Source organism: Mixophyes fleayi, chromosome 2, assembly GCF_038048845.1.
Source record: "Mixophyes fleayi isolate aMixFle1 chromosome 2, aMixFle1.hap1, whole genome shotgun sequence".
NCBI classification, from domain to species: Eukaryota; Metazoa; Chordata; class Amphibia; order Anura; family Limnodynastidae; genus Mixophyes; species Mixophyes fleayi.
The window spans coordinates 150,029,267-150,099,548 of record NC_134403.1 but is presented as its reverse complement, the minus strand read 5'-3'; the positions used below and the strand labels follow the sequence as shown (position 1 = coordinate 150,099,548).

The following is a 70,282-nucleotide window of genomic DNA, read 5'->3' as shown; positions in this document are numbered from 1 at the left end:
CTGAACCAGGAAGTCACAGAGAACTCCAATAATAAGGTCTTGGAAGAGAGCGGGCACGTTACTTGGAATGCCATAACCTGGTATTCATAATGGCCGGATTGGGTGTTAAATGATGAGAAAGGAAATGATGATACCGACCCTTTTTTGTTCTGAGTCCAAGGAACAGGGTCTTAAATGAAAATAGAGCTTGCAGCTCTCCTTGAAATTACGGAAGACCCCATCTAAATGTAAGTAAAATGTAGTTTATTTTCTTAAACCTAATTTTTTGGGTGGATTTTTTCATATTTGCCTAATCCTATTAAAATGGACTGCGTTTGTCAGGAATTGGTAGAAGAGTTCTTCAGTACCCTTCATATGAATGTACACAATGGGTTGAAATTACAGAACAAGGCTCTGTCCCCAGAGAATCAGTCCTCAAATTTAACTTGGGTTCTACCACAGGTGCCAGGATGACTTGTGAAGCCCTGGATCTTCTAGCACAGAAAAAGGTGTGAACCCAGAACTTGGGCTGCGATTGGATTAGTCATGCCGTCATCTATCAAGGCAAGTTTCTCCAACAAAGTATTGTCCGGCTATAATGTTAGGGCAGCGGTTCTTGACTTAAACTTACAGAACTGGTAAAGGGTAAGCATTATCAACTCCGCACCTATCACAAGTTGGCTACTGCCCTAATTCGCCTAATAAACCTGTGCCTTTTGACTATACTGGGTGTTCGTGGATTAGTGACTAGAAATTGCGCTTCCGTAACCTGTGTGTACTGTGCTTGTAAGGAATTGCCTCTGCCTGGTGACTGTATATCCACCAGCCTGTATTGCCATCTAATGAATAAACTGTTTTGGTTGCAACAGTCTGCCTAGGTGATTTCAAAGAACCCATCGGGACGTATGGTCCTCACAGTTACCATTTTCAGTTCCTATGCTTTCGCTAAGCATAAAAAAGGAGTAACTTTGCATGTGGACAAAACCATGTTACTTTGGAGCGTGAGATACATTTAAATGTGGGGACATATTTATAGTTCGGATAGGACATTTCCTGTATCAACTTTAAATTTCAGTGTAAAAATAAAGCTATCAGGTATTTGTGTAGATGAAAAAACAGCCAGTATTTAACTTATGTGCAAAATAATAAACTAATTTGCACCCCTTGCATTGTAACATGGTTTGTCCCGGAGAACATTTACTACTTTTTTTTTGCCTTACTTTCTTTAATGACTCAGGCCCTACATCTTCAAGTTTATTCACCAAAGTCCTGGAACTGTTGATGGCAGCATTAAGAAAATTAAGAGTTTGGCCATACCTAGACAATATTTTAGGTAATAGGGAAATTAAGATCCATCGCTCAGGAAAGCACAATGAAAGTAATCACTTTTTTGCAAGATCATAGTTTGATCATAAATATGACTAAGAGCCAGCTGGTGCCCACATAGCCGCTTCAGTTTTTCAATTATCTATAAAGGATGGTCTTAAGCTTCTATGAATGTTTTCTTGCATGATCTGAATTATTCCAGATTTAAGATGGCATATGCGAAACCGTCAAATAGAATTATTTAAAGTGAAATCAGTCAAGAAAATTTAAATCAGAAGATGAAAATCACCAAGCGAGTAAGAAAATCATTTGACAAGTGGCAGAACCAAATTATAGATCAGGGGGTGACTCTAATCCCCACACACAGTCGCACACAAATGGTTCGCGGTTTATGGTGACCAGACACAAAGCATTTTAGAGTTGTGAGCCTGTCCCAGGTGTCTCACAAAATGTGGAGCATAACAAAATGTACTTTTTATAGCCCTGTTAATGTTCCCCAGCTCACCAGAGTGCAAATGCAGTGTCTAATATGTGGATAAAAGGATATTGTTGCCATGCCTATATAGGAGACTTTCTCACTATATGTTACTCATTGTATATTATTGATATTGCAATGATGCTTTTATGCATTTTTCTTAAACTGAAGCCATGTGGGTTATGGGTAAGTATCAGTTCCAGGATAGTGTGGTAGTTTATACTCCCCCTCCTTTCTCTACAGGAAGTCCTGATCAGCTGGAAGCAAGTTCTGTCTGAAATAGCTTTAAGAGGTTAGTACTGGGAGTGTCAATAATATTCACCTTGTCCTTTAATTAACCTGAGTATGTCTCCATTGTCTCAGGTTATATTCCACCAGACTCCTTGGAGTCATCCCAGCAGGGACCAAAGGAGATATTGGGATGAGAAGGAACAGCCACTTTTGACAGACAGCCACTCTCAGAGGATCCCACTATCTAAGGCGACTTCTGATTCAGCCCCTGGAGCATGGGAAATTAACAGGATATAGAGGAAAGAGTGAGAAACAGTGGTGGTGGTTGTTTTTCTTTTGATTTGACCTTAGAATGAACTCCAGCATTAAGGTCTAGGCTTCTGCTGGACTGAGCGTCCCTCTGGTACAGCTGCAGCTCAGATGATCTCTCATGGGTCTTGGATTCTGCAAGTCAGGACATCTAGGTGACTAACTCCTTAAGCTAGTTAGCTAAGGGACAGATAATGTGGTACAATGCCTGGCATCTATTTACTGTTTGAACATAGTATTCTAGTGAATATTTTTATTACAATAAATGTACTGTTGTGCTTTTCTAACTGCAATAACCTTTCTAACTATAAGAACCCAAGAAGGTACTGGGTAGGCTTCCCTGGCATAGTAAGGCACCCCTGGGTGGCCAGCCAATGGGAAGTGGGTATAATTGGGCCAAATAAACCAGGTATCTTCACAAAGGCAATGTTATACTGTTAACATCTGTGGCACAAATATCTGAAAATATTTTTAGACAACTGGACCATGGTGGCCTTTCTAAACAGACAAGGAGGCACCAGAAGCAGAGCCATGATATCAGAACGATGATATGGACAGAAAACAACCCTAATATCTTTCTCAATACTCCATATAGCAGGAAAAAAACTATGTGATAGTACATTACCTGCACCTCTGTTCGATACATCCTGGAGAATGGAGATTACACAAAGATCTGTTCCACAAGCTTAGAGATTTGCTAATCCTATATCGATCTTGCAGCCCATGGTTCTCAATTGCCTGGGAAGTGCTCCTAGTGGCTGATACCTCTTTGACCAGACCTTCTATGTCAGGGCCTAATTTATCACCTCAATCCAGGCACATTTTGATAGGATGGAGATAGAACGGGCACTGCTCAAGCAGAAAGACATTTCCAGTAACGTGATTAAATTGCTTTTACAAGCTAGGAAGAATGATTCATCCATGATGTATTACAGAATCTGGAGAAAAAAATATATAGCTAACCCTGGCATCACAGATCAGCCTCAGATAATTGACTTCTTACAGGAAGGATTGGAGAAAGGTCTTTCTCAGAATGTTTTTTGAACACAAGACTTGTATCAAATAACCCCATATAAGGGTTCTTTTAGGCAGTGAAGCCTTTAGTGGCTCCATGGGACCTTAATCCTGTCCTAGAAGCCTTGGTATGAAGTCCTTTTAAACCTTTGCGAGAAGTCCCACTTAAGTGGCTCAGGCTAATGGTAATACTTTTAATGGCAATCACTTCTGCTAAAGGATTGGAGAACTACATGAATTATGATGGAAGTATAATGTAAGTAGCTTTTCTTGAATATTTGCCATTATAAAGTAGTACTTGGACGAACCCTCAATTCCTTCTTAAAGTAGTGTCAACTGTCCACATCAATCAGGAGATTATTTTACCATCCTTTAGTCTACAGCCATCAAATCATGAATAAGGCCTATATAATCTTGACCTTGTGAGAGCATTCTCTATTTATCTCTCTAGGACTAAGGAACTTCGCTAGACTGACCACCTACTCATCAACAGAAGTTTGGAAAGGATATACTCCATCTAAGAATACAATCATAACATGGATATGGGAGGTTATCATATAGGCATATAAAAGGAGGAAGAGCATTAGGGGTCATTCAACCAGTAGCTTCCTCTTGGGCTCGAAAAGCTCTTTCAAGTCACATCTGTCAGAGCTGGATTAAGGCTCTGGGGGGCCCGGGGCACTTTAGACAGTGGGGCCCCTATGATGTAACATGATTATCATTTTATACAAATACACAGGCAGTGCTGTGTGCACTACTGTTAGATGCACACAGCTCTGCCTTCACAAGCAGTACAGTGTGAAGTGGGACATACCTTCCAACTGTCCTTGTAGTCAATCCTGACTACGTGAGACAGTCACCCAAATTTAGGACTGCCCCACCAGATTCAGAACAGTTGGCAGACTGTCCTGCTCTCTCCTACCTGTTGTTGTCACTTTCACCACTTGTGGATGCTGGTTTCTTTAGCTCAGTTGCTGCTTGTCTGGATCCTGGAATGTTGGAGGCCCTATTTGGAAAAAAAAAATGGGTACATGAAATTTAGAAAATTCCAACCGGCCCCAGCATTAAAACAATAGTATTACCATTTAATATATAAACATATTTCCATCCCTCCAAACAGCCCTATCAATAAATTAAATGGCGTTCATGTTTAAAAAATATAACCATTTCCCACAACCATGGCATTAAATAATTCACATATTCACATTTATTCACATTTAATAAAAAGACCTAATTTTCCCCAAAACAGCCCCACATTCATTTATGAGCTTCCAAACCACCCTAGCATTAAATTTTAAGGTCCAATCACCCCATCTTAAATTAATAGAACCCACTATTAAATTAAATTGCCCCACCATCACCCCATAATAAAATAGCATCCATTAAATAATTAGCATCCACCATTAAATTAAGAACTCCCCTTCCCTCACACATTTTATTAACATACTACCCTCCTCACAAACACATTATATTAACATACTACCCTCCTCACAAACACATTATATTAACATACTACCCCCCTCACAAACACATTATATTAACATACTACCCTCCTCACAAACACATTATATTAACATACTACCCTCCTCACAAACACATTATATTAACATACTACCCTCCTCACAAACACATTATATTAACATACTACCCCCCTCACAAACACATTATATTAACATACTACCCCCCTCACAAACACATTATATTAACATACTACCCTCCTCACAAACACATTATATTAACATACTACCCCCCTCACAAACACATTATATTAACATTCTACCCTCCTCACAAACACATTATATTAACATACTACCCTCCTCACAAACACATTATATTAACATACTACCCCCTCACAAACACATTATATTAACATACTACCCCCCTCACAAACACATTATATTAACATACTACCCCCCTCACAAACACATTATATTAACATACTACCCTCCTCACAAACACATTATATTAGCATACTACCCTCCTCACAAACACATTATATTAACATACTACCCTCCTCACAAACACATTATATTAACATACTACCCTCCTCACAAACACATTATATTAACATACTACCCTCCTCACTGTTACGAGCCGCGGCGGTGCCCAGCCGCCGCGACTCACTCACCTGCGCCCCGGCCATCGATATGGCGACCGGGACGTCATTTCCTGCCATGACCCGGCCATTGCAACGGGCAGACGCCTCAGCGCTGCGTCCCAGCAATGAGGAAGCCGGGCGCATGCGCTCATTGTAGATTGTAGCCTGCGGGCTGATTATCCTGCTCATTAGCTAGGCAGGGGGCTGTATCTAAATTCAGAGCTAGGCTCTGATTGGTGGCCATTAGTACTTAAGGCAATGAGGTCTGCTGCCTCATTGCCGGTTATAGCATCTGTGCTCCAGTCTGCTGACCTGCTTGTTCCTGCTCTAGTCTTCTGAGACCACTTCTGATTTACTGTGTATGACCTTTGGCTTTGAACTGACTCCGCTTGTGTATCCTGTGACCCTGATCCCTGACCTGTTTACCGTTTCTGCTATCCGCCTGTGACCCCTGACTTCAGCTTGTTTACTGATACCGCTGTCTGCTTCCGGCCCTTGACCTCTGCGTGGACCTGACTCCGCTTGCCTGGGTTCTCCCCAGCCGATACACACTTCACGACCCTCTGTCGGTCTGCAGCCCAGTCTGTCCCCATCATCAGGGGCTCCAGTGAACACCTGACTGGCAGAGTAGATTCCGGGTTGTGTTGTGCCGGCTGGAGGGGTTCCTAACATTATAACCGGCCCACACACTGAGACAAGGTTGCGATGGATGGAAGCGCATCCACACCGTCTCCGGCACAAGCCTTAGCAGCCCATGTTGAGTCCTTGTATCAGATGATCCAGGGATTGGCTGAGCGTCTGTCTGTTCAAGAAGAAGCCGCAAAAACTTCTCAACCCACTCCAAGTTCCACCTGTGAACCTAAGATGAATTTGCCGGATCGCTTCTCTGGAAATAGACTTCTGTTCCGGAATTTCAGGGAGAGCTGCAAGCTCTATTTTCTGTTGAGACCCCGTTCCTCCGGGTCAGAGCATCAAAGAGTCGGGATCATCATTTCCCTCCTACAAGGTGACCCCCAGTCCTGGGCCTTTTCTTTGCCACAGACCAGTCCTGCCATGCAGTCCGTAGACGCTTTCTTTGAGGCATTGGGTCTACTATATGATGACCCGGATCGAGTGGCCTCCGCGGAAGCTCATCTACGGGCCTTGAAACAAGGCCGGCGGTCGGCGGAAGAATACTGCGCTGAATTCTGTAGATGGTCACCTGATAGTGATTGGAACGACCCCGCCTTACGTAGTCAGTTCCGTCTCGGCCTATCGGAACAGACCAAAGATTCTTTGGTGCAATACCCATCTCCTACCTCTCTGGAGGATCTGATGCACCTCTCCATTAAAATTGATAGGAGGTTTAAAGAGCGGAAAACCGAAAAGGAGACATCATCACCTAAATCCGCCTTCGTTCCTGTTTCCACGGATGGTGAGGAACCGATGCATTTGGGAGCATATCGTCTTTCCCCTGAAGAAAGAGACAGGAGACGATCACAAGGCCTATGTCTTTATTGTGGCACAAGAGGCCATTTCTCCCGTTCCTGCCCAAATAAGCCGGGAAAAGAGGGGAAAGTTCACCTAGGTCTGCAGATTGTCTCCCCGAAAAATGCCGTATTGATCCCTGCACAGCTCACGTTCAATACCAGTTCCATGGACGTGGCAGCCTTCATTGACAGTGGAGCTGCGGGCAACTTCCTTGACATTGGGTTCGCCCGCGCTCCTGAAATTCCAATGGTAAGACTCAAGTCTGCTGTTACTGTCTGTGGCTTAGATGGAGCTCCGTTACCTGGTGGCAAGATTTCCTGGGAGACCCCGCCACTACAGTTGAATATCGGAGCCCTCCATTCAGAATCAATAACCTTCCTCCTTATTGATTGCTCATCGGTGCCCTTGATCCTGGGCCACCCATGGCTTTCCCGGCATAACCCTGTAGTGTACTGGATAAAAGGAGAAATTGTCCACTGGAGTTCTTATTGTGAACAGTCCTGCTTGTTACTACCGCTGCGGGTGATCCAGTCTATTCCGGAGCAACTTCCTTCACAATACCACGACTTCTGGGACGTGTTTTCCAAGAGAGCGGTGGATACCCTACCACCTCACCGTGACTTCGACTGCGCTATCGAGCTCATACCTGGTTCCAAGTTGCCTAAGGGACGCCTGTATTCCCTCTCAGCTCCCGAGACCAAGTCCATGCAGGAGTATATTGAGGAGAATTTGGAAAAGGGCTTCATCAGGCCATCCAAATCTCCAGTAGGAGCTGGTTGTTTTTTTGTATCTAAAAAAGACGGAGGGCTAAGACCCTGTATTGACTACAGAGGATTGAACCTCATCACAGTCAAAAACACCTATCCACTTCCTCTCATCTCTGTATTGTTCGATGAACTAAGAGGTGCAACAGTCTTCACCAAAATTGATCTCCGGGGTGCATATAACCTCATACGTATTAGAGCAGGTGATGAGTGGAAGACGGCATTCAATACGCTCTCTGGCCACTATGAATATTTGGTCATGCCGTTTGGTCTTAGTAACGCCCCTGCAGTATTTCAGGATCTAATTAATGAAGTGCTACGTGAGTTTCTGGGACATTTCGTTGTGGTTTACTTGGATGACATCCTCATATATTCGGACTCGTCAGTACACCAGGGTCATGTTAGACAAGTTTTACAAAAGTTATGAAAACATCATCTCTATGCTAAACTCGAAAAATGTGAGATTGAGGTTCAGAAGGTATCCTTTCTTGGTTATATTATCTCCTCGGAAGGATTCTCTATGGACCCAACCAAGGTCCAAACAATCCTAGACTGAGTACAACCGAATAACCTCAAGGCGGTCCAGACATTCCTGGGATTCGCCAATTATTACAGGAGGTTTATTGGCGGCTTTGCAGATATTGTGGCTCCTATTGTCACCTTGACTCGCAAGGGAAGCGACCCAGCTAACTGGACATCTCAGGCAATAACTGCGTTTGAAACCCTGAAGAACGCCTTCGTGTCTGCTCAGGTCCTCAGACACCCGGATCCTAAGTTACCGTTTATCCTTGAGGTTGATGCCTCTGACGTCGGTGCGGGTGCCATCTTGTCTCAAAAAGATTCCCAGACTCACCGCTTACATCCATGTGCCTATTTCTCTCGCCAGTTCTCTTCAGCGGAGGCCAACTATGATGTGGGAAACCGAGAGCTGTTGGCAATCAAATGGGCCTTTGAGGAATGGCGACATTGGTTGGAAGGCGCTACACACCAGATCTCCGTTATAACGGATCATAAAAATCTGCAATATATACAGTCGGCCAAAGGACTGAACCCTCGGCAGGATCGTTGGTCGCTGTTCTTCACTCGTTTTAACTTTGTAATTACATATCGTCCAGGATCTAAGAATGTCCGGGCAGACACCCTGTCCAGAAGCTTTCTGGCACACCATGCTCCGGTTACTAATCCAGAACCTATTATCCCCTTGTCTATGATTCATGCTGGGTTAACCCAAGACCTGAGCTGTACTTTACAGAGGTTTCAGAGATTAGCTCCTGATAATACTCCAGTAGGATGTTTGTTTGTCCCAGTCCATCTGAGGAGGGCAGTTCTTGCTGAAGCACACGATAGTCAAACTGCTGGACATCCGGGAGTCTTTAAGACATTAGATATCCTTTCCCGTACTGTATGGTGGCCATCTTTGTCTGCTGACGTCAAGAGTCACGTCCTGTTATGTGAGGTTTGTGCCAGAAACAAAGTCCCCAGGACCCGTCCAGTAGGTCAGTTAGTTCCTTTGGCCATTCCTGCAAAACCATGGATGCACTTGTCCATGGACTTTATAGTTGATCTACCACCTGGGTCGTGGTAGACCGGTTCAGCAAAATGTCACATTTCATTCCACTAACCAAACTGCCTACTGCTCGGGATTTGGCCGTCTTATTCATTCAACATATTTTCCGGCTCCATGGACTTCCTACTGACATCGTCTCCGATCGGGGTTCTCAGTTCATAGCCCAATTCTGGAAATCCTTCTGTACTCTCCTTGGAATCAAGATCAGTTTATCATCCGCATATCACCCTCAGTCAAATGGGCAAACTGAAACAGTTCCTCCGATGTTATATTTCAGAGTTCCATGACAACTGGTCCTCTTTGCTGCCCTGGGCAGAGTTTGCCTACAATAACTCATCTCACTCATCTACTCAAACTTCCCCGTTCTACTGTAACTTCGGTTTCCATCCCAGGTCTAATTCACTATATTCTCTCAAGTCTGCTGATATCCCGGAGATTCGTTCCACAGCTGCTGATCTGAAGGTAATTTGAGGGAAAGTTCAGTCCTCCTTGAGAAAATCTTCATTGTCTGCTAAAAAAAATTCGGACCGCCATCATACCACCTGCTCATTCAAAGTGGGCCAGAAAGTGTGGCTTTCAACTCGGAATGTTAGGCTCAGAGAGCCTTGTAAAAAACTGGGGCCTAAATTTATTGGTCCGTTCATGATCACCAAGCAGATTAATCTGGTAGCTTTTAGACTGAAGATCCCTGGCTCTCTGAAAATCCCCAACACATTTCTTTGTTCGTTACTTAAGCCAGTATTATACCCGAATCAATCCCAGTCTACAGGGCCTTCTGTGGGAATTAGGAACTAACCACAAAAATTTGTGGCCCAGAAAATCCTCGACTCTAAAAGAGTGCAGGGGCAGGTGCACTTCCTGGTACAGTGGAGGAATCGTGGATTGGAAGAGCGGTCTTGGGTTCCGCGAAGACGACTCCATGCCCCTAAACAATTGAAGGAATTCTTCAGGAGATTCCCAAGAAAACCGGGATGTCGGGGTCCCTCGATTCCTCCTAAAGGGGGGGTACTGTTACGAGCCGCGGCGGTGCCCAGCCGCCGCGACTCACTCACCTGCGTCTCGGCCGTCGCTATGGCGACGGGGACGTAATTTCCGGCCATGACCCGGCCGTTGCCGGGGCAACGGGCAGACGCCTCAGCGCTGAGTCCCGGCGATGAGGAAGCCGGGCGCATGCGCTCATTGTAGATTCTAGCCTGCGGGCTGATTATCCTGCTCATTAGCTAGGCAGGGGGCTGTATCTAAATTCAGAGCTAGGCTCTGATTGGTGGCCATTAGTACTTAAGGCAATGAGGTCTGCTGCCTCATTGCCGGCTATAGCTTCTGTGCTCCAGTCTGCTGACCTGCTTGTTCCTGCTCTAGTCTTCTGAGACCACTTCTTATTTCCGTGTATGACCTTTGGCTTTGAACTGACTCCGCTTGTGTATCCTGTGACCCTGATCCCTGGCCTGTTGTCACGATCTGCCTACAGCTTTTGCATTACATGCTGCTTTGCATGGCAGCTCCTGCCTTTTTGTCCTTATTATTATATTTGTATTGGCAGTACCTCCATTCACCAGAGGTGCTGCTATTGTGCCTTATTGTGTGCATTAGGGGTTAACCTTCATGTTCACCAATTATCCCATGCACCTATGTGTGGTTTTCCCTTTATATACCTGTCACTCCCAGCACACATGGCTGGTTATTGTTGTCCTATTCTGATGTCATATCCTGTGTTACCTGTGGATTCTTCCTCCTGCCTTGCTCCTCTGGTTCATGCTGCCTGGAATCTGTTCAAACCCCTGCTTCCCTGCATTAGCTGTGTACCTGCTTGTTTTTGGACATTTATATTATTTCCTGCATCAGCCTGCACCTGGTAATTACCACTACTCCTGACTACCTGTTATTTATACTTGTCTGCAAATAAACACAGAGTGTTTTCACCATATTCGTGACTCCTAGCTGTACTTCTGTTTGTAACCGTGACACCTGTTTACCGTTTCTGCTATCCGCCTGTGACCCCTGACTTCAGCTTGTTTACGGATACCGCTGTCTGCTTCCGGCCCTTGACCTCTGCGTGGACCTGACTCCGCTTGCCTGGGTTCTCCCCAGCCGGTACACACTTCACGACCCTCTGTCGGTCTGCAGCCCAGTCTGTCCCCACCATCAGGGGCTCCAGTGAACACCTGACTGGCAGAGTAGATTCCGGGTTGTGTTGTGCCGGCTGGAGGGGTTCCTAACACTCACAAACACATTATATTAACATACTACCCCCACTAACTTTGTTCTATCCGCGCGCTGTATGGCTTTGTTTCTCTTCACACATGGGACGGCACCTGTCATGTGGTCCACGTCCCATGTGACACGAGTAGCAGGCCACACATAGGGGAAGGGGGGAGGATGGATCTGTGGCCACTGATAGAAGGTGGCTGGTCTCCAATAGAGACTTGGGCCAGTGCAGGGACTGGCCCAAAATAGTCTTTTTTCTGTCCGGCTCGGTGGGCATATGCCACCCAGCTCCCCGTCCCAGTCCGTCCCTGAAACTAGCATTGATACTGCACATTTAAAAAAAAAAAAAAATGACATCAGTTTTGACTATCTATACATATGTGTGTGTATGTATAATATATATATATATATATATATATATATATATATATATATATATATATATATATGTGTATGTATAATATATATATATATATATATATATATATATTGAATAGAGAGATATGAAATAGATGTAGATATGTGTGATAGATTGATAACTGAAATAAATGTGATAGATACATAGGTACAACATTATATAAAAATACTGTATTATGGAGAAGACCTACACAAGTGCAGCTACTAGAGTACTCTATAGACAGATATGCGCAACATCAGTTAAAATATTACTATAGATTACACAAATTCATTATAAATACACATACTACTTTATGCTAGCCTCTAATGAGAGTACTCATGATCAGGTGTACAAGTGGCTGCTCCTATATATACACACAACAAGGATGTATGTAATGGGACAGAGAGAAAAAGAGATGTTACAGGTTCAGGGGTATAAGGGTCTGCTTAGATAGAGATATATATATATATATATATATATATATATATATATATATATATATATATATATATATATATATATATATATAAATATAATCAGGGAAATAAGTATTTGGATAGATAGCTAGAAAGATAGAAAACTAGATAGATAGACAGACAGATATTAATTGCTTGTGCATACCTTATGTTAACACTATTTTGATATTTAAAGTTCAAACTCTTTCTAGTTGCACAATTAATTTAATTCCAGTGATACTGTGCATAGAACCAGGTAACTAGCAGATAAGCAGGAAAGAGAAAAGATTTAACCACTTAGCTAACAGTGAGACTACTAAAACATGCCTGCTTCCTTCACTGCACAAAAGATGCCAGACCCACCCCAGAACTTTCTGAGACGATAGGGAAGAGACACATGACTGCTTACCTGTAATATGCACATGTTGCTGTTATAGCAAGACTGACACCCGAAACATAGTGCACACAAGGGGCGTGGCTTCATGGAAAGGAAGACAGCACAGGCCCCTCCCACCTGTTCTTTCTACCATGGACTCTATAACGTTCTCTTTTCTTAACCTGTGCTGTGCCAAATAGGTCTGTAGATCTTAGTAAAGAACTGTGTTACACTGTTTTGTTATTGTAAGATGTGAAATCATAATGAATAATGTTAGCAATAACCACATGTGCCTGCATCAGGCGGGCCCCACAGTCACACAAGCAGAAGAATCGGATCACCAACTGACAGGTGATCCGATCAGCGTGCGGCCGGCGGGGGGCCCTCAGAGAGAGGGGGGCCCGGGGCACGTGCCCCCACCCTTAATCCGGCCCTGACATCTGTAAAGCAGCAGGATGGTAATCACTGCATACTTTCTCAAAACATTATCTACTTCATGTGACCATCATTTTGCATTTATACTTCTGTCAGGTTAACTTCTTTTTTTTACCCACCCTCTGTCATTGCTTGGGTACATGCTGTTCATGAGGGCTGCAAGGGAGTCAAAAGAAGAAATAAAATTAGGTAACGTTAATTTCCTTTCCTCCATGGCAGCCCTAATATATTCCTGCCCATGCTGTGTGCTATAATTTTCAGGAGCAGCTTTGAAAGTTACTCAAAGACATATAAGAGATAAAGGGGCCAGGTTATATATCCGCATGAGGTGCCTCCTTTCTCATTTCAGCTGAGCAAGGGGTTAACCCATTCGTAAGTGCCGCCTTGGAGTCCTTAAGAGGAAAGGAAATTAACGGTATCTAATTTGCTAATTTCTTGTATATTTTTACATTTATGAACATAGTATTTGGCTACAGTTTTGTATGCTACCAGATCACTACACTGGTCATGTGTATAGATATTATTACTATTAGTGAAATGTGCATTAAGCAAGACATGCAAATATTTTGCGTAATACAAACACAAAGGATGTAAAGCCAATCAGGAGCCATGCCTATGAAGTGAATAAACCAGTGTACAAATTGACCCACCATCTATCTAGTCAGACAGTACCTTCTAATCAATTAGTTACACATGTAGTCCTTCAGCTTCTACTATCCTGTCTGCTCTCCCTCCTGTCTCTCACTTGTAGTCTCTGGTGCACCTCTCTCTACAGTGTCTTCTGTCTCACCAACCTGCCTATTGCCAAACACACAAACGTATATTTCTTCAATTGCTTTTCATGTTATGCACTCTTGCACCCTTGCAATGCAATTCAAACTGCCCCTACTCTACATAAATTCCCTGAAATATTCTCCCCTGCTCTGTGTCCACTCCCAGCCTCCAAAGGCAGTATGTCCCCTTTTCTGCATGCTCTCCCTCCAGCTCACACCACTCCCAACTCTTGAACTTATGGGGAAAATCTCTTGTGGATGGTCCGATAAGCCCTGACACTCTAATCTGATCTTGCGGCCTACAGTAGGGTCTGCACTATGGGATCTGATTACATGAGTGATAATGGAGTGCGATTATAATACTTTTTATATAGTGCTTTTCTCACATTGAAAACAAAAGCTCTTGATAGTTATGCGTGTGCCAATGGAGTCGGTGTAAAGTGATTTCCTATAATGTATGTGTCACTCACCGGACTGTGAGTGCCTCTACACTGGTGCGAGGTCCTCCATCTTTTCTACCTACACCTGTGTGGAATCGTGGCCGCTCGCTATCCTGCCATCTGCGCATGCGCAGGTCCCGCTATTAACTTCACCTATCCATGGAGGTGATTGACAGATCAATCACCTCACCCTATTTGAGGCACCTGCAATCCTAGGTAGGGGCCTGATCTTAAAGTCTCATTCCCAGTGAACTTCTATAGGTGTGTGCAGATCCCAAACTGCTTCCAGCTTTACTCGTTTGTACAGTTTCCAAACTGTGTGCAGCTTTCTCATACTACAGCTTCCACGCTGCTCCCCTGCTCAACTCAGCGGCGGTTCCCATACCGCTACAACGCTATCACCCTGCTGATCATGTCACAGCTTCCACGCTGCTCCCTGCTCAACTCAGCAGCGGTCCTCTTACCGCTCCAACGCTGGCACTCTGCTGATCGTGTTACAGCTTCCACGCTGCTCCCCTGCTCAACTCAGCGGCGGTTCCCATACCGCTACAACGCTTCGGCTCTCAGCTGATTCCGGATCTACACAACTGGGTATGCTCTATTGACTATTACCTATTTTGCTCACATACCAGTTGCATCCATTGTTGTTTGTTGAGCAGGGTACAGGTACCCATATAGACTGTGTTTCCGCATTGCTTCAGTTAGGACAAGCTTTCACTCAAGCTCGATATCTCCTCACGCTACTACTTGGCGTCATTGTGCATATCTGCTGTGACCAGCATCTCCCCACTGCAAGGCACCAACTATATACAGACTATTCATTGTGCCTTCCATCCCTCTCAAGACATTGCTCTACTCGCGCTGTTCCCATACAGCCACAGTTTGCCTTTCAACTTCACTCTCCTGCATCTGGACAAGTCCTCACTCCTTTACACAGCAGTGGTACAACTTGCTGCACGCAGACCACTGACTTCCCTGCTACATACCTGCACAAGTCCTCCTATCACAGCGGTGGTACAACTTGCTACTCGCAGACCACTGACTTTCCTATTACCTACCTACACCTGGACCCGTTTCCTCACCATAGCGGTGGTACAACTTGCTGCACGCAGACCACCGACTACCCTGCTACCTACCTGCACAATTCTATTCTTCCCATCAGAGCAGTGGTACAACTTGCTGTACGCAGACCACTGACTCCTCCTCTACCTACCATCACCGATCCACGTCCACTCCTCGTGTCTACATTATCTTCAGTTTCCAGTTTACAGCTCCAAGTCGTTGATTTCCTCAGACTCTCTTTACTCTCCTGCTGTTGTGTCGCTCCAATCATTCACCTGCCTGCTTTGAGGTGCGTGCCATATCCCCGCCTCTCCAGCAGAGTTCCATCTGGTGAAACTCGGGTAGCAACTCCTAGTGCCCGTGACAGTATGACAATGTGATCAACAATGGGGCCTGTGCAATGTGGGTAACTGGCATTAGTGCATAGTAATATGCACATAAGGATACATGTGTAGACACAAAGATACAAGTATAGACACTTTCACAAAGTCAGGGGTAAACCCTTCCATACATACGTTTGTAAAAGAACAGACAATTGCATTCAGAAACACACACATAATAAAAAAAACCACACTTAAAAACAAACTAATTTATTACAACTGATAAAAATGCTTTAATCCCTCTTTTAATATGTTCAGCACAGTACATAATGCTGTAATTATGTTATTTGCTTTACGTCAAACTGTAAACAGGAGGAAAAAAAAAATGTAAAAAACAAACAAAAAACCAAAAACAACAAATTAAGTTTAAAGCAGTCTTTGGTCAAACTATGTAATGCGTAAACCTATAACAGAGTCAAGAATTGAAAAGCATATCCACCAAAAGATGTGTAATCTATTAATGTTTTAATTTTTATTCCACAACAATAGAACCTGTTTCCCACTGCAATCACACAGATTCCTGAGCTGGATCAAAAACATAACTTATTCATCACTGCAGGTGCCCGTATTCCTGAGCTGGATCCAACAGAACACAACTTGTTCATTACTGTAAGTGTCCGGATTCCTGAGGTGGATCTAGTAAAACAGAATTTGTTCATAACTGTGGTCTATCCAGAATTCATGAGCCAGATTTCCAGAATCAGCTGTATCATCTCCACTCGCTGTATCTCACTCACATGGGTAACAAGTTAATGGGTTAAGTACCAGACTTCAACACAAATGCCTCCTTGTCTAATAAGTGCTTTCTTTGTTATGTTTTTCAACGAGTCGGAGTCAATGTGAAGAGGAGACCAATACGTAAACAAGACTAACTGCTAAGCTGTTACACTCTAGCACAATAAAAGTTCAATATTGTTTTCAGCCAGAAGACTATTTTCACCTCCCTCCCGGAGGGGTACTGTACTCCATTATTGGATATAATTTTTCACCATGTGTGATCAACGCTTATTACTACTTAACGAGACCTTAGAGAAATATGTAACAGGTACCGTATGTATGTTCGGAACCGACTTCTGTGTAAAAAAAGAAAAAGAAAAAAAATGATCGGCCTATTGTCTCCTTAAACCAAATGTCACTTCATGGCTTTTTTTTTTGTTTTCTTTTTTAACCCGTACATTTATAAACAAGTTCTAGCACAGTTCAAAGGCTCTTCCACGAGTAATATTAGTGAGAAGTAGGATCTCCAGAATTCTGTATTTGCTCGCCTGGTATATCCTCACTGCCAGGATCACCTGCAGAGGAGAATAAATTTGTTGCATGGTTTACAAATGTCCAAAAGCACAGTTATATTGAGCTGCAAGAAATAAAATACATATGCAGAAAATTGTGGCTATACGTGTGGTGCTTACAACATCTTTTGACAGTCAAAAAGAAAATTCGCCTAAAAGGTAGTTTAGCTTAAACAGCATATTACCAATTGCAATCTCAAAATATTATTAAAGTAATAAGTAGCAAGAGGATGATCATGAAAGTAATACACTTTACTTGATATAGCTGATAATTACAGCCCTATTTAGCAAAAACTATGCAATTATTTGCAGCCACATTTTAGGGACTCTGCTATTATGCACATGAAAACGAATAGTGTCTGGCAAACTACATCAGTGTTATCTCCTGCACCTATTTCCTGTGTGCTCTACCCGGCTGATTTTTCTTGACACCCGGCTCATGGAGCCCAACAGAGTCCTATTATAATAGAATGACCCATTGTTTCTCCTATCAGAACAGGCACTATGTAATCGCTACAGACAGCAGTGTGTGTTAGACCACTGACCATCAGTCTGACCAGTCCTGGCAGGTGTGGGCAATAACTTCCAACATTTTTCAGTATTATTGCAAAGTATTACAACTGTCCCCACCCAGCTGGCAACATTTTCTGGGGAGAACACTGTACATACATGTAATTTGATATACATTATTTTTTATGGAAGTGGTTCTCATTTAAACATTAGCAGAATCACTTGTATATGCAGCTCCTACAACATCCCCGGTTTAAGCCCCAATTAAATCTGTTACAGGACTGTTTACAGAGAGCTAGAAAATACTTATTTAAACCAAACAAACAAAAAAGAAACAGTATCATCTTGAATAATTACACATACTTTATTGAAGCTGTTATTTCATACTTGCCAACTCTCCCGGAACGTCCGGGAGACTCCCGCATTTTGCGCGAGTCTCCCGGACTCCCGAGAGAGTGTGGCAATCTCCCTGATCTGCCCAGAAGTGGGCAGAATACGGTTCAAACGCTGCGATTCCCGGGGCGTTTGGCCCCGCCCCCACTGTAATATGACGCTAGTTGCATCATTACGTAACGGGGGCGGGGCTAAAATGACGTGATTTTCGGGGCCCCACCCCCTACACGCCTACCTCCTACTAGCAGCTGCCTGAAAAAAATAATGAAATGTTGGCAAGTATGTGTTATTTTGGCTTCATATCAAGAGACATAACAATACATAATGCTCCTGCTGCTCTAATCTGCTGATCTGATCCATCTGAGTCTCAATGTTCAACTAAAGCAATGTCTTATCCATCTTGTTAACCAACTCATGCATAGAACCATCTTATATGGCCATCCTCTATCTATAGTATTCATAAAGAACACTGTTTGAGTTCCCAATGACAGCCTTTATAAATTCACGTTACTAACGTCCTTTTCTGTAGTTATACATTACCTGCCCACCCCAATGCATATGCACCAATCCTTTATCTCTTCTTGCTTACACTCGTAAGCCATCTGTAGGGACTGCTAAACTACCACGTCATATTTTTTTTTAGCACTTATATTATTAAACTTTATTTATATTAGCATGTTGTTTATTATAGAGTCATGAGTCATTAAAATAAAATGTAAAATATATAAATTATACGGGATTCATTTAACTTGCTATCAGACTTGCTTGTCCATCTGGCTTATCCAGACACACTGCTATGGTCTGTGTTCTATTTTAAGTGGGATATTTGACACTCAGCTAGACTGAATGGCTCCCCCATGGGCCTGGGAGCTAAGGTTTATAGCAAAAATCCACAGGGGCCAGAAGATATGAAGTCCCTTTTAAGTCACAAAGTGAATATGAGCTGTAAGGCATGCCTTATATATTCATATAGAAAAAGGAAAACATCAAAGAAATAGTGCTCATAATTCATACTGGCATCAATGCATGTATTTATAAAGAGGAAATATAGGCCCATGATATATATTGAACTTAAATGCTAACCACATAAAAGATAAAGTGGTGATGTATTGTCCCAAATAATGCACCTAATAATGTCATACGTATATGTGTGTACATCTGTGACCTGTTAATTGAAAGTAAAATTATATTTGTATGATGTAAAAATACATTTTATGATTTAAGAATTCCCTACTAAATTGTGTGCAGTGGCGGATCCAGGGGGAGAGGGGGGGGGGAAGGGGGGTGGGGGGGGGGCGGTCGATCGGGGCAGGTAAGAAAAATTTCTAGATCCACCCCTGATTGTGTGTGTTGAAAATCATAAAAAGGTTGTTGTAAACCACCACTAACATAAAATCAGGTCTCTTCTAGTAACCTCACAGTGAAGAAGGATTGGGGGCTGAGGAAGAATGTTTAAAAAAGTTAAGTGAGTTTTCTAATTATGCTTTGTTCCTTTTCATTTTAACAAACCCATTGAGTTTCTTATATACCTTAACCTTTGTGACTTTTTTGGTCATATTAAGCTCTAATTAATAATGATCTGTCTTTGTGTTCATAATGAATTTACAGGCTAGTTAAGCTTGGTTATTATAGGGCTATATAACTGAAAACAACTGAATGTTTGGTTCATGAACTCTGATTAATTTAAGTTGAACTATAGTAGGATATAATTGAGTAGCATTTTGGGGATAGTAATAATTTTGAGCTAAACCAGGTAGTTTTGTTGCTATTAACCCTGTGTCACACACATATCATGCAGGCACGTGATTGTTGGGTGTGACAAATTCCTTTGTATATTTTCATTATTTCTTGTACAAACATGATGCACATATACTGTACATTCATATGGCCAATACTCATTATAAATACCATCACATAGGTTAGTTATCCTTACACTAGAAATTACTTTATTGGATGTGAAGGCCTTATTACCAATTTTAGAATATTATAGGACTATTTCAGACCTATGCCATGGATGTAGCTTAATTACTGGAAGCTGGATAGTTAAAACTAGTTCCAGAACACAGAAAAACCCAAGTATTAATACTTCTAGATTCTACAACTGGAGGAAAATTGTTTTGCTTACAGCTCACTACACTGTCCCATAAATTCCACTAGCAGCTTTCAAAGGGTTTTTTCCACAAGAGTATGCCTGCATTATTCCACAGAACCAAACAATGCCGGAATTGTAGGAAGGGATAAAACATCACTCTGCTGTCAAGTGAAGAAATTATTAGCAGATTTACATAATAGTGCCACTTTGTTCTCAAAGTAGACACGATGTACTGAAACTCCAATATTTACTGTAAACAGAAGTCATTTTATAAACCTTTTTGCCTGGTATATCAGCAATCCGCTTCAAAAGAGCCAAACTTTTAGGAAATATCTTGAAGTCATATCCCAGCTATATCCCCTCTTTCGTCTGAATTCACCAGTCTTTAATCTGCTACCTGAAGAATCAGAGGCTGCATTGCATCTTGTAGGCAACAAGATCCATCTGTATAAACAACTTGCAATCACTGATCTATGGTTCAGGCATATCCCGAGTTCCAGCACAAAACACAGGAGGAGTAGCAAGGCAGATGAGATGGTGTTTGGCAGCAAAGGCACAGGGGGTTAAGTAATTCTTATTTTGAGAACAGTGTTCAAGTTAGTTATTCAGCATCTTCATAGTGATCGCTATATAGCACAAGGAAAATTAATTAGAATGACTGTGATGTTTCTTCTTATTTTTGTTCCTTCTCTGATTTAGAAGGGGTTAAAAATCAGAGAAGGATTGTCTAGTAAAAGTCACACAGTTTGGTCAATGACAGGCTATTGTTCTGCATAGAATATAGTCCAGCTAAAATAGTCAGTTAAGCATTATATTCATAAACAAGTTTTTTCTGAAGGTCCAACAAGAAAATAATTTTAGTTCAATTCCCGACCATGGCCTTATCTGTGTGGAGTTTGTATGTTCTCCCTGTGTTTGCGTGGGTTTCCTCTGGGTGCTCCGGTTTCCTCCCACACTCCAAAACACATACTGGTAGGTTAATTGGCTGCTATCAAATTGACCCTAGTCTTTCTCTGTGTGTGTGTGTGTGTGTGTGTGTGTGTGTGTGTGTGTGTGTGTGTGTGTGTGTGTGTGTGTGTGTGTGTGTGTGTGTGTGTGTGTGTGTGTGTGTGTGTGTGTGTGTGTGTGTGTGTGTGTGTGTGTGTGTGTATGTGTATGTGTGTTAGGGAATTTAGACTGTAAGCTCCAATGGGGCAGGGACTGATGTGAGTTCTCTGTACAGCGCTGCGGAATTAGTGGCGCTATATTATTGTTAATGTAAAAGTTTGTCAAATATAAATAAATAGTCTCACATTGATAAACTATTGTTTAGAAACAATTGTGCATATCTAACTTTGTATCAAAGTAATTCTTACAAATACACTTTAGTCATCTTAAATGTCTGTGGATAAACCTCCTTACCTCTCTGGTGCAACTTCAACGTATTACTTTAAATAACATCACACGGGGACCACAAGCTTTTTAATTTGTTGTCATTATATGCTACATTTCACTGCTGAAATAGTTATTAGATGGTCACCACCACCTTGGTTTGAGCAGTTAGCCCAACAATTCCAGTCCTGACACCTCTCATATTACTATAGTAAATTAAGCACTGACCAGCACAAATCATGTAGTCTGATTAATATGTGAGAATGTAACACATGAGCATAACTCTCAATGGACAGAAACACACCTAGCAATGCACACTCACCAAGTAATGCTGTGGTTTCCCCGGCGTCCTCCTTGGCACTATTACATTGATGTAAAGTGTCGCTTGTTGAAGAAGTAGGCATGTTGTTTATTTCACTTCTGTTCTCCTCTTGGGCAAAACTTAAAGTCCCAACAGACAGGCTGCTGCCAGCGATGGATTCAGGCACAGGGATTTCTAGCGTTTCGTCAGGCTCCACCTGAATTTTTTTTTTTTTTTTTTAAATAAAAGGTTAATAAGGCTGTTCCAGACATATGAACACCAGCTTAAACCTAGTAATATTAACCCTTATATATCCATAACATTAGCGTCACCCTTGCATCTTACATTATGTCCTAATTGTAAATGAAGCTCAAACTGAGGGGTATATTTACAAAACTGCGGGTATGAAAAAGTGGAGATGTTGCCTATAGCAACCAATGAGACTCTAGCTGTCAATCTGTAGAATGTACTAAATAAATGATAGATAGAATCTGATTGGTTGCTACAGGCAACAACTCCACTTTTTCAAACCTAGTAAATCTAGCCCCTATGCTTATTCAAGGTGCATATTGTATTGCCAGTGTGCTGGATATTAACACATACTATAATATAAAGGGGAGGTGCAATTGCGACGGGATCAATGAAGCCATAGCCAGTTCTATTTTCATCGCACTCTGCATGAGGTCAGCTTTGTTTAACAGCTGTCAAACTGCACCACAAACACAAAAACACTTCTGCCAGCTTTTCTTCGATGGAATGGGTGGAGAGAGTCGCTGGCACATTTCATACTTATCTATATACCAGCTTTAAATAACTGAATGGGAGGTCAGCCAAGTCCTATCTTAATTTACTTGGTTGGGATCAGCAAGGAGTTCTATTTACCATCTAGGAGTAGTAAGGCACATACCAAGTGTAGCAGAAAATGGTTTCAAGCTATATCTATTTTGCAAACAATACCTTTGTTTTTGCTTTTACTAACTGGTTTGTGACAGCCAATAATATGTCAGATGTGGTTGTTGGATAGTCTTGGATGGCAAATAACTACATTAGTTATATATATGTTTTTATTTAAAATATGTAAGTGTTGATTTAGTGCTAAATATAGCTTCTGTTTGCTTTTGGGGACAGAGTTGCTCATCTGTAAATATGAATCTACATTAATCTACCCCATTGGATATACCCTGGGTTTCTCTTCAAAATCTTACAAATCCCTATTTGTTTAAGTAACTAAGATTCATGTGCTCACATCTGTTCTGTATAGCTGGAAACAATTCTTTTTTTTTTGTTCCTAATACACTTGACATGAGTATAAAGACAAACAACTATAGAGTTAGAGAGTAAAGCAAGTTATTAATGTTTTCATATTCTCAGTAATACAATATGTTATGAATTGGTGTCTGCCTGCGCTGCTCAAGGGAAAGCAATACGAGTGCCCTAATGAACAATGAACAGATGCTCTTGAGATTTTGAAAAGGCTGAATAAGTTTCCTAAGCAATAATTTTCTCATTTAGTCTTTTCATTAAATTGTACTTCAAACATATTCTTGAGCCATAGCAAGTTACTCTAACTCAGCGGAACAGACTGCAGGACATTTAACCTGGAAGCAGGTTTATCACAGGGTTTATTGGGAGCAGAGAGCATATGCAAACTCTCACAAGTTCTATCAGACCACAGGCCATGTGTTCCGTTTTCCAGAACACAGTGATCTTGTTAACCCACTGCCTGAATACTGCAAACGGAACAAGAAACACATGTCATATACAACATATGCAGATACCCTAAAATCCGTTCAATCACTTTCCTGATGGGACTCCTAGAGAATAATCATTTACAGATGTGACCTATAAATGGCACAGACATTACACTGCAAACACAAAAATAGATTTTAATATATTTTTCAATGCAGTGCCAATTTCTTTCTGGTCAAATATGATACTGCCCCTCTAGGACCTATTCTTAGTCTGATTTAATACTGCTCCTACGGCATCAAGTTTAATAAGTTTATTTCTTCCTCTTCTTACTCAAATGTTATAATGCCTATATGTCATCAGCTCTAACAAAGTTCCATGTACCCAGGGATTTTATTAACGTTTCCTTGTAAAACTCTGGCACTGCTTCAGATCAGTCTGTTGCACTTATGAGACTGACCTGAACTGTCCAAGTAAAACCCCCACATAAAACATTACTGGAGAACTCTGGAGCTATAAAAGCACATCTGTTGCTAGGGGCAGGAGCCGCTGTATGGCCGAGGATGCTAACAAGGGCCCTGACGCTTAAAACAAGTAACTTGCAATATCATTATTGAAATGTCCTTTTCCGACAGCTGACAGGAGAGAAACGGGCTCAGCGACTTGCCTACGCAGAGCTAGTGATGTCACCAGCAGCGCCTCAAGTTATCTGTCCTGTCAACAGTCTTGCAGAACTGAGCTGCTCTGTACAGAAGAGGACGTCACATTCAGAGTCAGAGCAAGGGCTATCTGGCTGAGACTGAAAACTGACAGTAACCTGCCACAAAATTGTGGCAGTCTTGCAGAAATGGGGACATATGTACATTTCTTTCTTTGCGTAAGATACATATCTCTATACTGTGCACCAATGTCTGCGTATACTTTTTTTGGGTGTGGTAGGATTTATCAGCACTTTAAATGCAGACGCAGTTTTGAAAGACAAAAATATGCAGATTACCATATTTTGACAAGATCAATAAATCTACTTACCATATAACAGACAGGCACTATTTCTGGCAGGTTTAATTACCTCCACATGCCAAATGTGACTTTCAACAATATCTACAGTAACAAATCACGTCACTTGTAATGGCCAGACTAATAATGGCGCTTTAAAAGCGACAATGGCTAGACCCACTGCATAGATTACATTATACAGTAATCCAGACGGTGGGTCCGGTCATTGTAGCTTTAAACGCACCATTTTCAGTCTGGCCATTACACAATTATAGTGTAGGCCAATTTGAAGGGGCAAGTGTGCTCTGTATATTTGTGCAATTATAGATCTAGATATATTATCTATTTAAATAATGTGCTAACCTGAAAAAATCTTAAAACTAAAAAAAAAAAAAAAAATCTTATTTCAAAGAAACCTGAGAAATAAGGCACGGCTTTCATGTATAATACACATGAAAAGCAGTGCCTAATGTCTCCATGTGTACATATGGATGTGTTTGTTTTTTTTACTATGTTCTACACATGTTTAAGGCACAAGTGGAAGGCATTAAAAACAGAAGATTATGATCCCCTATGGTATCTCAAACATAGGTATTTGAAGGTGTCTTTGCAGTTTGTTGCACTCTCGCACAAAACATGGCCTCTATTTCCATGCATTATTGTGTAATTCAGAACCAACAAATATGTAATTAAAAAAAATCCATATATTTAATTTGGAGTCTGGACAGTCATATGTTCTTTTGTCTGAGTGTTTTGATTTGAGATGGGGAGTTTGTTAAAAATAAAAAATGAGCTTATTTAAGCAGTTTAATAAAAGCATGGTCCACTCCAGTGGCAATAGCAGGAGGAGTGATGAGGGAAGTACATTACGAACTGGTGTTGAAGAACATGAAGGATCTGTAAGATGAATGTGTGTAGCAGCAGTAGAGACTGTAGTATAGCAGTGATGGTGCAGTCTGTTAGTCAGCCTGTTGTGCCTCCTGCCACAAAAAATATAGTCACAGGTTTTTAAGCAACAGTCGGCTTGATTATAATGAAAAAAGTAGATGGACTTCCTGTCGTGAATGTAGCCAAAATAAAATAAAAGGTCAATACCTTCAATAAAACAAAAAAATATATTGTGCCCTAAAAATGTAAAACAGCACATAATGAGTTAGTGCTGGAGAGATGTCAGTTTTCAAAACACTGTATACAACAGCAGAAATATTTCAATCAAAATTTAAACCAAATGATCAGATCATAAAAGCTCATTAACCAGCACCAAACTCCGAGATGGAATCTAAAAGACTTTCCACTGACACAGATAATGAATTAAAGAAAAATATTTAAGTGTTAATTTATGAATCAAAAGATTATGCAGTGCATCATAAAGTGATAATGTATCTCAAAACAATTACTGGGCCAATTTAGAAGTAATTGGAGAGTGTATAGCTGAAGTTATTGCTGCTGTTTTGACCATAATTTTTGAAAGGGAAATTTTTGACACTACAATCTACTTGCTACTGACAGTACAGCTGTGATATTAGGACATGGTTGGCAACTTTCTATTGGTGCCCTCCAGGAGATGCCAGAGGGGGTGTGCGGTGGGAGGGTGGAAGGGAGCAATTCGCAGTGAATCGTGTCATTTGGTCCCATCTCCGCAACAAAACATTTTTGTCACGGGCAGGGTCAAAATGACAATTCACTGCAAATTGCATCATTTAGGCCCCTACGGGCAGGTTGTAGGAGAATTGCTTCCCCTCCTGAGAGACCTAACCGGACATTCTGGGAGAGTGGGCAAGTATTAAACCATACTATAGCAACCAATCAGATTCTAGCTTTCATTTAATTAGTACTTTCTACAAAATGACAGCTAGAATCTGATTGGTTGCTATAGGCAACATCCCCACTTTTTCAAACTCGCAGCTTAGCAAATCTAGCCCCTTGTCTCCAATGTCTGCAAGTAGATGCTACAGCAGGGAGATTCAAATGAATGCTCTCAGTACAGTACAACTTGAGTTTAATAATGTGAAAGAAAATATGAACAAACACTTCAACTAAGCACACTTGCCACTTATTTTATCTTTTAAAGCCGATGACCCTTCCACATGTTACAGCTAAATAGGAGTCATTTGACAATGTTGTTAAAAAGTTCCTCAGAAATCAAAGCGGTCACCTACCAGTTCAAATGTCCTAGTGAATCTGGTTTACAGAAATAATGGCTTGAAGTGTCAGCCCTACTTAAAAGCTATAAAGAAATGAAAACAGTGGACTTTAATGACTTCTGTTCTCATAACAAACTGATAAGGTTGCCGTTTTTCCAGGAGTTTCTACCCTGGCTTAAATGTACCTTAACTTCCCTTTATCACTGCAAACTGTCAATGTGGATTTTCTATGCAAAACAGGATAAAATCACGGAAGCGAAATAGATTAGCAGGAAAAAACATCTTGAAGCTATTTCAAGAATTTCGGAAAAATGTTTGTAAAATGAAACCATTTTGATTATCTAGCAGCAGTTGCACTTTGGAAGAATAAAACTCGTAGGCTGAACCGATCATTTTCTTCAGAATGAGAATAAGAAATCACTGCTGTTTGAGTAACAATTCAAGTTCCTGTTAATTTGTTCCTGAATTGAACGGTTTGCACTTTATTTCTCGCTACAGTTAAAGGCTGCAAAGCATTATTGCTAGGTCAGGACCTTGACTGATTTCGTCTGAGTTTAGATCACTTTATTTTATTTATGTTATTTTATAAATCTAAATTATTTGTTATTACAATGCTGTCTTACATGTATATTGTGTTGAGCTTTGAACATCATAAGTACATTTACTATTATGTTTAATTAATGATATGTTCTATACCTCTTTGGATAAAAATAGCCATCAAAATCATAAAATGAGTAATTTAACTCTACAGTAAAACTGGAGTGCAATTGTTGCTTGTACCTTGTTTATATTCAGTTATGATCATGCCCTTTTACCATTAACTCTAATGAGGCTCCTTGAACCTATTCAGTCATGTGATCTTGCCCATATAGCATCAGTTCTAATAAGGCTCCTTGGACCTACTCATAGTCACGAGATCCTGCTCTTTTATCACTAGCTCTGAGGTTCCTTGGACCTATTCATAGTCATGTGATCCTGCTCCTTTACAATTAGCTCTAATGAGGCTCCTTGGACCTATCCAGGCATGTGACCCAGCCCATATAGCATCAGTTCTAATAAGGCTCCTGGGACCTATTCAGCCACGTGATGCTGTCCCTGAGAAATCAGCTCTAACAGGATCTATTAGTTGTCAGGTATAATAATAGGTGTGTGCAGGACCTACCATACTGCTGTGCAAACTGTTTGAAATATTGTTATAAGAAACAAATTATAGTGTTTTACTGCCCTATGTTTCTTGCAAGCATCATAGCTTTCTCATTCACACGTGTTTTTACAATGGTCACCACACAGTCCTAACATATATGCATCTTTTGAGAAATTGAAACGACCATCTGTCAAATGGAATGGTGCATATTATACATTTTGAAAATATATATATGCACAATGGGTAATGCAATCTGCTCTGTTTTTATATGTCATCAATTGTCACAATGCAGTTCCTTTAAATGACCCCGCCCCCAATGATGTGATACTCAGAGCTATGTGGTCAATGCTGTGTGCACAGCAGAAAAAGTTATTTAAGAAAAATATAAAAAAAGAAAGAAAAAGCAAGAACTTGGAAAAGCAGAATGCTACATTTCCTGCTGTACACTATCCCTCTTACTGACCTACCCAAAATCCAAGAGCTTTGATGACATCCAGTTTACACATAGGACATGTTCTGTGCTCAAGCAGCCATGGATCTATACACTGCCGATGGAAAATATGCCTGTGAGAAAAGGGGGAAATTTTTTTATCAAACAGGTATTGCACACATTGGGTAGAGGGCGAACTCCCATAAAACTAGATACTGAATGTGGTGTGGGCAATGCATAACAGAATTGAAATGAATGAGAAAGTAGGCGAGTGAGAATCCAAATATTAAAGAAACTATACAAAATTGCCATTATATAGAAAATAAAGCAAATATATCCACATGTGATGGCAGGGGTTCATAAATACCCTTATTTTCTTACCCCTTCATTATTCTGCTGCTGTTCTTGTTTTGAACAAATGTGTTATAACAAGTAATGCTGTAAAGTGCAGCATACTGTACGAGGTACTGGCTGGAGCAAGCTTCCTGTCGCTCCTCCAGGCCAGCCAATGAGAAAATGGTTCAAGCCGCCCGCCCGAGCCTGAGCCAATGCTTGGGATTGTAAAAACAGCAGCCGCGCAGCTGTCGGTTGAGAGGGAACAACGTGAGAGGAGCATGACAAGGAGCACTGAGGGGAAAGAGAGGAGAGCTGAGAGACTGAGAATGGCAATGCAGTTGAGAAGGCAAAAAAGTGGCTGAGAACAGAAGAGAGAAAGAGCACATAAGAAAAACTGGGAAAGAAACAGGAAATTAGGGGAAAGCAAAGAGGATCACTTAAGGGAGATAGAAAAGTGAAAGGTAAGATTGATAGAGATATAGAGAATAAAGAACAATATAGGGTAGAGGACGTTACTGGTCAAGTAGAGGCAGAGAAATGTACAGAACAGTTAGAGTAAAAAAGAGGTAAAAAAATGTACAATAAGGTAGGGATTTTAGTGAAAACCTATCAGTAAGAAGTACATATACTTCCGACCATTATCCCCTGATTTCCTGATTCAAACAGGCACAGATGTAGTCAATATTCCTCCACCTAGTACAAAAGTAATTTGTTACACTGGAAAATACACAGTGGAGGGGTATAGACTATTTATTATATACTTATATAAGGTGAGCGGGAATAGTATACAGAAGAACAAGCAAACCGCAACTAGCAAGTAAACCATCAGGTTTAATCTTAAAATTGTAAACTCCATCAAATACCAGATGTGGCTGGATACACCTCCTGCCACACAAAAATAGGAAGAAATAACTAATTGTATACATGTATTTCCAGTATCAACACAGTGCACTTTGTGCATATTACTGTAAAGTGTATTAAGGTACTAACATTTCTGAGGCAGGATGCCGACAGCATATTTGTGCAATGCTTCGATACAGGATACCACATGTTAATTAAGCATCTGGTCTAAGCACAAGCAGGGAAAAAGCATTACCTTGACAACCACATTCTGTTGCTGTGCTAGCAATAAACACCATGGAGTGTGTGCGAGTGTGAGTGTCTTTTTAGGACTACTAGGGGAAACTGTCCCAATGATAAACCATTAATTAATTTAGGAATCACGGATTACTGTAAATTGTGATTAAATCCAAATTTTTAGACAGCCCATTGGACCATGTGATTAGAACTATACCCTGATGCAACAAATTAATATGCAATATCTCTGTTCAAAAGTCTGCTGTTTGCAAGATGAGAGGTCTTTCGTCATGACTAACCACAGAAAGTCCTTGTACATTGGCCCCAGTCAAGTCAATTGGCCCACTGCCTATTTGGATTTATGGCAGAAGTGGAAACTGCTTTTGGGGTAATATAAAGACCCCGCTGTATTCTGTGTCTATCGATCCGTGTGTGTGTGTGTGTGTGTATTGCCACTACCTCAATGATATGTAACAGCTCTTGTAAGAGCTACTATGGAGCAATAAACACTACTCTTCCAAAAGGACAAGCTATATACCGGGAAGATGTTTAAATCTGCCTAAATTCTGTGACCGGCAAATAAGAGGTACCCACTCTGTTCCCCTGTGGTCCTCTGGTCCCCTGAATCAACACTCTGCCATCTACCCTGCAGTTCTGATCCAAACTAAGCTGTCAGGATGAACCAGTCACCAGTAAGGAGACACTCAACACCCAGAAGTAAACAGTTCCAGGTACCAGTGAAGGAGTCTGGTGGTGGCAGAGACTAGTCTCCTACAACTAGGAGCACCACAGTGGTGCACATTTGGCACTTACAGTTGGTGACTGTCTGGTGGCTGAGTAGTACTAGTAAGAGTAGTCAGTAACATCAGGTTAGTGACGGTAATAGGAACCCCAAGACAAATCTGTAAACCCCTCCCCAATACAGGGTGGCAGAGTAAACTTATCCTGTCATAGCATATTTAAAATGATGTGTGCAATTCTTCTTTAAACAAGGTAGCTTGCAAGCAATACATACAGCCTGTAATGTATGATGTGCTCTTTGGAGGACTATGGACTCTGAACTTCACCTTCTTGAAAACTCAAGTGTGCATTAAAGAATTTGAGAATAAGTTTGCGCCATCCATATTGAATAACACAACTGTATTCTGATGTTGAACCTGTATTAAGGAAATCTGATGAAGGTGTAAACACTGATGGAAGGCTGAAAAGCCGGCATTGGATCCTACTAGTTTTGGACAGGTTGGGAACTAAATACCGAAGCTGATAAGGGAGATACTACTTACCCCTACCTACACCATGATGACGAAAGTACCATTCCCCGACTGTTGAAAAATCTGACTTTGAAGAAATTCCACAGATCGAGTGGGCGGCGCACAGGAATGACGTCAGTGGTAAAAGCGGCAGTATTGTTAGTGTTGTTAAGGGGGGATTGCAAGTACATGGCAGCTGGACAATGTACAAGGATTATTAAAAAGCACTGTCCAGCCACCATGTACTTACATTGCCCCCTTAACAGCACTAACAATACTGTCTCTTTTACCACCGACGTCCTTCATGTGCGCCAGCCACTCCATTTGTGGAATTTCTTCAAAATCAGCTTTTTTAACAGTTGGGGAGATGAACATGTCGGGAATGGCACTTTCGTCATCACAGTGTAAGGGGTAAGTAGTGTAGGTGTAATGGTAATTGGGAAACCGACTACCACCACTTTGAATGTGTGGGGACAGCTAATTTAGGATAAAATGTCTTTGCAGTCCTGTTTTTCTACATCTGTTCATTAAACGCATTGTGATACAGTATTGTCAAGTTGATATCCTTCATAAGACATCTGTTTTTTCCCATGTGCCAGATGGGACACGTGGCTGGTAGTTACATGTGCTCAGCCTTTCATTTGATGTGCTTTTGTTTGGACACCTCCTGTATCACAATGACTTAACAGTCAAAAACCTTCCTTAACTTCTTCCTCCCTGGAGTTTCTCCAACTGGAACCTACCATACAGGTTGTGCATGTATTTAACTAAAGGATGACAAGAATACATGTTCACAGGTGGTTTCAAATTGTACTTTTGGGTTTATTGATTATAAGCAACTTATAGGGGCAAATCTTTTCATTAACAAGATTTACATTTTTTTTTAAAGGAGGTTTGCAGCCATTTACCATTTATAGTTCAAATCAGATATATGCCATCCCTTAGATGAAAGGAGCCGAGAGAAGAAAATTGTAGAAATTACACTAGCTGAATACATAGTTGTTTAGTTTTTCAATTTGGATGATATGGCATGCTAGGAATCATTCTTAGTGGGATATTTAGTTTAATTTAAGATAATTATATACATAATGCTGAAAAGTTTTTTAAACATTTTTTAAATGTTGAGAGCAAGTTTGTTCATTGAAAGTTTTCCTATTTTCTCATATGCAATTTCATGCACACAGCTGTACTTGCTTGTAGTCAGCTTTTAGCATAAAAGGACACTTCCTGTGGGGTTTTCACATTATCGAGAGCTATATGGCTATAGGATATTTGTTGAAACCCTAATAAGTGCTGGACTTTTGGAACAGATTTTGGCAATAGAGCTATAACAGATTGGAGGAACATCAGTGGCAAGTGTTCCCATCGTGAACTACGCTAGTGGACAGACTACGGTATATCTTTGGATTGGATTCCCTCATATACTACTGTGTCCCAGCACGGAGCTGCTGGTCAAGTTTCCGCAGGAGAAGCTTCAATCACAGTGGGGGTTACTAAAGCCATCAACAGTTCAACGGGTTAATCCCTCAGTGTCGGATCAATATGTGACCATAGCTGTTTCCTTTACATCAAGAACTGTAAGTTTATTCCAATTATATGATTATCATCTTATGCCCCAGAACCCGTTATATGTACTTTTGGCACAACTGTGCTGTTTTCTTTGGGCTTCTATTACCATCTATTCTGTGCAGTGACTTTTTAATGATCTCTTAATATTATTGAGAATAGCTGATTTGGTCGATATATTAACAACTATCTGATAAGGCACATGCTATTTTATGCTGATTTTATTTTAGAAGACCTAGTTTTGTATTTTTATTGTCATGGGATATAACTGTTTGAAAAATTTACACTGAAATATCTATAGTGTGTGCATTAAATAAATTGTTATTTTTGTATTTTACTTTTCAGCATCGTGTGTGTTTTTTCTTGATCAGATCCAGTACTGTCTTTATTTCTATTATTATTTATAAATACTGCACACTAACTACATTGTAGTCTTAGAATTGTATTTTTATTCATACTTCTTTTTCCACTCAGTTCCGACCTTTCCCCATAAAGAATGTATAGGCACTCCAGGGGGTATATTTACTAAACTGCGGATTTAAAAAGTGGAGATGTTGCCTATAGCAACCAATCAGATTCTAGTTATCATTTATTTAGTACATTCTACAAAATGATAGCTAGGATCTGATTAGTTGCTATAGGCAACATCTCCATTTTTTTCAAACCTGCAGTTTAGTAAATATACACCCAGGTCTGGTTTCTTCCTGTTCCCTAGCAGCGGGCAATTCAAGTCTCTCTCTTCCATTTTAAATTTTGCAACACGCCTAATGCAAATGTGTAAATGGTTCCAACCTCTCTTTGGCGCCGTTTGTGCATGCTCATTTCAAAAGTAATTATTGCCACAAACAAGCACTTAAATATTCTTAATGAACGACAATTAGGAATGAGATCTAACTCCGCCAACAATACTTTCAAGATTCATGATTGTTCCAATTCAAAGTATGTTAATATAAATTCTAACAACAATGATAAATACAGTACATACTTGCATGGAAGAATGCGAACAACATCTTTGGGTTTGTAGTTTTCTATGCACACCGCACAATTTTCAGCCTCTATGTCGATTCCCTAGGTTGACATTACAAAAAAATAAAAAATAAGAAGGTTTAATACATGTCAGATTACAGTATACACATCAGTGGCTGAAAGTATGCAAGACGGAGTGAGTCACATCCTGCAAGAATTACATTGCAAATATTTATGAGCACAAGCCCTTGATGACGACAGCTGAAAGTGGAGCACTCCTAAGGCGTAACAGATCGACTTGTCTACACAAATTTAGCCCCAAACACTAGTTTCTACAACCACTTTAAAACAGCCCTCAAATTTATACTAAAAAAAACCCCAAAAACATATAGCAAAAACAATAATGCTGCAATTTGTGTAACGCTTTAATCTAGTTTCTCCCCAGTACAAAGTATATGGCTTATAGCTAATATTTGTTTATCCTATGTTACTTTTATGAATTATAATATAAGCTTACCATCACTTGAATTAGAATGTAAATATTATATCAGTTAACAGCTGATATTTTACAGCTAATGTGTAAATTCCAAACATTGCATATATACCCTGTACTGCTTTTAGGCAAATATGAAATGGCGCTCACGTTACAAGAAGTTTGGTATCCCTTTTATGATCGCACTGCCTCTGCTCTCCCAAATCCACTCAACATACCCAAGCACTGTAAACACTAGGCACACTTAGGAGGCTGGTAGTTCAATCTTGAGAGCTTCTATCTATTCTTTCCAATTAACATCATAACTGCAGATTATGTTTCATAGAACTTACTTCATACGTTGCCTAAAAAATTGTCTAGACATTGTATAGAATGTGTGGAGTCTACATGCTGCCCGTAAAATTATATATACCACTGTGTATAATAAAAAGATATAGATATAGATATAGATATATATATATATATATATATATATATATATATGTTATAGGTATATAAAGTTAAGGAGGTGCAGCCATGTGTAGTATTCGAAGGCCATTTTGTGTTGTGTTACTAGAAAGAGCTATAAAGAAAAGTAATGTATTTATGGAAAACCACTATCTCTTCACTTTATTGTAAAGTTGTGCACTCACGTATGTAATCTTACTTCAGATGCGATTTCTGAATCGACTTCAACTACTAAAACTCCAATTGAGCATGCCGATTTATGTGTACACACCTATATGATTTACCTTCATAGAATTGCATCTCTCAACCTTCTGCTGAATAATTGTGACTCTGTACACACTTTACAGATATACTGAGAAACTATCGGCAGAAGTGTTGAACAGACGGTCCTGAGTGCGTACACACTTCCACATTTGCTTAACATCTTTCCATTGTTGATCGTAATTTTTAGCAGGTTTATAAAACCGAATTAAACGATGCAATGTGTTTTTGTATGATAAAACATGATCGTGGGAGCGTACGCACTCTTGCAATATCAGACCAAACGATCGTTTATCGTGTGATCTGCACGATAACTGCATAGTTTACTCATCATAAATGTAATGAGCTTTGTTTACCTTTTCTCCTCTCTTCACCTTGTGCAGCTGAAGTTGGCCGATTGCTTTCTTGGTTTCTTTACGATTACCCTTTAATAAGTGAAAACACAAAACACGGCACAAAATGAATGGCAACAAATATAGAACAGATTGTAATATAAGGTTGCTGTTGTCACTTCACTGTAATAATTATTGCTAAAAGAAAGCCGAGAACAGAGCTAAACTATTTGAGGTTTACAATATTTTTCTTAACTGGTTTGTAGAAGCAGAAAACTAGTTGCTTGTACATATAGAAAAGTAATTTCAATAAATGTTAACACATGAACTACACAGTTCCAAATGGTAATTTTAACACTAGTTAACGGTGGTTCTAATGACTTCATACCCTCTTCTACTTTCAGTAGGGAGTAAATGTGCCATGGCAGCGTCTCTTGGACGCTGTCTGCTGTATTCACTCGCATGCTTCTTAGTTTCCACCACCACCCCTATCTCCAGGTGCAAGAGCTAGTTATGCAATGTGTTACACATGCGGCGTCACTGGTCTTTTCTTAAAGCCAATGGGGGACAAGACTTATAATCCCCACAATGTGCATTACAAAGATTCAAACACAGCAAATGCAATTTCTGTAACAATTTTACCAACGATTGAAAGTCCCGACGACCATACCAATTCATACGTACACACCTACACTGTTTACCTTCAGGTCTGTAATCTTCATCTCACTGCTGAAAAGATTGTGACTCTGTACACACTCTAGAGATCTGCCTACACTGCTGGTCGCGAGTACGTACACACTTCCACATTTGCTTGACATCATTCCATCATTGATCGTAATTTTAAGGAAGTTTATAAAACCAAATCCAAACACTGTGATGTGTTTTGTATGATAAAACATGATTGTAGGGGCGTACACACTGTGCAATCTCTGCTCTGACCAAATGGTCGTGGATCATGTGATCTGCACAATAATTACATAGGTGTGTATCCAGCTTTACGAAATAACAAAACATAACGGAGAGACCTGAAATCCTCACAAATTAAATCAGTATGCTCATATCATTTTATCTGAACATCAACATTTATTACACATGTATGGAAAAGTTGGAACATTGTGCTGTATTTATTTTTATTTCCGCTCCAGTTCCTTGCTTAAATACCAGCCACAATTTCCTTGTCATTGAAGACCATGTGCCAGAGCTGCCAAATAGTGTGTGCCTGTACTCCCATTTGGGGAAGAAGTTAAAAAAGTATTTTGGTTTTAGCTAAACACTTGTCTTGTGAGTCATTTCCTCAAGTCCATTGTGTGTACCTACAAAGTCACTTAAAGTCACTTAAGGTAGAGTCAATGGATCATAGACAAGCTCAGGCTTGCCTGAAGTCAGCAGGTAATAGAAACACTGAAAAAGCATCTATAGATCCTATGTCCATATATGTTACACACATATCACATATGATAGGATCAACAAGCAAATATAACATGATCTACATTACCTAATAAATACAAACAATATCAGGATAATCTACTAATCAGGTGCAAAAGCAAGAACTATGTTACGTTGGTTACTATAGATAGATAGATAGATAGATAGATAGATAGAGAGAGAGAGATATAGATATATATATATATATCGAGAGAGAGAGAGAGAGAGAGAGAGAGAGAGATATATATATATATATATATATATATATATATATATACACACACACACATATACATATATACATACATACACACACACACACTATATGGACAAAAGTATTCGGACGCTTGACCATTACACCAACAGAGACTATAATGACATTGTATTCTAATACATATACTTTAACATGGAGTTGGTCCCCCTTTTGCACTCTTCTTAGAAGTCTTTCCACAAGATGTTGGGAGTGTTTCTGTGGGAATTAGTGCCCATTCATTCTGTAGAGCATTTATGAGGTCAGGCACTGATGTTGGACGAGAAGTCCTGGCTCACAGTGTTCAATGGGGTTTGAGGTTAGGGCTCTGTGCGGGCCAGTCAATTTCTCCCACACCAAACTCATCAAACCATGTCCTTGCTTTGTGCACTGGGGCACAGTCATGTTGGAATAGAAAAGATCCTTCCCAAAACTGTCACAAAGTTGGAAGCATAGCATTGTCCAAAATGACTGGTATTCTGAAAAATCAAGATTGCTCTTCACTGGAAATAAGGGGCCTAGCTCAAACCCTGAGAAAAAACTGCCCCATATCATTATCCCTCCTCCACCAAACTTCACAGTTGTCATAATGCAGTCAGGCAACTTTCTCCAGGTATCTGCCAACCCAGACACGCCCATCTGACTGCCAAACAGAGAAGCGTGATTCGTCACTCCACAGAACACATTTCCACTGCTCCACAGTCCCGTGTCTGTGTGCTTTACACCACTCTATTAGATGTTTGGCATTGGTCTTGGTGATGTAAGGCTTACATGCAGCTGCTCGGCCATGGAAACCCATTCTGTTAAGCTCCCGCCGCACAGATTCTGTGCTTACATTAATGCCAGTGGAGGTTCGGAACTCTTCAGCTATGGAATCAGCAGAGCGTTGGTGACTATTACGCACCATGCGCCTTAGAAGTCGTTGACCCTGCTCTGTGATTTTACGCTGTCTTCCGTTTCACAGCCGAGTTGCTGTTGTTCCTAAATGCTTCCACTTTCTAATAATATCACTTACAGTTGACCGTGGAATATCCAGCAGGGATGAAATTTCACGAACCGTTGTATTGCAAAGGTGCCATCCTATTACAGTACCACATTTGAAGTCACTGAGCTCTTCAGAATTACCCATTTTGTATCACAAATGTTTGCAAATGGCTAGGTGCTTGATTTTGTACACCTCTGGCAATGGGTCCGATTGAAACACCTCAATTCAATAATTAACAGGTGTGGCCAAAGACTTGTCCATATAGTGCGTGTGTATATATACACATAGATATATATATGTGTGTGTGTGTGCATCAGATCAGCATTATTCTTATACAGTTCAGGAAATGCAAAAAGGAAACATAGTTTGGTCTTAAAGCTACAATACCAACAAATCAGTTGCCATATTCACCTGATTTCCATACTTGGCCCCTGTATATAGGAAGCGTTGGACATAGTAGAATATTAACCAGGCCAGGGAGATGATCATCATTGTGATGAAGGCAATGGCCACAAACACCACTGACTGACCACTGATGAATTCCTGGACAAGGCGGGTGCCCACAGTGATGACCATTTTTACTGGTATGTTTCTTCTTAGAAGCTCCATGATATCCATTCCTTTTGGATAGCCAACCATTATTACTACTGTGTTACCTGTTCCTGCAAAGAAAGGAGACAAAAGCCAATAAATAAACAGGCACAGTTGGTTTGATTATGCCTCGATTACAGATCTTCTGTATTGTGGCAACATATAAAGTTATAGAAATATGGTTTCAATCAAACATGTAAATAATTTGGTTTGTCACCTGGATTGTAAGGGAATTATGCCAGTGATAGAAGACCTTTAAACAGGCTTTGTTTCTATTTTACAAATTTACCAAGCTTTGCCAAAAGTAACATGTTATTTAATCTAATCACCCTTATCAATGCACTTGGTAGTACAGTAGAATCATCACATATTGTGCAAGCAATATGCATTCCTCAGCATACATAAACATTGGTGTTTTAAGAATGTACAATAAAACATTTTCAGATCCCTCCACTTTTAGAGAATACCCCCTAATTATATACCCATTTTGAACAAAATTAAAGCTCTGTGTTTAGTTAATTTTCAGCTGCTGCGATTTGTTAAATAAATATACAGCTGGTAAACCACTCTTATGGCCCCAAAGTGTAAGGGCCAAACAGAATTCCTTATATATACATTTTAGCATATGATTAGGAATTGGGGTAGTCTTTAGTAGTGGCAAAATGTTGGGATCATGGATAATCCTGTAAACTTTTGTTTTCCTTTACATATACTGCTAAATATAGTAGTTAGAACAAAATAAAAAAAACGAATCACTATAGTGAAAAAAAACATGACTGACTTGACATGGTGCTTTCAATGAACACTAATATTGGTTTTCAAGATAGCGGATAAACCAAACAAACTTGTTATCTCTGTAATTCAGGCCAGACTACCTTTGGTTTCTCTGATCTAACAGACAATGGGGCTTCTGTTTAGTTGGGCAACAGGAGAACAGGTAACTCTGGATGTAGGTTTGTGCTGAGGCAGATCAGAAGCTGCAAGTTGAGAAATTGAACAGTGAATAAAATGCCTATACTAACAGATCAGCAATGGAATAAACTTTATTTGAAACTGATGAAAACAAGCTAAAAATGGAGAAAAAAAAACCAACTCTGAAAAAAGGCAATACATAAGCTAAAAATATGGAATACATCTGTATTTATAAATAAGACGTAAAATTCCACCCACAAGGCCCAGAGTCATGCACAATTGTGCATTAGTCTGCACAGGTGTTCAGAGAGCTCAGCACACACTGGAACAGCTCAGTCTCTCTTGGCACAACTATGTCACGAAACCCCTTGGGAAGTATGCTGTGCGTAAGAGGAAGAAAAGTTTCCCAATGCTGTGCTTAGTCACTACTGACTGGTAACACTGTAAAATGTAGTGTAGTGGATGCAGCAGCAGCAACAATAAAATCGGGAACAACAAGAGACATTGTTAGGGAAAGGAAAGAAAGAGGGATGATGGAACACACATCTAGCATAGACTGCTGAACAATATGTACGGAAACAATTCAGCAGTGCTTTGTACACTGTATGCAAGTACTAATCTCATATGTTAGTAACATCTCCTGTGCTGACAGGACACAGTGGCAGGAGAATATAATTCTGTGAGCGTTAGCCCTTGAAAGTATTATTTGTATAATTGGATTAGTGTCATATGCATATGTTAAACCTGGTAACGTGGGTACTTTCTAGTACCAGTAAATATTATATTGGTCCAATTGCCTAAAATTAGGAACATTCTGTTTAATCACTATATTTATGGGAAATACTAAAATAAAGTAACATTTCCATTACCTAAAGAATCATTGTAACATTCACACGTTTCCATATCTCACTAGCATTTACTGAATATAATGGGGCATGAGGTCATATTAGATATTGGGAGAACAACAAGGCATTCAGAATTGCAAAGAAATGCAAAGAAACTGTCCAAAGAAATAAAGAAAATGTCATCAGTTTGTAAAAGACACATAACAAATATATTATTCAAATAGAACTGTGAATTTAATTAGATACTTCCATACTGAACCAACTAGTTCTCCTTCTAGATAACATTTAAACTGTATTTTCACTCCTTTATGCATTTTTTACAGGGCTGATATGTATGTATGTATGTATGTATGTATGTATGTATCCTGCAATTTCAATGTCATCAAGTAAAAATAACTATGCCGTAGGTGTAAGGAGCCATCAAATATATTAACCACATGGCCATCATAGTTGAGGAACATTGTCTATATTTCAAACTCACTCCATGCCCTGTACCCAATAGGTGTTTAGAAATACAATTAGACAATAAATATGTCAATCAGGTTATTTTTAAGCTGGACATTTGACCCACTTATTATACAAATTTCTACTCATAAATTTACTTATTTATTTTACACTAATATGGACTCAAAATGATCACTGCAATTGAAATGAGATGAGAAATGAGAGTTTGAGCGGACCAGGCAGAATGTCATTCACCTCATGATAACATCAGCCTGTATATGGTTATCGGGTGACTGGAAATAATTTCCCATTATGAGCCATCTTTTTGGCTCGCCCATCAAATGATCTGATCTATCCATCCACATGTATAACCATAATAGAAACAGACCTGGTTGTGTGAGGAACATAGTCCGATTATGTCACACCTGTTAAAGACATCTTAAAAGACCACCTACACCTTTTATGCCCCCCATGTATGGCTTGTGCTGCAGCGGATTTAGTCCAACTATAGGATAGGCTTCACAACATACACGCCAAGGTGGTAAACTATGTTACATCAGAATGATCCTTTTCATTAAAATGTTTCAAGAGTGAATGCTTCATATATACATTTTTTATATTGCGCTTATATTCCCTAATTCTTTCTTTTGCTTTTACCCCTATACAATATTTATTACATGGGCATACAGTATAAAGCACATTTTATTATCATATGTAATCAGGTCACAACGTATATATTCTGTATTGTCTGTTGAAAAATGTGTTCCTTCTACTTTCTCTTGGACATTGTCTACAATACCTTCAACATCTCAATAAGCCTCTACCATGATTTAGTCAGGTAAATAATTATTTAGGAGTTCTCCTTCTACGAATTCGAATTGCCATTTGACGCCCAAATTACTTATTTTCTTGTAAGTAAATGTTTTGCTGGTAATAACGCAAATAAGGTTTTGGCTATAATGTTGTAAAAAGATGATACATAGTGCAAGGCCAGTAGTCCTATTCATGTTCATATTTTTAGACTGGACTATGAAGTGAAGATTTAGTAAGACTATTTAGACTGTTGAAGACAATTGAGAATTTGTACATTTATGAACAGATTTGGACCAATATTAAATCTTTAATATCAGAGTATGAGTTAAAATTACATATCTTGAAAAACAGAATGTAAAATATGTACATTTTGCTTTCAACTTGAATCAGACCCACAATAATTATGAGTGGAGCCTGCCCGATAGCACCCAGCCAGTTAGTTGTGTTGTGTCACAAACACTGGGATATGCCATTCTGTTAACATTAGATTAAAATTATTGGCAAGCAGGGATTTTACTTTCTGTTTATTTCATTAGTTCATTCAAACTGAATGCATATTACCATTCATTTTCCAACACAAACAGATATTATTCATGGCAAATTTAGCAACAATTTAAACCATTTTCCTATATTAGATAACAACCTTATCACCAATTTTGGTGGTAACCAATCTCCCTGGAACAGACTGTTCTAAAATGCTCTTAAATTAAAAGCCTATGTGTAACATTCATGAGATAAGCCCTGCAGCTAAGCTTTCTTCATATGACTCCCCTCCTCAATTGGCACAACATTAAATAAAAGAGCTGGACTGAAATGAGCTCATTCATGTTTGTTTATTTGAGCAAAGACGGTTTTCATAATACAATGTTAGATTTAGGATTTTGTTTTACATTCTTTTAAACTGTCCTTTTACTTTTCATCTCATATTAATAAAAAGGATATCAAATAGGCATGAGTATTGTGGGTAAAATATTGCATTATTATTTATATTACATAATAAATATACAGATATAAGGATACTGAACATTATACGCCTACATATCTCAAATTATAAATATCAAAGTTGTCCGTCAACAAATTGATATAAAATCTACAGACATCCATTGGATATATCATCATAAATATATATGTGATACAACACCGATTAGTATTGTCAAGCTATAGCATTTAAACGTCATCTCAAATCAACAGGACATACCCAGGACAGAACAAATTAAAGATATATAATTCTAAAAGAGAAAAGTGATGCGGAGTCATGAAATTAGGACCTTTTAATGTGTTCAACTTCACCAACATAACTCAGTTTGGTGGATAAAATATATGTTTGTTTGTTTTTTATTTGGCCTCATAGTACAGAGTATATGCAGTGTCACACAACTTGGTGCTATGTGGCATCCATGTAACTATGTTGCTTTTATCGTTCAAAATCTCTGGAACAAATCAATGTCCAAACCAGAATGTCATTAAAGACTAAGTGCTGCAGTTTGTCATCTCTGAAAGATGCAGAATAGTAGGATGGAGGAGAAACAAACTAACTGACCATTATAACAAAAACAGCATAACAGCAAACAGCATGCAGTCTGGGATTCTAGGGCCTGAATGCTAGGCCACTTACACCTTAAGGTAGGCACATAGTGGAATTACAATGTGATTAAAGTGCATTTCTAATGCAAGTTAAGCAGATGTAAACAGCAGAAAAAATAAGCAAGTTAAGTGCATGTAACCCTGGGGGTAAATGTATCAAGCTGAGAGTTTTTTGACGGGTTTGAAAAACCAATCAGATTCTAGCTATCACTTATTAGTACATTCTACAAAATGACAGCTAGAATCCGATTGGTTGCTATAGGCAACATCTCCACTTTTCAAACCCGCCGGAAAACTCTCAGCTTGATACATTTACCCCCTGAACTGTGATGTGTTTGCTTGTTTTTTGTTTTGCTTTTTTTCACACTGATTTGTCCCATTTCAATGCAGTTAAAAAAACTTACATTCACTTCAATGGGGGAGCATTGTAGATGCGGTTAAGCCTTTACATGTACGTTTACCAAAAGCATTTGGTTTGGACAGGATAAATTCCTGTTTTTCCATAGATGCATAGTTAAAGAATAGCGATTGAGTGCAGTTTTTAAATGAGATCTAAAACGCAAAACACATTTTAAACACACCGATGCAATGAGGCTTATTTGTGGCATTTCACCTACATTTTAATATGCCAAAAAAAAACAACACATTGCAGTGTGTACATAACCTTATGGAATGACATTTCAGAGGTAGCAGACAGAAGAGGACATGTGGTAGGCAAAGTTGTAATTATTTTTTTTCTTTTTAAGCAAGAAACTAAAAGCGTAAATCCATAAAGCCACAGCAGAACACATCCTTAACCACGCACTTTCTAAATAGATTAAACGGAGAAGCAAGAGCCATTTTCTGAAGAGCTTTCTTTCCGATTTAGAGAGGATGACCTTAATAAGAGACCATTAAGCATTTTAATTTTATGACTAAGTGCCTCAATTACATGTTCAATCTTGACCAAGTCTATTTAAGGGCTGAATATGCAGTTTAACCTCACAGAACTTCGCAATCAATCAGTAGCTGAAAATAACAACCTTGATGAATGTATTAAATCTTTCATTGGCGTTGAGAGCAAAGAAAAATACAGAGACAGAAAGAAATTTAAAAGAAGCACAGTAATGGTAAATGCTATAAAACTGTGTAACACTTTGCAACAAATGTCACATTTTCCATAAATTAACAGAATGTAATAAATTAAATTAGAATATATTCCTTAAAGGCAGGGCTGCTGAGGCCACCTCTTGGAGCCATTCTGAGGGGACTCCCCCCAGTTAAAGCACACAGCTTTGGGAAAATCAGTTTCTGTGCAAGCAATCTAGGAATGGTGTAAGTCTAGGAATGGTGTACCAGTGCAGACCAATAGGACCATAGCCAACCAAATTCTACCATATGCAATAAAATGTGTACAATATCCTATATAAAGGCACAAGTGTCACGTCTTTCACTAGGAATATCACTGACTGGTATTGGCGCTACTAAACTGGGAGGCGCGGAGTCCAACGCACCACCGGTGTTCACCAGGGACGCCCGCAAGGAGGTTTGGGCTTTGCAGCGTGTGATGCGCAGGTCGCGGTTCTCCCAGATAGTTACCAGTACAATGAATAGAGAGTAGTCAGACAGGCGGAGACGAAACCAGAGAAGCGCAGTACCACGGCGAGAAGACAAAGTGTAAACAGGAACGGTCCAAGGGTCGAATACCAGTGCGGGCAATGAATTACAAAGGGAGATCCGGAAGAGTAGTCAAGCAAGCCAATAATCAGGTAACACAGGAGACAAAACCAGGAACTGTAACAACGCTGGAGCTGGATAGAACCAATACTCTGGCACCCTAATGGTGCCAGAGTGGAGTTTAAATAGAGGCCAACAGGAAATGGTAGGGAGGAGAAGCGTCTGTGTTGCTTAGCAACACAAGCGGCGCATCACGCATGCGCGAGCACCGCGAACATGTGATCGCGTCCCGTTGCCTAGCAACGGGACCTGAGTTGCAGCGAGAGGGCGTCCGTCTCCGGCACCCCACAGAGGTGCGGAGACGGCGCCTGACTACAAGTCTGCAGGCAAAGAGGTTTTAAATAGGCCACACAGCACCATGGCAACTTCTTTGGTCATTATAATGTAGGCAGTGTTCTTCGAATTCAAAAACATTCCTAATTAATACTGCAGTAATAGCATCACTGAGGACCATCTACACCAATATAATAAGTGATGCTAATATATGTATAAACTCCTGTAAATAAGATCTGTATAAACGGCGTGTCCGGATGTCGACGCCTATCATTGGGAAATTCCAATGTCATCACTTCAGTGTTCATTAGAAAATCTTATGCATAATAAGAGAGAGATGCACCCACTACTGACAATTATGGATATCACCTCAGAGATATATCCATCGATCCTGCAGCCTCGTGCCTTTATGTAGTCATAACATTCCTCACTGACTTACAGTATCCTTGTAACTTACAGTAGGAGATACATTATACCATATACACTATGTCTATAGTATCATGAATATATACATCTGGAAGACAAGATCCTGACCTTTAGGATGTGAATGACTGGACACTACTTTCACATAAAAAGTGGAGCAGACTGAACACAATGCAATGTGCATAAAAAATGTTGATGCTCCTAATCTGTCAGTTACATCAATATTTTATCAGCAGCACCAGTGGCAGAGTTCACCTTTGGTGCTTAGGTAAATGTATCCCTGTCACCGCTGCAGAAGAGCAGCGTGGAAGCTGCCATGATCCCACTTTTGTTATTTAAGGCCGAAACCAGAGAAGCACCAGTGTTAGCCCAGTCCTAGCTATCATATTAAGAGATTCCCAAGAGACAGAGCAGTTAACTGGTGAAAAACACAGACTGATAACCGATACAATCATCAAGACCTAAGGTTCCACTGGAGCTGCCAGATAGTGAAGGAAGAAAAACAAAACCTTGCGTTTCCATCTTAGACTAATGGGTCATATGTTTCAGCTTAGTCCGTAGGTCTACTGAAGAGAACATACAAAAAACCTTATGCAGGATGTGAACACACAACACAATGCTAATTTAAGCACAAATGACTGGTGTAGACAAAGAATATTACAGACGAAAAAAAACTTTCACTGAACTCACAAACCTGTCTACAGTATATATACATGAGGATTATTTTAAGTTGGAAGAGGTAAAGTTTGTGGTCAGTGGCAGGAAAACGTGAGATTTAGGCTGGGCACACACTAAAGCATTTTCTGACCAATGTGTTTTTGCAATGATTTTATTAACGACTGAAAAAAAGTCCTGATGAGCATACGAATTCATGCATACACACTATACATGTTTTAATAGATTTACCTTCAGATCTGTGCTCTTCATCTGTCATAACTGTCAGCTGAATAGATCATGACTCTGTAAACTCTATGGAGATCCTGATCATGAGTGCAGACACACTGCAGGACTAAAAGGATGTCGTTCCATAACTGAACGAGATTTTAAGTTCTGCTGAACAATCAAATGGAACGACGATCGGTACTTTGGAAGGACTGTCGCTCATTGTACAAGTATACATACTAATGCGATGTCGGGTCAAACAGTAGTTTATCGAGTGCTTTGTTCTATAGTTTGCTGAAAAACCTATAGTGTGTACCCAGCCTTACTAGAGGCCAAACTGTACAAAAACACATGGTTTAAAAAAAAAAAACAAACACCATCCGGATTTTTTACATGCCAAGTATATAACATGTGTGATTCAAGAACACACAGTTTGCAAAACCACACATTATTAAAATAGTTCTATCTTAGACTAACTTGTTATTCAAAACACTTTCTCTCGTAGAACTTTTTTTTTTTCGGTAAATTTGGAACCTCTTTCCATATATAAAGTTTTTGTGGTTTTGTTTGTTTTTAGAAATGTGGAAAAAATTTCAGAGAAATTGTTTTTAGCCCTTGCTGCACAAGTACAAGAATCCATGAAATGTTTCTGGTTTGAAGTCAATTAATCTAAAAGAGTAAATAAGGAACAAAATACTGTATATTACGCTAACAATTAACCCCAGGTAGTACTTCCCAATTACTCCTCATGATCTAGAATATCGTTTCAATCCCGATGGCGCTCTCTCACTGCTGCTATTGTGCGGATGCTAGCACAGTAGCTTGAAAAGAATCTACCCCTATGAAAGGTAGTTTCTTTTAGCATTTTGTACGGACTGTTAAGTGCGTATTGTCGCTAACCAATAACGATTGTCGAACCTCGATTTGTGTTTCCAACGCACAAAGATTTATTCGCAATAAGTAGAATAATATGCTCAAGCGAAGTAATAATAAATACAGCCGTTACTTATCGCAGGCGCTCTGGATCCAGTGCAGTCATTCAATCCTGAAGTCTGGGGACAAGATGTCTGAACACTGGATGTGAAGCTGCTGCTTATATACACAATGAAATACAGTAAAACAATGAAGATGGTATAGCTTGCATCTATTGGTCCAGGTCTCAGGAAGGTCCAAGGGGTTGTCAATCGTTGGCTAGTTCATCCTAAGGAATCCAAAGGAGGGGGTCATCTCTCCAGGGTGTATGCTCGGCTCTTCCCGCCAAGATTCCTTAGTCTTAAGTAGTTCATAATTCCCTATTATTCATAACTTTTGTATGCACTCTACGATTCCCTCGCAGAGTGAACCAAACAGTAGGATATGTAACGAGGTTCATTGTGATACCACTCATGATGTGATTCCTTCAACCTGTTCTGTGTATTTCACTAATATGTTTGTAACTCTGATATAACATGTAAATACTACTATATTTCGACATAACTGACTATGTGTTGCAACTACCATTAATGTGTACTATTTTATAAGTATGCGTGTTTGTGCGAATGTATGGTAAAAGACCAATTACTGTTGCTGCCACGTGTAGTAACTGCGTACGCCCTTTCACGCCGTAGCGTGCCCATGTACGTCGTAGCGTACCGTACGCATCTTTTCAGACAAAGACAACCAAGTTTGCTCGACTTTAATTGAAATGACTTTATCCAATTTGCTAAGTTCGACAAGACACATTAAGGTCTAAATATACTACAAATATGCGTAGAGCGCCGATTTACTGGCCAATCTGCCCACGCACAGAGAGTCAATAGATTTCAAGTAATGTGCAATCTAAATTCTCTACTCTGGAAATTCACATTTCTAAAAGATCTATGCACACCAATTAACATCGTCTTTGATCTTCACACAAATACAGCAATAACTGTGAGATCTTCTCACAAATCTTCGTATTGCAAGTAATAAGAGCTGTGTATGTGATCATCTTAAGATTTAAAACACAGTGCGATGCTAAAATGCATTCGGCCAACAAGCTGTCATCCATGGCTTCTCTTGTGGCCCACAGCCACACTTTTTTTTTTTTTGCCTAGATGCTATTGCCCTTTTCACATATCCAGGGCATTAGTTAAAACAGCTATCCCATCAAAAATGAGTTTTTTTCTTAAACATGATTGTGTCAGGCTATAACATCTTGTTAATAAAGATTTTTCTTGGTTTGTTTCTTCATGTTGCTATTAATGATTTATAATTCTGTACAATGTCATGACTACCAGGGCAACCAAAGTCATACAGCACACGATGTAGTGAGCAGAGAGGCTTTGAAATGCCAGTATCGGCTCTGTTTGCTATGTGTACTGTTAAATCCTCCGCTTCCTCCTCCCCCTGCCTTCACATGACATGCTGAGAGCTGTGAGACTGTGTCAGCATAACTGGCAGCCATATATTTTTTTTGCAACCCCCAGAGAGATTTTGAAAAGGCGATAATGATTTGTAGAAGGACAGCTAAGAAAAACTGTGCAGATGCATGCTTAAAAGGCACTTAATGCTTGTTATTTAAAGAGAAAAAAAAAAAGAAAACCTTCAATGTGGGACTACAGTTTCAACTTGCCTGCAGCTAGGGATCACTAGTAAGTGGACATGGAGAAATGTAACCCCTAGCCATTTATAATGGGCCCTTGTAAGAACCATCTGCAGAATGATGAACTTCAACAAATAAAATCACTTAATAATCATATTCAATATTATACTGCAAAAACATCATATTTTCTAAAAATTATCATTTAAAAATACACATAATTAGCTTATAGCCAACAGTAAAATATATAAAAGGAAGGAGCAGTTTTGATTCAAAACGGAACCATTAATCTCAAAGCCGATTCCAAGACTTATGATTTCAGAGTTAAACAAGATTAGAAAACTGTGCTTTAAAGAGATGAGACAAGCAGAATAGGCATTATAGGTCTGGTAATGATGAGTTAGGACAGCCTTGTAGGCCACAGGGGGAGCATATGACGGTAGATATCTCACTCACTCACATATGGCACTATAGCAACACACATGTTCTATAATTTTGCCTTCATACTTACATGCTCAAAAATATAATCTCAGGTTTATCAAAAGTAAATTCAAAAATTTTGCTCTTGCACATAAACATTGATACACTTGTTTCCAGACTTCAAGGTCAGTCACTATATACTTGACCAGGCTCATTTAACAACCTCCCATACTGGCTACCCCGCAGTGTGGTATATGGGCTGCCACGCAGGAAAATATTTTCATTCTATATGGTGCAGTTACCGTGTCTTCATGGAAGATGTGGGATAAATTAAATAATGAAAAACAACTAGCCATTTTAGCACACATACAGAGGCTCCTGACAGCTAATGGGATCCTGGTACATCTAAATAATGGTCTGCATAAGAAGCTTATGAGCTGAGCAAGACTTCTTTCACTGAATGAAATGTCCTACTCAACTCATGATAACACACATATGAAAACACTAAGGGATTAAAACATGTCTCAGTATTAAGATGTCCAACTCGTATGCTCTAAAGTAGCATAAAACATATTTTGGTTATGAGCAATCCTCTCCTATCTAGTTCAGGTGCTTATTAGAAAACGGATATATAAATTAGTCATTTTGTATTATGAAGACAGTCACCACTTGGGATTGTCTCATGGAAAAGCTGTGTGATGTAAACATATCAGGGCATGGGTTAGGCACATGCGAGAGGGTGACATCAGTTGTCTTGCTCTTCTATTTATTAGTCTGTATTTATATAGATCTACTGTAGCAATATGACTCATGTCACTTTTCCAAATGTTCATATAGCAAAAATGTACATTCATGGCCGAGAGGTACCTGTAATAAGGTTACAATATTGCAGCCTTCCCTCATGATGTATCCATTTCGCCTCACAGTGCGGTATATTCATTAATAAAACTCTGTAACGAACATTGTAAGATGGACTGTAATGGAAACAGGCCAGCACTCAGAAGCATATGGTGTTTTTAAAATCGGTGTTGTTGTTAAATGCACAGTTCACCACTTATACAACATAGAAAAATATTTTGGGCTTCAGATCCACTGTAATTTAGAAAGTGCTACCCTGAAGAAAAAAAAGCACAAATTGAGAGGAGCTACAGCTACCTGGCTGCACCTGTAAACTCTGGGCAAGTTTTGTTGATCCATCAGAGGGTTCCCAATGTTACACTGTAAATCAGGGTTGTCCAGCCCGCAGCCCGCGGGCCGCATGCGGCCCAGCACGCCTGTAAATGTGGCCCAGAAGGAGTTTTGGTTGTGGCAAGAGGGCAGCACTGTTAATGGAAAAAAGAAAAGAAAAGAAAATACTTACCTTGCAGTCACGCGGTCACGTCAGCTGGTACTCCGGCTCCCTCCCTTGTCTCCTCCTCCGTGCGGTGCTCGCAGTGAATGTCGGGCGTGATGTCATCACGCCCAACATCCATTGCAGAGCGCAGCACAGAGGAGTCACCCGCGCGAGAAGAACAACCGGCAGCACAGAATTGGAGAAAAGAGAAGAGGACAGGAGAACAAGCCAATTAAAAGGTAAGGGGGATTTTTTTTATTATTTCAAGGGACGCTGACCAGTGAATAAAAGTCACCTGGTCCTGGAGCATCATGGACCTTATCTCCCTGCTACATACTTCTACTTGTAATACTAATGGGGCATTATATATTATTCTCTTTGGCCCATTATAAGTTGTTATCTCTTAACTAACTTAGTGGTGTAATTAGCAAAACAGGTCACAATTTGGGGTCACAGTGATGTATATGTCAGGTACCGCAGGCCTGGTCAGGGCACCCCGATATATAATGCCTGGCTTAAATGCACTTTATTGATATTGCATCAAAACAATACAAAAAGTGATTATAGTATAATAACTAGAGAGGATTTTTTAAACAGGGCGATTGAAAGATAAGTATAGGGGGATTTGAAAAAAAAGTTTTATATATATATATATACATATATATATATACACACACACACACACAAGTTAACCCGTGCATGATACTCATGCATTCTAGTCAAATCAAGCTACTTAAGGTGTTAAAAAGGTTCTTGTCATGCATTTGGGCCATAGCCCAGACCTCCTCAGGGGAGTAGCGTTACTTACCGACGCAAGCGCCCTTTTTTAACGTGGTTTTGTCCACATGTCACCACCTCATCATTTTTCTCCATCACCTCATCCTTCATCTTTATCGCCACATCCTTCATCTCCATCGTCTTACTGTTCTAAAACCTCTCGATACACAACGTTTCTGCTAAACACCTTATCGCTGTGCTCAATCAGTCTTTCTTGAAGGGCAGTATTCATAACCTGCACCTTCACATCACTGCTTCTCCGTACTCGTGAAAATGCGACATACAATTGTCCATGACCAAACACAGGCTCTGGTAAATAAATACCCACACGGTCAAGTGTTTGACCCTGTGACTTGTTAATGGTCATAGCAAGTGCCGCCTTCAAAGGGAACTGCCGCCGTCTTAGTTTAAACGGCAGTCCTGTTTCGGATGGACATAAGTCAATCCGAAGTATCATCACCTTTTCTCCTTTAGCATAGCCAGTCAAAACTTCTGCTTGTATCACATTCGTTTTCAGTGCTGTCACTACTAATCGAGTGCCATTGCGCAGTCCTCTCTTAAAACATTCAGATTTCTCAATAGCATAATAATGCTTCCAACTTTCAATCTTAATCTGTGCCTTGGCATTCTGGAAGGAGTCAACGTATTCAAAAACTCAACTGGGAAATTTTCTTTCTCAGTGTCATCGTCTGCTTGTACTGCATCTTCACTCAAATAAATCATAAATTCACCTTCCATTATCTCCATCACCTCTTCATTAAGTTTATCAACGTCCTCATTTAAGGGACACAAAATTGCTCGATTCGACATAGATTTAACCATGTCGATCGAAATGTTCTCGCCAAATATCTCCTTAACAATATCATCGCATACCATGTCGTGTGGTATCTCAATTGTTTCTTCGTTAAATTCATCATCATTTGTAAAAGCTCCATCTCCCAACTTCAACAACCAATCACTGTATTCAGGATCTTCCGATCGCTGATTAATCTTCAATATAAGTCTTTTAAATTGCCTCCATGTGCTCGAAAACTTAATGCTTCCTTGCACAATGGCAGCTCTCATTGCATGCGGTAGAACCGGCAAGCATTGTCTGAAGTCACTTCCCAGTAAAATAACTTTCCCCCCAAAGGGTATATTATTCTTCATCACTTCTCTCAAAAGACGATCTATTGTATTGAGTGTATGGTTAGAAACCATTGTGCACTCATCAATTATAAATAATTTTGCGAGCTGAAGGCTCTTAGCCTGATCGGATGTTGGCTTAATTCTGGATACAGATGTTTCATTAATTGGAATTGGAAGTCCATATAAGGAATGGACTGTCCTTCCTCCATTTAAAAGATTAGCTGCAATGGCTGTCGAGGCAGCAGTAATCACTTTCACTCCTATCTTATTCATAAAATGGATCAAATTAGCATAAAGGTACGTTTTTCCACTTCATCCAGGGTCATCAATAAAGAACAAATTCTCACTTAGAGGTTTATTCGAAATTGCTTTTGTTATTTTGTCATATGCATTTCTCTGCTCTTCATTCAACGTAAGGCTCATTTCTTCTGCTTGCTGCCTTTCTATTTCTTTATCAATTTCTTGATCAATGTCTGGCAAATAAACTGGAGGACTCGGAAGTCCGTAATGTGCACAACTCATTCGATGGGAAGCGAACACATCATTAATATCTCTAAGGGCATAGCCCTCACATTCATTGCAAGTAGGGTCTTGCGAATAAAGTCTGTGACAGTAATCTTGCATCAAATCTTGTTTAAATTCTTCATACAATTTGCGTGGATCAGTCGGAGAGCCAAACACGCAAATGTATGCAAATAAATCTCGTAGTTGCCGAGGCATACTACACACAACTGCATCTTCCATAGTCGATTTCCACACCGTATCATCAAACAAAAATCCTCTTGCTTTTGCCGCTTCACGAAAAGTCAAATATTCCACTTCACCAACGGTTCTCAAATCTTGGAAGTTTGTAGCTCCCTTGACGTGTAACAAATTTAATCTCAAATAATATCTCTCCCCTTCTTTTAACCCCACCGAGCACATTCTTCCAATCACCTTGTGTCCTCCTCTCTGTCTCTTTTTCCAAACTCCCTTTTCAAAAACAAAATGCTCAGGAATTTCTCGATAAAAAAATTGGCGAGCATTTTGATTGGTTTCATTCAGCTTGAACCAAGCCATGAGAGTTGAATTCTTATTCAATCTCTGTACAAAGTCTTCCATATTTTCTGTGTCGAAGAATATGCTCTGTTGTCCAGGCATATGCACCGCCAATCGTATGATGGCATGTGTCTGCATGTGCATTGGAAATGCAAATATTCTCCATATTGCTTCGGGAGCACTCACATATCTCGAATCTACATGCTTCGTAGGCTCATCATGTTTATCTACTTTAATTTCAACATTGACACAATCATGTCCTTTATATACGTATTTAAACAAATACTTCACACTTTGTATTGATGCACACACCTCAACATTGATGTGGCAATTATATTTTAGTAACAAATAGGTGTTGTAAGGTACAACCCATGAATTGTCAAATATTTTTCCATTCACCTCATGTTCAACCCCTTTTCTTCTCATATATTTTGGATAACCGTTTAGATTTCCTACTGTTGAATTACAAAAATCTTTTGGAAAATTCTTCATGCATTTTCCGTTGTCCATGCATGGGGACTGGGGGTTTCTCAAGCCACATGGCGTATGAATCATATTTTTGGTGACGATTTCATACAGTCGTGGAAATTTTCCTTTATCAGGTATCTCAGCTGACACCATCTTATCAATATCTTCCTCTGTCTTTAACTTTGACTCTGAATCCATAATTAATAAAATATGTGCATGTGGAAGTACACGCTTTTGAAATTCAATAGAGTGAACTCTTGTCACTTGCATTCCAAATAGTCCTTCATTCAATTCTTCAAGTAAACTTTTAAGTTTCAAATGAAAAACCCTCGCTACCATATCAGGTCTATGTTCTACCTGTTGCCAAGGCTCCAGGTTTTCGACAATTTCTTGCCATTTTGGATTGCATGTCATAGTTATGAATATATCTGATTTCCCAAATTTAGTCACAATAGCCATTGCATCCTGGTATCTTTGTTGCATATTTCTCGGGCTTCCCTCAAAAGAAGATGGTAAAATTACCATTTTCCCTGGAGGAATCCCTCGCTCTTCAGCTCTTTCATTAATGTGGTCCATCAAGCCACTGTACTGTTCTACTCGCAAATCTTTTTGATGGGTTTTGATCCAATTTAATCTATTTGCTTCAACTTTGACATAAGCGTCAACAATATATTGCCGAGTCAATTTTCCACCATTGAGTAGAGGATTGAACTCATTTCTTACGGACAGCTTATAGCTGTAAAACATCATCATAGTCAAGCGATCGTTCTTATTCGCTCCAATCAATTTCATTTCAGTGCTCCAGTTTTGTTCCGCACGCGGAAAGAATAGTGGATACACCATAGCATTAAGATTGGGATCAAGAATGCTCAGTCTTTTCAAAGGAGGAACTCCTGGTTTTGGTCTTAAATGAACCAAAATATCTCTATTAAATGGAGGTTCCCCATCCGTATTTTGAAATACCACAGCTACTTCACTCGCTCTTGCTACGTTGTAACGTCGAGGATCTTTTTATCGGTCTTGTTTAATTGCCATCATAATATTAGGCATCTCCGTATTATTCCTCATTGCTTCCCTTTTAGCATCTTTTTCAATCTCATGTAACATTCTGTACGCCTCCACAAACTTATTCATTTCTCTTAGTAATTTCTCAATTTTTTCCATAATATGCTCATCGCAATCTTTATTTTCAGGCATATCTGCTCTCTCCTTTGATGCATCATCAGTATCAAGTATGTAAAGTTGAGCAAACTTTCGTTGGCCATCATCTGGATTTAAAGTTCCAGTTCTATGATAAATCTGACCTTGAATGCGAAAGCAATAAGGTCCTTTTCCTTTTGGTGTAGTTATAGCAGCTCCCATTGATGCAAAAGCAAAAGAATTGTTATAATTTCTTATGTTTTCCATAAATAGTTTGCTATACTTATCAATTTTTTTTTCTGTCATCAATTTTTTTAGAATGTCAGGAAAATCCTGCTGTTGTAATCTAACTTTTCCTTTCTGGCAGCATTGAGTAAATTTTTCATCTTGTGGCCTTTCGGCCAAAAAATTCTTTGAGTTACAAAACTCGCATCTTACATTCATGTTTCCACAGTAGTGCTGGTCTACTGCGTTTTCATCTTTGTTAGCTTTTAAAGGTAACGCATCTGTCATTAAGTTTTTGTTTTTAGCGTCAGCTAATCGTCTCCTTCCATCTCTTTTTGACTGCCTTTCCTTCTCTCACATCTCTTCAGTCTGACTTTCCCTTAACTGTCTCTTTGCATTTCTATTTGCCTCTCTTTCCTGCTCTCGCATATCTTCACGCTGACTCTGTCTTGATTTGCGCAGTTTTCGCCCTTCGCCTCTCTTGTTCATTTGCGTATTTTTTTGATCTCCCCATTTAAATAAGAATAAAAATATAAAAATAAGATAATGAATTTGTTTGCTATTGTTTGATAGTGAGAGCTATAGAAGTTGGATTGTGGTTTATATTTTGTGGACTTATTAGTACAGCGCTGAGTAGTAATTTTTGCTGACTTGTCAGTAGAGCGTGAGTAGTAATTTTTGGTGACTTGTTAGGAAGGCATGAGTAGTAATAGTAGGTGTTTGCAAGGCGGGTAGCAAAGTAATATACTACACATGTGTGTTCATGAGGTAAAATTACCTCACGAAAATGAGTTAGACCCCTCAAATCGTAAATTTAGCCTTTACTACCCCTCCCACGGGGGGAAGGGGGGATGATGGAAATTAACTGACTTGACTATTCTAATTTTTTTGTCAAATAATGTCAGTATACCAAATTTCAGGTCAATTGGATGAGCCCTTTCTGAGAAAATAGTGTGTGTGTGTGTGTGTGTGTGTGTGTGTGTGTGTGTGTGTGTGTAAAAAACTAACGCACGCCTCTACACATGTGTGTTCATGAGGTAAAATTACCTCACGAAAATGAGTTTGAGCCCTACCAAATTTCAGCCCTTTTTGAATTTTTTTTCCCACACACACTAAGAATTTAGTAGGTCAGTGTATAACTCCGCCCAGCAGGTGGCGCTGCAACTTGGTTTTTATTTTTTTCACACACAGACGCCACTAAGCATTTATATATTAGATTGATTTTATATATATATATATATATATATATATATATATATAATCACTTTTTTTCTCATATATATATGTTAACTATGTTTTCTATGGTTTTTTGGATGATCAGCTATCGTTATTGTTAGTGTATCTTATGTGCGGCCCAAACCAACTCGTCGTCTTCCAATGTGGCCCAGGGAAGCTAAAAGGTTGGACACCCCTGCTGTAAATGTTAATAAAATCCTGTAGTTACATGGACTGCACTGACCTTTTCCCAATGCGAGTGGCTTAACTAGGTGGGGTTATAAAGGGACCTAACCTGAATATCAATGGGCAGTGGTGCTATTACTGTGTTATCCAGGACAGAGATATTTCTCTATCCCCAAACTTCCCAATAAAGCACATTCCTGATAACGTCCAGAAACAGCTAAGAGTTTTGGGTGAGGGAACACACTGCCAAGAGGAGAGTGGCATCCGAGATGAAGGAATACGATAGGACTACAAGACAAGCAAAGATATTAAAGAGAGTAACAGAAAAAGGAGGGATAAGTGTATTACATATTTTATACATTATGCTTGTGGGTTATGTTTAGTGTGTTATAACTCTACTAGATGTTCATTATTATTAAGGTAATATTATGAAAGTGATTTATTGTGTGTGTAAATATATTGTTTTTATTATAAATATAATTTATATATATATCCTTGAAAATGTCCTTAATTTGGTGATCAATTAAAAAAAAACAAAAAAAAAAAAACCTTCTATGTGCTTTAATATTTTTATTCTCTATCACAATGTTAATCGCATAAACATTATATAGTAAAAAAAAAAAAGAAAAAAAAAAAAAAAGTCTACTTAAAATCTCATATTATGCCTTCCATCAATCCATCTGCTATACCAAAGGGAAACCACTGCCACAGTGCACATTTGTATAAACCAATATATGAATTAATATGAAAATTATATGCTATATTACCACATTTTAATTGTGTACATACAAAATCACTACACTTATATTTAACATTATATATTAACCATAATGTCACGTGTGATACATTCTAGAATACTAAAGATTTAGAATAAAAATTATACCATAGACCAACATTTCTTTTTCTGGCCATTAAGAGCCAACAATGGTTTGAATTCAAGGATATTCCTACACAAGCGCAGGTGGGTTGGTCAACAAATAAGTGAACCACATATTAACCCAACAGGGGTATAATAACATATTTCACTGGTTTCAGCAGTTTTAAAACAGGAACCAGAAGGTTTACATGGGAATTATGTATTAATCTCAAACCGCAATTATATAGGATTAATTGGATTTTGTAACTTTAATTTGTGGACAACTGCTCAATGCAAACATCTGACTGTTATGAGTAATTGCTTATTTATGTAACTTTCTCAAGATATTAGATAAGTGGTCATATTGTTTGGAAAACAAATAACACTTTTCCAAATCATAATGTACCAGGCACTGAACAGGGCCATCTTCATAGGCCATCTTCTGCAGAGTGACAATAACAGGCATCTCACACATAATAACAAGGAACAGACACAATATTTTATTTTTGACCCATTATTATTCAGAATAACCAAAGTCATTAAAAATTAATGTTGTAAAAGTAGTTACTTACTAAAGAAAAAGTGCTATGCCTTCTGGTTCATGGAGATTTGGCACACACCATGTTATCAACGCAGACCAGTATGTACTGAGACTAATAGAGGAACTTTGCTGGCAGAGTAACTGGTTATACCATTTCTCGCTCTAGTGTACTTTCCTAAGACTATGGGCTAGATTTACTTAGCTGCGGGTTTGAAAAAGTGGGGATGTTGCCTATAGCAACCAATCAGATTCTAGCTGTCATTTTGTAGAAAGTACTAAATAAATGAAAGCTAGAATCTGATTGGTTGCTATAGGCAACATCCCCACTTTTTCAAACACGCAGCTTAGTAAATCTAGCCCTATATCTACTTTATTTGACCATCTACCTCACTCACTTTTTTTTTTTTTTTTTTATTATCTGATCCTGATGGCTTGGTGAACAGCCAGGTGATTATATATGCATTTGAAAGTACAAGAACTTAATGTGAAAGCTGTGGATCATGTACACAAGTACAAGGGCTCTTTGGGATCTATTAGCTGCAGTCACTTCAAAAATAACACCATAATTAAGACAGTATTACAATAAAAAGCTGGCAGGCAGTACCACCGAGCATCTTATTTACAAGACATATGCCATGTAGACATAGTCCCCTTTTTACACACAACCCCCAAAAGGGTAAATGTATCAAGACCATAGATTATCTGCAGTTTGCCTCCACTTTTTGAAATGGCAATTTTATTAGAATTAGAAACGGTACCACGTTTTTGAAGCTTTGACTGGCCTGATGCAATGCTACTAGATACAACAATCTTTTTGGGCCTGGAGCCAATAAAACGTGTTTTACAACATTTTCTTTTCAAAATAAAAAGGAATAGTTATCAAAATTGAAACACAAGCCTGTTCTTTTGCCTATGGGCTTCACAACTCACTTGGTACCTCATGTGTAATGTTTCAGGGGAGGAAAAGACTATGGCCTGAAGGTCAAGGTCAATCAAAAGCCAAATGTTCACTGTCCTGCAACTCTGTTCCACTGAAGATCTTTCCACCCAGGAAACTAATAGAGCTCTGGTGGAATGCACCCCAAGATCCTTAGGACACGTGTAATCTACTTCTACACAGCTGAAGCAGATGGCCTGTCCGATATGTCTGATATCTCTACATGCAGTGGGGTGTTCTTCCCTGTTACTAAAGGAAGAGCCGGTCAGGTTTTCTCCAGGATCCTGTAGTCTTTAAATAATAAAGAATGCATCTTCTCACACAATAAGTATTGTCTTACTCTATTTTCTGAGTGCAGCAAAATGAATGCACCACCACCTCCTGAGATCTGTGAACATCTGTCATCCAAAACAGTCAGATATGGTGGAAGAAAAGGTTTGGGTTTGTAATATTTGCTCTGCTATAGTGATAGGTAATAGAAATGTTATCTTAAGTGTAAGCAGTTTAAGGGAACTATTTTTCACTGGTTCACAGGTTTACACTGTCAGAACCATGAGAACGACAATGGCTATGGCACTTCAGTGTCATATGATAGCTAGATACTGTCAAAAAAATATTCCCTGATCCCAGGGATGGTCAGAAAGTTTATAGTCGTAAAAAAGGCACTAAGGGCTGCTATCTGTACTTGCAATGTGCTACGCTACAGTCCCTTGCCCAGCCCTGCATAAAAAGTCTAATATTACAGAAATGTTTAACTATGCAGGAGACCCTTCCTGTCTTAATTGCTATTTCTCATGTACACGGTGGTTGATCCTAGCAATACCTGCTCGGCATGGGGGCTTCTGTTCAAATGGGCTACTATCATCAGATTATCTGAAATTATCCAAACATTTTTGCACTCAAAAAATTCATTTGAGGCCTTTAAAGTCATTTCATACTGCTAGCAGCAGCTGTGCTTTGAACATAGCATTTTCTGACTCTCTTCCCGTTCTACATAAAACGTAATTCTTTCAATCTGTGCTCCTCATCTCTGGCTATTGGTATCTGTAGTGATTATTAGCAATTACTAAATGTAATGAGATAAAAGATCAGGGTTTTGTCCATGGAAAGTGTGTCCACTGATCACCAAAATATTGAAAAGATTTTGGTTTATTTTCTGAGAATTTTATGCACCGATAACTAAGCACTACAACTTCTACTGTACTGTATTTTGTTATAATTCTCACTATATTTTGTTCAGTGCATATAATGCTACTTATTTCTTATGCCAAATTTAATGTTTAATGCCAGGCGTTATTTGTATATATTTTTTCAGTTCCACTGCTGTTTTGTTGTTTGCTTTTTAATCTTGGATGACATTTTCTGTCTGGTTATATTTGTATATGAGTGGATAACTGCACTATCGCTGCTCTAGCTCTGTATGACAGATATAGTCCTCTGCATTTGGCCATATTTACTCTATATGCACAACCACTTGTGCTGTATGCATGATATAACTCAGTATCTAGAATCTTAGGGCCTCATGTAAAGTTGGACGCAATTTCAATCTAAAATGCAGGAGTAAATTGCGTCTGAACAAAGGCATATTCTACATAGTATGCGGGGTCCAACACATCTCAGCTGATTGTATTCATTATAAATTTGCACCAGGGTAGAGCACCTGCGACAGATCTGTCTCCTGACAGGCGTATCTGCGTCTGCTTCCAGCTCTACATCGGTTGCATTTACTTGACCATGTCCTTATGTTACTTGGCCTATGCTTGCACGCCCCTTGCCTTCCTTAATCAGTCTTTATAAACATAAGGAATGGTGTATGCAAAGTGTGACTAACTCTTCACACAGACTCAAGCGCAAGTCTTTGTCATGGGCATGTGCACTAGTGAAATTCTTATTTTACGCTACTCAAAAGCACTTGCATCCAATTCTACATAATGCCCTTAATCTGTATGCATGGACAGCTGCTCAGTACCATTATTCTGGGTGTTACTTAGGGACTTCTGCACACCACCTTAGTGTACTTGTAAAATCATTAAATGCAAGTTGTATAACCTTGTTCTTTTCGATATATGGAAATGTCTATATTAACCTGATGTCAGCTTTACACAGCTTCTGAAATAAGCCTGAACATATACATGTATCCCTGTTTATTAATTACCCACCACAAATTCCCCTACCCATGTTATTCATTTCCAACTACTATTCCATGTTTACTTCTCCCACCACAATTCCCCTCTACTAATAATTTTTCCACCACAGCTCTCTCCTGCAATTCAGACCCCATTCCCTGTCCCCCCACCATAATTAATTCACTCTCTCCCCCCTGAAATTAATTCTTGTTTTCCTGATTAGACCATAATCATGACAGAGGCCAATATATTCGTGTGGCCATGATCTAGCACCCTGCTCATCAGTGACACTGAGCAGTAGCATGGATGGAGTGTGATGACTGGGGCTTCCCTTAGTCTACCCACTGCTTAAAAACAATGTAAGGAGAGGGGGGCAAGAGTGAGTTACAGTGGAATGGGGAACATGAAGGTCAACATGCAACAAGCAGGTGGGGGATTTCCAGACATTCCTGCAGGCAATAACAGGGCTTGCCTTGCAAATAAAAGTAATTGCCCTGTCACTGGGAGGTGTCAGACAACTATTTTGCTCCCTGTCTTAGTAGCTGTCTGTATGACCCATCATGCTTGTATTAATCAGCATCTTAATTAGAGAATGTTAATTGTGTGAATAAAATATAATGGAACTGTATGTGTTTTTCCAGGATAAATATTTTGTGAATGTGTGTGTCCTGGACAGTAATGTATGTACAATTAAAGGGACTGTTAATAGTATGATTTGATTGTTATGCATTTGTGGCGCTTTAATCATATTATGGTTGAAACTACTAAGAGTGATTCATATTATGTATCTGACCTTCCACTAACCTGGGCCAAAAAATAACAACCTTCTGCAAAGGAGAAGTTGGACAGAACTGATGTAAAGCATAGTACTGCAGTGACCTCAATATCCAAACTTCTGGTTATTTATTCACCAGTTAAACCTACAACATACAATTGGACATCTGTAGAAATGTGCTGTGTGTATATATAATTATATATATATATATATATATCCTTTTAACCCCTAACATCTAGGACAGGGTACGACTAGGAAACAACACTGTATAAATTTAGTACATTTATATTCTTGCCTGCATCCACGAATTCAGGTCAGGGAATCATGAACCCCCAGATGTTTTCTTACTGCTCTTCCTTTGTTCACATACACACACACACACACAAAGTGCTTTGTCTGCCTATTCTCTAGGGACAAACACCTACTACAAACAGTAATACAGAAATACCTCATCTTCAGGACAGAAATTGTAAATACTTACTAGACACACACTTATTTAACATGAAACATTAAAAACTATGCATGCTTCAAAAGTACTTAATTTCTATTTAAATACAAGATATATATTTATTCTATGTGGAATTACTTTATAGCTGGTAACAATTGTTCTATATGAAAATGTCTTGCTGAAAAAATTCCCGCAAACAGCTTCAGCGAGTGACATTAAAATAAATCAAAACCATCCAATTCAGTTCAATTTCACTGCTATTACAGAACAGCATGTTATGGTCTTGGGTCTTAAAGGTGACGTCTACTGAAAATGTTTTTGTTTTTCATTGGTTAAGCTCAAATCCTCAAATTAACAAAAGGATAGTTTCATATATTATTTTTTATGCTGCCTTATAGCTGACAACCAACATTATAATTGATCAGCATCTCTACAGCACCAGGGGTTAACTTATTTTGCAGAGTGCACCAACATTGTTGCAACAATGTAAACAACTAGTGTAGTAGTGGCTGGCTGTCAGATTTATTGTAGTGAACATGGAAGTAAGGGAGTTGAAAAGCTCTGACTAGTAGCTTTTCAAACCATCATTGACACAGGGCAGCTGAAACCTACAATTATTATTATTTATTATCATTTATTTATTTGTATTATTCTGTAGCGCAGGATACAGAAGCAAGTAACAAATAGATAAGGTAATACACATAAGTAGCACAGATGAGTGTGAGTAATGATATGGGACTCACACAGGATGTAGCAAAATACATGACAGGACATACAAGGGAGTCAGACAATGGATAGATGTGGGACAATAGATAGAGAGGACTCTGCCTGTAGGAGCTTACATTCTAGAGGGAGGGGTGGTGAGAGACAATAGGAGAAAATGGAGGTGGCAGGCAAAGGAAGAGGAGGTGAAGGATACAATACACAATTAGCTATATTAGAAACAAGATTAAAATAGACCTGTCACCGGGTCCTACAATTTTTCTTTTACTTTCTCTTTTTTTTTTTATTTAAATACACAGTGCCTTACGAGAGAGCATTTTACTTGGCGCACTATGATTTCTCTGCAAGGTGTACAGAGCTCTGTGAAAGCTCAACAGACCAAGTTGTCAGAGTAAATAGCTCACTCCTGGGCTGGCTTCCTCTATACTTCACAGCTCTCATGTTATGCAAGCTGACGGAAACCTGGAGTGAGCATACAGCATAAGCCATGCCCAAGCATACATGTTCCTGGAGAACACATTTTTCATATTACATAGTGAATCAAAACAGAAGACCTGGTAAGAGGAGTTGCTCTCTTAATATATGCTTGTGTTTCTACCAGAAGGCAGCACAAATGTTAATAACCAGAGGTTACAAATCAATATACTGTCAGTCGGGGGACAGGGTTATACTTTTTTTTTTTTTTTTTAAATAATGTGTGCAGAGCTCCCCTTTAAAGTGTCCATAAGAATACAATGGAGGACTGCCTCTTTAAATCAATGTCATTTTTATTGCTTACGCCAGGGTTTCCCAAACCCAGTCCTCAGGGCTCCCTAACAGTGCAGGTTTTCCATATCTCATTGCTGGAGCACAGGTGTATTCATTACTGACTGACACATTGTAACAGATTCACAGGTGGTCCTAATTATGTCACATGTGATCCAGAAAACCTGCACTGTTGGGGAGCCCTGAGGACTGGGTTTGGGAAATCCTGGCTTACGCAATAACATACAGTTCAAAAACTTGTTTCAATATCATTATCTATCTCCAGGACAGATTATCCTAATAAGAGGTGTAATTATACTAGGTGTTTTCGCTGCATTTACATGTCAAGCCCATGACATGCATATATAGTATTTTGAAAATTATTACAAAAACATACATACAAAACATACATAAATGCCAGGCCTGGTGCCCGCCCAGGCGGTGGAGTTGGCCTCCTCCTCTCCTCCATCTGTACTTTCGTGTCATTCCACCTGAACCCTCCCTCTCCTTCTCCTCTTTTGAAGCTCACTCCATCCGCCTCTTCTACCCCATCCATCTCCGCATCACTGTCATCTACCGCCCCCCTGGCCCCACCTCCCTCTTCCTTGACAACTTTGCTAGCTGGCTTCCTCACTACCTCTCCTCCGATCTCCCCTCGATCATTCTCGGTGACTTTAACATCCCCATCGACAACCCCACCTACCCTGCTTCCAGCAAACTGCTCACCCTCTCTTCCTCCCTTGGTCTCACCCAATGGACCTCCTCCTCTACCCACTGCCTTGGTCACTCCCTTGATCTTGTCTTCTCCTACCTATGTAATCTCTCCGACTTCTCCATCTCTCCCTTTCCTCTATCTGACCACCATCTCCTCTTCTTCTGCTCCCCTCCCCCTGCCCAAACCTACTCTGTCCATACGCAACCTCGACGCTCTTGACCCTGCCTCTCTGTCCTCCTCTCTCGATACCCTCCTTTCTCCCCTTTCCTCTCAGGCCTGCCCCAACCAGGCGGTCTCCCTCTACAATCACACCCTCACCTCCGCTCTGAACGCGGTCGCCCCTGCCCACTCCGTCCACCTCCGCTGCTCCAAACCCTAACCCTGGCACTCCAAATTTACCCGCTTCCTCCAAAAATGCTCCCGTTCCGCCGAACGTCACTGGAGAAAATACCGCTCCCTGGCTGACTTCCTCCACTTTAAATCCATCCTTTCATCCTACAGCTCTGCCCTCACAATCTTTCTTTAAATCCCTCATCTCTTCCCAGTCCTCTAACCCCCGCCGCCTCTTTGCCACCTTCAGCACTCTCCTGGCCCCCTCCCCTCCCTCCTCCCTGACTGCCTCTGATTTCGCCTCCTTCTTCTCCTCTAAAATCGAGGCCATCCGACTTGAAATCTCCTCCTCCACTCTCTCTTCCACCCCTCCCACTCTTCTGTCCTCCCCCCCCCAACCACCTTCCCCTCCACTCCTTCCGTCCCACCACCGGAAAGGAAGTCCACTCTCTCATTTCATCCTCCCCCCCCCCCCCCACTACCTGTCCCCTGGATCCCATCCCCTCCCACCTTCTTCGCTCCCTTTCCCCCACCACCTGCTCCCACCTCGCTCACCTCTTTAATCTCTCCCTCTCCATTGGCATCTTCCCCTCCTCCTTCAAACATGCTCTCGTATCCCCCATTCTTAAGAAACCTAATCTCGACCCCACTTCTCTCTCGAACTATCGCCCCATATCTCTTCTCCCTTTTGCCTCCAAAATTCTCGAGAGGCTCGTCTGCAGCCGTCTCACCTCCTACCTTTCTGAATACTCCCTCCTTGATCCTCTCCAGTCTGGTTTCCGCCCCCTCCACTCCACTGAAACTGCTCTGGCTAAAGTCACCAATGACCTCCTCTCTGCAAAAGCCAGGGGCCACTTCTCCCTTCTCATCCTCCTTGACCTCTCTGCAGCCTTTGACACCGTTGACCACCCCCTCCTCCTTCACACCCTCCAGTCTTTGGGCCTCTCCGGCCCAGTCCTGTCCTGGTTCACCTCTTACCTTACTCACCGTTCCTTCTCTGTCACCACCTCTGGGTCTCTCTCCCCCCCATCCACCCTTCCAGTCGGGGTCCCTCAGGGCTCTGTTCTGGGACCCTTACTCTTCTCTCTATACACCTCCTCCCTGGGTGAACTCATCAGCTCCTTCGGCTTCAGCTACCACCTTTACGCTGACGACACTCAACTATACCTCTCCTGATCTCTCTCCCTCCCTCCTCTCTAGGGTGTCCGCCTGCCTCTCTGCCATCTCCTCCTGGATGTCCTCTCGATTCCTCAAACTTAACCTTGCCAAAACTGAGCTCATAGTTTTTCCTCCCTCTCATACCCCATCCCCTTCTGACCCCTCCATCACTGTCGACAACACCTCTATCTCCCCTGTCCCCCAACTTCGCTGCCTTGGTGTCATCCTCGACTCCTCTCTCTCCTTTGGCCCCCACATCCTCTCTCTTGCTAAATCCTGCCGCTTCCAGCTCCGCAACATCGCTCGCATCCGGCCCTTCCTCTCCCAAGATGCCACCAAATGCCTTATCCACTCTCTGATCATCTCCCGCCTGGACTACTGCAACCTCCTCCTCACTGGCCTCCCCCACTCTCATCTCGATCCCCTTCGATCCGTCCTTAACGCTGCAGCTAGGCTTATTTTCCTCTCTCGCCGCTTCTCTTTTGTCTCCCCCATCTACCTAGCCCTTCACTGGCTCCAATTCCCCTTCAGAATCCTCTTTAAGCTCCTCACACTCACCTACAAGGCCCTCGCCAACTCCACTGCGCCCTACATCTCCACCCTCCTCTCTATTCATGCTCCATCCCGCCCTCTCCGTTCTGCCTCTGACCGTCGCCTCTCTTCCCCCCTTATAACCTCCTCCCACGCACGTATCCAAGACTTCACCCGCGCTGCCCCCCTCCACTGGAACAAGCTCCCTCCCTCCATCAGAACTTCCCCTAATCTGTCCAGTTTTAAACGGGCCCTAAAAACCCACCTTTTTCTTAAAGCCTTTCTGTCTCCCACTTAACTTCCTACCTTATCTTCTGCCTCTGTCCCTCTACTCTCCCTCTCTCCCCTGCGTCTCTCTGTCTGTCCACCCCTCCCCTTAGATTGTACGCTCCTCTGAGCAGGGCCATCTCTCCTCCTGTTTCCACCACTTCTAACTCTGCTCTCCAGCTACTTAGCCCTCCTCCTCGAGGGTCCTCCACCCCACGTCCACTCTCGCTCCCTCCTCCCCCCTGGGGGTCTCCCTGTCTTCCGCGCCCTCCTTCTTGGGCCCCGTCGTTTGTGGATCCTCCCTCCCCCTTCCCCACCCTCTCTAGCTGTGCATTGAGCTTACTGAGTTGCTGTGTTTACTGTACTGTCTCCCATTGTATTGTAATTTTGTTTGTCTCTGTACGGTGCTGCGGATGCCTTGTGACGCCTTATAAATATTAATAATATTAATATCATTGTTCTGTTTACTTTCAAATAAAACATAAACATATTTAAAGTGTAAGTAAAGAAAAAAATACTGGTGGACCTGTTACTGACTGTGCAGCTCTAACAATCATGCAGAAGCAGCCTATCACTTCACTAGGAAGCAGTACCTGATGAATATATGTCAGGCCTTTTGTCAGGCAATGAGTCAGTGATATCACAGTTTCCTAGCAAATAGAAATGCTGCATACAAGACCAGTTCACAAAATAAAAACTTCTATTGTGTTTAAGTGACAGGCCCAGTTTAAACAGCCCAATGATAAAATCAGAAGCACTATTTACCTGAAATTGTCAACTTCACTACTGTGTACATTTCTTATAGGTATGTAACACTTGATGATCCACTGCATCACAATTCATTTAGTGCACCAAAAAGAAGGGTTTCCATGGAGTCATATATCCATAAGTACCAACTCACAGTCATATATTATTAAATCCCACATTTAGTTCAAATAAATGTGACTGTCACAAACAACCATGGCAGCACGTAGAGACAAAAGCACAGTTAGGAAACAATACATAAAACTTAAGGCTTCACTACAAGCTCAAGTTCTGCAATTTTAAGAAAAACTGTATTGACATTCAGTTTCACCAAATGAATAACTAATGGCTGGTAACATGCCACTACTGAACAACCATTGTTAGATTTTTGCTGTGTTTGTATTTTATGTATTTATTTATGTTTAAGATCATTTGGTTTGTACTACTTAGTTGCTGGTTCTGTTGATATATTCAGTTTATTTTAACTGAAATATTTATATGTGTTTGTTATTTTTGTGCAGATTAGTATATATTAAAGTCAGAGGAAGCTTCTGTGTTGGCTATTACAAAGCAACAAACCTTCAAACAAAACGCTACAGACATGTCGATATTTGTTAAATGCAGTAAAAGTAGTCCTTCTGCACAAATAGTCTTCAGGTTTTTTTTTATTATGCTCCCTTCATCATCAAAAAAAGGCAGTGGGCATAAGTTACAGTCAGAATAGTTATAACACTGAGGACTGTGGGTGTGCTACTTGTTATTTTTCAAGGCAGACAATTGGCATATTTGTTCAAACAGAAATGTATTATAAACACTTGTATTTTGTACTTCATATATTAGTTCTGCCACAAGCACATTATAAAACTGTGCTAAATAAACTGTAAAAGATTCTAGCGATCACAAATATTAAGTTTAGTTATCTTAATGAACAGTCAAAATGTGTTGTCCATAATAACCCAGTGAACAAAGATAAGCCATCCATCACATTTCCTGTTTGTTACAAGCTGCTTATGATTGAGCTTAAAAAAAAAATAGAGAAATAAACTGAACAAGAGACAAAATGTCCTTTTAATGTTGCACAAGTTTTAACTTATATTTGTCCAGTGGAAAACCTGTCATTACTGTTAAATAATACATATCACACATAAAAGTAATATTTTAGCACAAATGTGCATTAAGATATATTATACACCACTATGTTAAGGGGGAAGGGAATGAACAATTTTAGCATTATTATTATTATTTATTTTATACATTCCTAACATTGAGCTTTCTAAACTCTAGACCTAATTTTCTGCTAGATAAAAAGTCTGAGTAATCCTAGATGTATTTGTCAGCAGTTGCTTGACAACCAGGAACAGGTATATGGGGGGAACACTGATGCTGGGTGATACAATCCTCATCCTACTGCAAGACAAAGATCTAAATTGAAATACACAATGTTACATTTGAAATGGGAGATTTTGGCTAAATGTGATCAAAAATAAATTAAGAATTTTAATTAAAGTTAAATAGTCCCCTCTATATTATTATAACACCCTATATTCTGTGAACAAATGTGCATTAAAATGTATTATTTATATTATGTTTCCTTCTTCATAATGCAACCCTAACTATAATGCTAGATTTCAAACAGACACAGGCAGATCATTTTTGAATTATTGTTTGTTGTCTAAATGCCCAAAACTCACAAATTATAAATATGTGTATATATATATATATATATATATATATATATATATATATATATTCCCATGCATAGAGCAGCAGCAGTATGTCAGGGGAACACATTCCAATCACAACGCGACATTCAATACAGTAAAAACAATAATCAACAGGTGTGAGAAGAATGGGCAGATGGCAGCGTTACATGCCCCTTGCATACCTAGGTGAGCCATGGGCACCGTGGCATTGCCACTCTTCGCCTCGTTGTAGATAACCACAGCTGATGCCTTCCTGCGAGCAGCGTTTACCACTTTATCCTTGAATGTGCAGCCACCCCGAGCTACCAGCGCTATCCAGGGATCACCCCCCTCCATTGCCTCGGTGGACATGCCGGGGACGTTGTACTGGGTGTCGGGATGACATCCTTCCAGGTGCGCTGGATCCCGAGGAAAGCCAACCAGACCATGCACGCTCTCCTTGGGGGAGCTGTCCCCATAGCGGCCGCTCTCAGTGGTGCCCTGCACCGTGGTGTTAGTCAGAGGCTCAATGTATTCCGTGCGGACCAGGGCTGTGAACCATTCCAGAGAGCGGCCGGAAGAGCCGGGGTACAGGACACACAGCACTGAGCACACATACAGCCAGCCCAGCATCCTCCCGGCACAGCACAATACACCCGGCTCTGGGCTGTCAGTACACTGCGGAGGGCATTGACCCTGCTCACTGGTGCCAAACTGGCATGAACTGTACTCGGACACAAGGGTCAGATCCTTGGTAATGTCCGAGTGATACTGATGGATGGGGGCTGTCACTGCTCTTTGTCCTGGGTCATTCCTTCTGTATTGTCCCCGCAGCTCTAGTACCAGGACGTCTGATCCGTCTGTCAGTGGTCTAATTACACAGGTACAGTATAATCCTCTCCTCCTACTGCTCTACTTCCCTTCACAGACACCGACTCCTCCCTTTCCTCTTCCCTAGAAGCACAGCCCTCCGACCATACACTTCCAGCATCACTGTACTGTCTCAGATGTGCAAGGTGCAGGTGGTTCTGATCTATACAATCTCCATTATAATATATGATATCACATTCTAGTTAGTCTCTAGTGTAGAAGTCAATAGACGCGCGTTACAAATCTGTTAATAGGTGATTAGAGAAGGTAAGGCGTTTGTATGTTCTCCCCCTGTTTGCGTGTTTTTCCTCCGGGTGCTCCGGTTTCCTCACACACTCCAAAAACATACTGGTAGGTTA

General features: G+C 40.1%; 1 protein-coding gene across 1 annotated transcript; it reads right to left on the bottom strand.

Moving 5' to 3' along the window:
* Positions 1 to 15,950: 15,950 nt before the first annotated feature.
* RNF149 (ring finger protein 149) lies at positions 15,951 to 69,993 on the bottom strand. Its single transcript, XM_075200229.1, has 7 exons — positions 69,257 to 69,993; positions 37,915 to 38,165; positions 34,868 to 34,936; positions 33,330 to 33,412; positions 28,153 to 28,249; positions 21,734 to 21,929; positions 15,951 to 17,048 (listed from the first exon to the last, which is right to left on the bottom strand). The coding sequence occupies exons 1-7, from the start codon at positions 69,684 to 69,686 to the stop codon at positions 16,981 to 16,983; spliced, it is 1,194 nt and encodes a 397-aa protein (XP_075056330.1). The 5' UTR covers positions 69,687 to 69,993; the 3' UTR covers positions 15,951 to 16,980.
* Between the last annotated feature and the right edge of the window lie 289 nt (positions 69,994 to 70,282).

Excerpts from the sequence above, each read along its gene's own strand:
- RNF149 (XM_075200229.1), bottom strand. The coding sequence starts at position 69,686 with ATGCTGGGCTGGCTGTATGTGTGCTCAGTGCTGTGTGTCCTGTACCCC. Across the intron at positions 34,937-37,914 it reads GGGCCAAGTATGGAAATCAG|GGTAATCGTAAAGAAACCAA; the intron begins GTGAATATGGCA and ends CACTTATTAAAG. Across the intron at positions 28,250-33,329 it reads GTTCGCATTCTTCCATGCAA|GCATATTTTCCATCGGCAGT; the intron begins GTATGTACTGTA and ends CTTTTCTCACAG.